Consider the following 71183-nt stretch of genomic DNA (forward strand, 5'->3'; position numbering starts at 1 on the left):
CTTCATTCAACTCTGTCCAAGTTTCAGATATTGCAGGTGCTGGATCTTGAAAGTTGCAAGGATTTATCCTCGACGAATCAGCTTGAGAAAATATGTGATATGCATCAGCTGAAGTACCTAAGCCTGCGAAGGACAGACATCAACAAGATCCCAAAGGAGATAGGTAGTCTGGAATATCTTCAGGTACTTGACATAAGGGATACAAATATCTTGCAGTTGCCTCCATCAGTTGGGAAGCTACAAAATATGACACATCTACTTGCTGGCAGCAAGAGCAAGCGGGTTGGGTTAACCTTAACTGAAGAGATCACTAAGATGATGGCTCTACAGACACTATCTGGGGTTGAAATCTGTGGAAGCTCTCCTAATGCTGCCAGGAGAGGATCTACTAATGGGGAAGAAGAAAAACTGGACGCACCGACTATGAGTGTCAGCACCAAGCATGCAGATGGTTATTGTGGCCACTGGCAAGGCAAGAAAAGTTTCAGATGCAAGGTTGCTAGTACAGGCTTGGCCAAGGGATTGCGTGCCTTGGAGAACCTCACGAACCTGAAGAAGCTCACTGTTTACAAACTTCGTGCCTTCACTGACGAGGATAACATTCTACTTTTGTCAGCCATTGAGCACCTTAGCAGCTGCTCCCTCAAGTTTCTGGCTATTGACGATGATTTCGCCGGCTTCCTCGACAGCTCGCTCAATGCTTCACATGCCCCTCCGGAGCACCTGCACAGCCTTGGGCTCTCTGGCAAGTTGTCCCAACTGCCTGGCTGGATCGGCCGTCTGCACAACCTTGAGAAGCTAACGCTGTCCATAACTTCACTCACGGCAAGTGCCTTGCTGGTTCTCAGTGAGCTGCCTGAGCTGTTCTCTCTCATTTTTACGCTGAACTCTACAAAGAAGAAAACAAGTGCTCTCCAGATTATGCGTCAGAATGCAGTGGAGTCTGGAGGAGAAATCTTTGTGCTAGCAGGAGGATTTGAAAAGCTTAAGCTGCTGCGCTTAGTGATAGTGACACCAGTGCTGCCGCCTCTGAACTTTCTGGAAGGAGCAATGCCAAAGCTAGAGAGTCTTGAGCTGAAATTTATAATGGCGGAAGCCATGTACGGCATGGAAAACCTTGTGAGTCTCCGACAGGTGCTCCTGACAGTCAGCAGTCAGGCGCCAGAAGTTGCCAAGGTGAAGGTTTCTCAAATCAAGACATTGGCAAGCAAGCATCCAAAGCATCCCAGCGTGGTCGTTGACGAGTACAAGGAGTTATAAGAGAAAGAGACACATTTCGGAGTCAAGTTAGCACGTCACGATTTTGCTTAGATATATACAGTCTACTTTGGTGCATATCCACAAGTTATTCGTCCTCCTATGTCCGTGTTGTTATTTCGTTAAATATGCAATATGATGTTTTCATTGTAACTTGTTCATTCTTTATCATTCCCTGGCATGCATGTGTGGTCGTGTAAGTGCTCTACTTAGTTTATTCCCTTGTTTCAATACAAGAAATGTGCACTTCATGTTCATAAAAGGAGTAATGTTGTAAAGTTAGTAAGTTACTCAACTATTGGTGATTTTTACTTGTTTTATAAGCATGACTACACTTACAGGCCGACTTCTGATACTTAGAGTACAGTGCTGGCAAGTGTCGATTGACTTCCTGTATGCCCTTTGATTTTCTAATCCTGTCTCCACTACTAAAAAGTAATTTTAGGAGACAACCCTTTTGATTTATAAAGGTGGACACAAAATGTCCATATCTCCAGAAATGCACAACGATTTTCAGAGTCAGACGTCCTATTTAAGGGGGCACACATAAAAATATCGTCTCTTCAAATATATTAACAGAGGCGGGCCACTAAACACGTCTTTCTCTAAAAATATGAGCCATTTTCAGAGCAGGCATGTTAGCCCATTCCTATTAATTGAGGCCAACCCGACACCATACATCCTGCCCAGCTCGTCCTGCTACAGGCTGACTCGTCTCCTTGCCTCACCCTCTGTCTCCCACTTCCCATGTTGTGAGCCAGCCGATGCCTCCCACACCGTGAACCCCATCCCTCAGTCTCCTCCCCTTTGTCGCCTCCTTGACACACTTGGGCACTTTAGCCCTTGCTGGATCTTGAGCTCATGTCGGGGATGGCCAACTCCATCAAGGAAGGTGGATGATGCATGCTCCCAATGCCTTCTAACGGCGGCAAGGCGGGGGACAAGGAGGCGGGGATGACAGTGTAGCACCTAGACATTGCTGGCTTAGTAGATCTCAAGCTAACGACAAGGAGGGAGGGCAGCACATGCTCCCACTAGCCACTGCTATCAAGCAACGACTTGGTAGGGGAGACGACAAGGTGGATGGTGGAAGAACTATCCTTGCACCGCAAGTTTGATGAGGTATAACATCATCTCCCCCTCCCTCTCTTCCTCTCATCTCCATCTTCCTCACTCTCTCCTCATTCTTGTCATGGTGAAGTGGATTTATTGGTGTAAGCAGATCTAGCGGTGCCAACGGGAGCACACTTAGCGGCAATCCGATCTGGTGGTAGAGGAAGGAGTGGGCTCAGTGGCATATAAATCAGTGGCAGAGGTAGGAGCGAGCTCAGTGGCTATGGTGCGGTGTGGTAGAGTCCAATGGCAATCTCTGCAGTGACCTCCACGCACAGGCTAGGAGGGCATCCGCGACAAGCTCAGTGGACCTCTGCGGCTCTGCGGAAGGCTCGTTGTGCTAGGAGGTGAGCATTCAACCCCCCTGTGGAAATCCTGATTTACAATGCCGTTTTGGTAGAGGCGGTTTCCCCACCCACCTGTATAAAATGTTTTGCCAGTGCCTCTTTATTGTTGTAGTGCTCTTTTTATGTTTCGTAAACCCTACTTTTGTGCTATGCTACTTTCTTTTTAAGTTTCTTAAACCCTGCTTTCCCCTGCACCTTGATGCATTAGGAGGGCATCCACATATTGCAACCCCACATATTGTTTGTAGAGCCGTCAACTTTGTGATACCTTCAATTAATGTCAACCCAACCCGCTTGCTCTTGCGGCCAACAAGTAGATGAGCCAAGCTTCTCAATAATGGAGGCAACGTCAAGATGTTTGTATCCCTCATGTCAAGCACCTGAAGGTATTCCAGCCTACCTATCTCCTTTGGGACCTTCTCGATGTCTGCCCTTCATAGGCTTAGGTACTTCAGCTGATGCATGTCACATATTTTCTCGACACGTTGATTCTTGAAGGATAAATCCTCGCAACTTTCAAGATCTAGCACCTGCAATATCTGAAACTTAGAAAGAGTAGAATGAAGAGTTTGAAAACTCCACAGTGCCATCAGAGGATGGATATGTGACAGCTTCATCCTCTCTACTGTTTCTTTCTATTGAGGGTCACTCTTTACGACACAGAGTCGATGCACCTTATAGGATGAAATTCTCATCATTTGATTTTATTGTATGCCAGTGGCAACCAACCATAGTGATGAAATTCTCAGCGGCGATGTAGTGGCATGCATAGAGCATGGAGAGAATGTACCATGCTCTCATAGTATGTGTGAACCAAAAATGACAATATATATCCTTTGTCTACTTAATCAAAGCATGTCTTTCGGCTTCAATAATTAAAACCATTCACATGTTTTATGTAAGAGGCTTCATGTCTTCATTTCATGTACATCCATGACCTATCCATATGTGGTGAAGAGAAAAGATATATTTGCATCAAGATATTATTCGCGTATAACTAGTGAAGGAATTGACAAATTTTTTGGTATAAATATTATTCTAGACCAAAGGCCTAGACCTAGAGCTTAAAAAATGGTCTTAAAAAAGTTGTGAACCAAAAATGACAAAGTAAATATACAAATTAACTAGAGTTGACGTGAGCCAAGTAAGTTGGACAAAAAAAAACAATCTAAATTGCTAGCAAAAATAAAAAGATAGCAAACATCATGTCTCTCTAGATCTAGATCTACATGACAAAAATTAGTGAAAGAAATGTACACTACTACAGAAATGAGATCTAGTCCCGGTTGGGAACTAGCTCTACTCCCGGTTTCCCAACCGGGACTAGCAATCCGGGGCTAAAGGTGTTGTTCTTCAGTCCCGGTTTGCCACAACCAGGACTAAAGATCCTCCCAGCTTTAAAAATAATAATGTCTCGCACCGCTGCGCCCTGTGAGATTCGAACCCAAGACCTCATGCACTGCCTCGCGCGTAGCTTACCACCCCACCTACACAACACGTCTAACAATGGATGGGATGCTTTCCTTTTGAACTAACCCATCCGAAGACCTTTAGTCCCGGTTGGTGTTACCAACCGGGACTAAAGGGTCTACCTTTAGTCTGGGTTGGTATTACCAACCGGGACTAAAGGTTGGAGGACTTTTAGTCCTGGTTTAGCCGTTGGGCAGGGACCTTTAGTCTCAGTTGAAGACACCAACCGGGACTAAAGGCCTTCTAGTCCCGGGGGCAAAAAATGCCGAGGCTAATGCCAAATTGGGACATCGTTCTAAAGTCTGTTCTCTAGTAGTGGTATAGGTAAAATTTGAAAAGATTTTAGGGATGGCACAAATTCACCTCTCAAACCCAACTTCTTTAAAGGTTCAAAGGGCAAAATCTCCCCTCTATTTTTTTTTTTTTTTTGCAATTTTTCGCTTCCAAGTGAGCTCAACAATGGCATGAACAGCTACAGTCGCACATGACCAACTACAGGCGCAAGGAGGAAGAAGGGTACTTGGAGGGGGTTATTCTTAGGACCGGTCTAGGAGGATCGTCCTGTAAATATATTTCAGACGCGGTTCTCTTAACACAACCGTTCTTGATAATCTGGTTCTTCTATAGAGACGTTCGATAAATACCTCCATCCCTAGAAATTCTATTTCTAGAGGCCATTCATTTATGGAAACCTCCCCTAGCAATGGTACATGTTGTGATTTGTAGGAGAATTTTTATAGGCTATTTAACCCCCTGCCCCACCCCTTCTCTAGCCATCTAGATCCTTTCAAGTGATATATGCTACGGTTAGGTGCGGAGGGGGAGAGGAAGGGGACTGAGTGAGGGAGCCGGGTGGGTTAGGGGGCGTATATATGGCCGATGGGAGCAAGGGCTCAAGCCAAGTCATGCCTACCATTTGAGACCTAAATTTATACTGGTTCAGATACGTGTTTTCCAACGTCTAGTTTGGATTAGATCTCTTATTCTTTTATGCTCAAGTTATAAAGGGTTGCTGAGAATTGTAGAGAGTACCAATCGGGAGCTCCCTACCCACCTTATATACACCGGGGGATAGGTTTACATAAATGGCGATCGGTTTACAAATATGTTTCCTAGTTGTTACAAGAAAAATATAACAGAATGGCTATCATATCCCATAGAAGCCAGCGCCCAGGCTCTCCGCGTTAGGTTGCTTGATCACAATGCTGATGACGCATCTCAATTCGAACGGGACTCATCCTCGTGGGGTCCCATTCTGATAGTGTTATAATAATCCCAGTTCACAGGGTCTAAGTCCAACCATCAATCAATGCAAAGTGTAAGACATAATATAATACATAAACTAATATAAGTTTAAGGCCAATAGCTTTGGCTCGTTAGGCTCGCGAGCCAGCTCCAGCAGGCTCACAAGCTAGCTCATTAACTACACGATCTAAAATATTGGCTCAGCTCGTTAAAAAATATAAATGGGCCAAGCCAAGCCACCAATGAGCCGAGTTGAGCGAGCTACCGAACTGCGAGCTTTTTGCCCAACCCTAGGCTTGACGGGCACCAGACCGAGCCGTGCCTGGCCACGCTAAAACTCCATGCTGACTGGTCGTGGGCCTTTGTGGCCAACTATAGCTAGGTATGACCTGACCTCCTCGACTAACGGTCAATAATTTGCTGAAGGTTGGATCGCATCACATGCGGATACAGATTATTAATATTATATTATAAGAATAGACAGAGATTGAATGGCGTGGCTTGTTGGCAAAGATAAAGTTCCATATAAGCGCCTGTTTAGTTGCCTAAATTTTGGATTTTGGGCTACTGTAGCACTTTCGTTTTTATTTGGCAAATAGTGTTCAATCGTGGACTAATTAGGCTCAAAACATTCGTCTCGCAATTTTCAACCAAACTGTGCAATTAGTTTTTTTTCGTCTACATTTAATGCTCCATGCACGTATCGCAAGATTCAATGTGATGGATATTGTAGCACTTTTTGGGAATTTGGTGTGGGAACTAAACAAGCGCTAAGAGAGAATGCATTGCAAGCAGATGTGGGAATGGAATAAATAGTCCGTTGCTTGGGGATGTTTCTTTAATTTCCTCGCAACTGTTTGATGAAGTATGTACTTTCACATACATGATTCATGGCAGTTGAATAAAGTCGCTTGTTGTGGATGTACTTAATTTCCTCGCAACACGTACTTTGGTATGGCTGTGGAATAAAGCCCCTCGTGGATGAATGGGGAGGCGAGAAAGGAGCTGCATCGCCAGACTGTGGCATGCATTTTCTTTGCTTGCTTTTGACGCAGTTTTGACCAGATTGCTTACTCGCCGTTTGCACTTTAGCATGTGACTCTGGGAAAAATTAAAGGGTATCCGCCGGTAAGGGCATGCAAGTTTTGGAGCCAAATCAAACGGAGCACGTACTCTTGAAGCAAAGCAACAATGCTTGTAGCTAGGAGGTAGTAGCATATGGTTCTGCTGCATGTCATCGCGTTGTGTTCGTGAACACACACCAAAAGCAATTACAGTATTGCTGAACGCAAGGCGGAATAGCACTAGCAGGCCGGGCCAGGCACAGGAGTCGTCAGTCGATCGGCCATCACGGATCAAGTAAGTGGGAAATTAATTATATTAAACCCCTTTGACGACATTCTGCCGCCTGAAATAGTGATATTGGATCCTTAATTAATACGTAATTCATTTAATTGCTATTGCACAGCTCGCAGGGTGCATGCATGGCGTCTGAAACCTCCAAGGGGAGCAGGGCAAGGAGGTAGACATAGTGCCTGCCACTCACGATCTGAAGCAGCAGCAGGAGAGAGATGGCACGGCGCATCAAGGTACCGTGGAGGAGGAGGCTGCGGCGGCCAAGATCGAGGAGGTATTAAGAAAGCTGCAGCCGCTATGTGCGAGGAGCCCTCAACTGCTGGGGCCTGCTGGCCCTCATGGCGTCGTCACTGGTGACACTGGACAGCGCTGCTTGGCCTTCATGGATATGGAGCTGAGCATCGTTGTGGCGTTCTTGGCGACATTGAGCCCGCAGCACTTGGATGGTGAGACAAAGAAATGGCTGGTTGGATGTTTACCGTTTGGTCGACCGCGTGAGTGATGAAGTTGGTCCCTCACGCCACACACTGCTGCGAAGAGCTTCACAGTGCTTCCACCGTAGGAAGTCATACTCATATCTGCTTCCTTCTTATACGGCATGGCTTTACTATATGGGGGCTTCCAGGTATAGGCATCTTCTTCTCACTAGCTCTGACCTTGGGCTTACACCCCAACTGGCCAAGGCCGAGGCCAAAGCAGGTGCCACACCCCACCCCCCCCCCCCCCCCCACACCCCCCCCCCCCCCCCCCCCCCCCCCCCCCCTCTTGTCGGCATCGATCGCCAGGCAAAGAAGATCCTCAGGTGGCTCGCACAGCAGTCACATCAGGGGACGATGGACAGGAGCCTGAGAGTCATGTCTATCGTTGGATCAGTGGGTATAGGCAAGACAGCTCTTGCCATGGAGCTCCGCAACCGACTCATGCATGAAACCAGTGGAGGATGCTACGACTATTTCCAGTGCAACGTTATGGCTCAAGTGCCACGGGAGACTGATAGAAACATTCTTCTTCTTCTTCAAGATATCCTCTCGCAAGTTTCAGAACCAGCAGCAGCAACAGCATTGTCATCTGACCCGTCGTCACAGGCCAAGACAATGGAGGTCCTAGTCCGCCTCGTTTCAGAATGCTTGAGAGATAAGCGGTACCAATAACAATCAAGTTGATTAGCTATGGCATGATGATTATATCTTTAATCCAAAATTATACTCCCTCCATCCCAAATTATAAGACGTTTGACTTTTTTTGCTTCAAGTTTGATCACTCGTCTTATTCAAAAAAATTGTGCAAATATAGTCAAATTTAAGTTATCCTTGAAGAACTTTTATTAATAAACCAAGCCACGACAAAAGAAGTGATATTTTGCACAAATTTTTGAATAAGACGAGTGGTCAAACTTGATGTCAAAAAAGTCAAACGTCTTATAATTTGGGATGGATTGAGTATTTGCTAATCTCTTTCTCAAAACGCTGTCGGCCAGGTACTTCATCATTATCGATGGTATACGCGAAGCATCAGACTGGGAAAAAATCAAGGGCGCATTTCCTAATAATAATATTGATAGTCGAATATTGATTACAACACGCAGTACAAGTATAGCATGGGTATGTTGCTCCGATTCTTATGATGGCCTTGCACAAGACGAAGCCTCTGAATGAGATCGACTCAGAAAGGCTGCTTCTAGCAAAAGTTGTTGGTTCTGTAGATGGTTGCCTTCCAGACAATATGAGGCTATTTTGTGATGAAATCTTGAGCAGATGTGATGGTATACCGTTGTTCATAACTGCTATAGCAGACTGGCTGATCAAGGAACAATTGCAGCAGCAGCAGCAGCAAGGAGCCATCGATGAGGACGAGGACCATGAAAGTTTTGCAACTTATTGCGAGGGACAAGTGCCCAAGCTACCTGAACAGTTGGAACAGTCACTATCATCCGCTTTTAATAATGACTTTGCTAACAATGAGTTGAGGTTACTATTACTGTACATGAGCAAGTTTCCTTATGGGTACAAGTTTTAAAAGGATCGTCTCTTCCGGAAATGGATAAGTGAAGGCCTTGCCTCATCATCTGAAGCAGAGACGTCCTTCTCGCAGCTAGTGGATATGAATGTCATGACCTGTGTAGCAGCAAATTGCAAACACAGTAATGTGGATGAAGCCGAAACGAGCCAGTGGCAAGTCATCAATCATTTTATGCACCAATTCCTTGCCTCCAAATCTGCAGAGATGGGTTTCGTGTTCACCACCACCACGCTCAACTTGGTGGCAGCAGCATCAACAGCAACAGGCCGTGGCGACGAAACCAGATGTAGGGTGCCACGGAGCTTAGTCCTCCACCATCCAGATCCCCAGCTCTCGTTGCTGCTTGAAACAATTGATTTGTCCCAGACTCGTTCACTATCTGTGTCTGGTACAGTCAGCAGCTGCCAAAGCTCCCAAACGATGTGCGGCATCTCTACAAGCTACAAACACTAGCCACTACTGTTGATTTTACCGAGAACAACCTCCAAGCTTCATCAGGGCTCTGCGTGATCTACAAAGGTTGAAGGTGCTTGCATTTACATGGTCCTTTCAACAGTCCACTGACAGAGACTACTGTAATGCATTACTGTCATCCATCAAAAATTGGAAAAACCTCAAGTCGCTAACCATTCACTGTGGACTAGGCTGCTCCATGGAGTTCCTGGGCTCCCTTGAAGAGTCTGGTGCGCCTAGGAGGCTTGAGAAGTTCAAGGTGACAGCGGGAAGATTTGCAAGTGTTCCACCATGGCTCAAAAGGCTCCGGCGTCTAGCTTTCCTGCAAATCACCATCTGTAACAAGCAAACAGCGATGGATGATCTGAAAATACTCGGAGACTTGCCCTTCTTGCAGTGCCTAATACTAGGCTTCGACTTCATCCCTGAACAACCCATAGTGATTGGAAATGAAGGATTCTGTGAGCTTCAGAGATTTTCCATCTACTGCCCAATGCCATGGCTCACTTTCAGCACAGGAGCTATGTGGAAGCTGACATACCTCCAATTGAAGTTCTGTTCGACTCCAGCGAGCCAGATCTGTGTTCCTTCAGGTATCAGCAACCTCGGTAGGCTTACGGAGGTTTCCCTGTGCTACAACGCACAGTACATCAACAGCCCCAGCATCAAGATGACAGTGGACGCAGTGACCAAACAAGTTGCCAGACATCGCAACCCGATCGACCTTTTCATCAATGGCATTGAACAAGATGATGTCCAAGAAGCTGATGATGAAGTGAAAGAAATTAAAATTGGGACTTCAAGCAGAACCAACGCTGGAGCTGAAAATGATGCTCAAGCAGTTGGTGAGGAGGCTACAACAGCAATTGAATGTGAGATTACTGAAGCTGAAAGTTGATCCAATTAGGCGACGCTTAGCTCTAAAAGACAGGGTAATCACTACTACTATGTTGCTTGAAATTCTGCTTGCTGTCAACACCATTTTCTTGACAGTTTCCATATACACTCTGAGGGTTTCCATATACACTCGTTGCACCAGGAATGATCAGTCGTCTCATCTCTGGAGGTAACTCAATTGCCCAAGGGAGATGAGAGAACAAGAGTTACAGCGGTGAAGGCGGTGAGAGACCCCTACGTCGATCAAGGAGATCGTGAAGGCGGTGAGAGAAGCAGTTGCAGAGCACCTCAGTCAGATCGACCTCTTTATCAACGGCATACAAGAAGACTATGATGTTCAAGCAGTCCATGAAGTGACAGAAAATGCTGCAACTGTTACTCTGAGCAGCACCGATGCTGGAGCCAGAGATGATGCTCAAGCGCAACCAGTTGACGAGGAGACTACATCGGCAGCGGTTCAAAGTGAGATCACTACTGAAGCTGAAAGTTGATCCAAACACAAGGTAATCGCTACTCTGTCGCTTCAAATTGCACCAGCAGTCACCACCATGTACTTGACAGTATTCATATACTTTTGCCACACCAGGAATGAATGTCCGTCTCATCTATGGGAGGCTCCTCGATTGCCAAAGGGAAAGGATGACAACAAGTGATGCAGCCTGGCATTCCATACCACAACGGGATCAAGATGGTACATCGCTCTTCGCGTCCTGTGTAATGCTGTTAACCACAGTATGTGTATGTGTATCTCAGGTCATAATGTCAGATCATGCTGTTGCCGCGTACTTCTAAGACTGTCATGTACTGTGTTGGTTCATCCGTGTACTCTGGCATTTGCACTGTTGTTTCCATGTTGAGTAACTTACATGGATGAGGCCTGTGTGGAAACTGGAAATCAGGAGCTCTTTCCAATTCCTGCGGAAGTTGACAATTCCACATGAGACTGGCCATCTGGAGTGTTGTTTATGTGTGTTCTTGATTCAGTCTCAAATGGATTTGCATGTAAGACTCTGACATTGTGTAATAATGCAAAACTTGGTGTTATTTTGTCAGTTTCTTGAACTACCACAGTATGCAGTTTCTGTTTGGGCGAGACTTACCGAAGGATGTGTTAACCTCTGCTGCTCTGCAGTACTATTACCGTACCATACTAGATTACTAGTTGATGTTCGTCTTGCTGCATTAGAGCCCGTGATCACCAGCGCCGACTCCTCCGTCTCTACACTCACCAACGAAGTCTCCAGTGAAAACCCTCCCAAACATCCAAGCGAAATCAAGGGGAATCGTGAGGGGAACAGGCAGCTCACGGTCATCGGGCCCGTGGGCGATTCGCCCTGACCTAGACGGCGACGGGCTCGTGATCCATGGAGTTGTCCGACCGAGGACCTTGGCGACCACGGCGAGGTCATCTCCGACGGCGAATTCGACAGGCCTCATGGCGGCGGAGGGCGTGGGCCGTGGGCGGTGGAACGGTAGTGGTGATGGTCGGCGGCGCCGCAGATGGAGGAGAAGGAACTGGAAGCGTGGGCCTGCCTGGGCCTGGTGGTGTTGTTGGGCTTTGAGTTGAGAACTTTCTAGAGGCGGCCCAAGGCTTATTTTATGTTGTCCAAATCTAGCTCTAACACGCGTTGTAGCGCCTAATAATCTGCATAAGATTCAAGCTGAAGTGGTGAACAATATCTAGTCTTCTGTAAAACATATTTTTATTGTCTCTAGTATTTGTTTTAGCGCACTTTATGACCATAAAGGGGCAGACAATAGAGACGTGACAACTGCTAGAGTCGAGGACTACGTGGTTTTTACGTCAAATCGAGATAGCGTTTCATTTCCCGTATTCGTCGATAATCCAAAATCTATATAAGTTTAACCATTTTTTATTAGTGTCGGACCTAGGATTTTACCGAAGGATATGCCACACCAAAACTTTTACATGCAATTCGGTAAACTCCATTTAATAATTCGATAAATAATTATAAAATTTGATCTGCAATTAGGCATACAGGTACTAAATACCATATAAAGTCAGAAATTCAATAATTCAATTCAAAATTTGCACAAATTGCAATATAAATAGTACAAACACTATTTTAATGAATAGTTTAAAAGATACATAAAAGACTCTTACAAAACTACTTTGTCCAGCGTACGCTTACAACATTATTCAGCAAGCACGTCCTGCTCCACTGGACTAGAACCATCCAAAGTTGTTAATATCCTGATCTATATCCTAAATTCTTATGATACCATAACACTACTGGTCGAATATCAATCCTACGATTTATCCCGAATTGGACATACTATCATACTTCCTCAGTTTCAAATTATAAATCGCTTTGACTTTTTTGGTATATCAATTTTGCTATGTATGTAGACATATATTATATCTAGATTTTTTTAAGCACAACCTTGGCACGGCCTTCCTAGTGTATAGCAAAATGAATATACCAAAAAAAGTCAAAGCGACTAAAATGGAGAGAGTACGTAAAATTCCATGGTATCTGAAAGGATCAAGATGTCCAAGAGGGAGGTAAATTGGGCTAATTTTAAATTTCTTTACAATAATTAAACCCTACGGTTAGCCCACTTGACCCCTTTTGCCAAGAAAGTGTTTCTAATATTCTACCGCACAAAAAGTCTTACAACTTAAGTTTCAATTCTACTCTAGCATGGCAATTCTATAAATGTAAAGACAAGAATTGAATTGCTCAAAGTAAATGCTCAAAATAAATAAAGAAGGAGGAACGCAGCGATGTTTTGCCGAGGTATCGGAGAGTCGCCACTCCCCACTAGTCCTCGTTGGAGCACCCGCGCAAGGGTGTAGCTCCCCCTTGATCCGCGCAAGGATTAAGTGCTCTCTACGGGTTGATTCTTTGACACTCTGTCGTGGTGAATCACCCACAACCGCTCACAACTTGAGTTGGGTCATCCACAAGCTCCGCTAGATGATCACCAAACTCCCAATCACCACCAAGCCGTCTAGGTGATGGCAATCATCAAGAATAACAAGCACGAACTCTCACTTGATCACGACAAACCTAATGAGAAGGGTGGATGCACACTTTGCTACTCTTGCTTTCACTAATGAGGAATCTCTCTTGGATTCTCAAATTTCAATCACCTCACTAGGACCTTGCTCTTCTTGACACTCTCAAGGGTGTTTCTCAGCTGTTGGAATGAGCAAAAGTAATTCCTTGAGTGAATAGAGGAAGTATTTATAAGCCTAATGAGAAGTGAATAGGGGAACAGGCAGCTCATGGTCATCGGGCCCGTGGGCGATGCGCCCTGACCTAGACGGCGGCGGGCGCGTGATCCATGGAGTTGTCCGACCGAGGACCTTGGCGACCACGGCGAGGTCATCTCCGACGGCGAATTCGACAGGCCTCATGGCGGCGGAGGGCGTGGGCCGTGGCGGTGGAACAGGTGGTAGTGATGGTCGGCGGCGCCGCAGATGGAGGAGAAGGAACTGGAAGCGTGGGCCTGCCTGGCCTGGTGGTGTTGTTGGGCTTTGAGTTGAGAACTTTCTAGAGGCGGCCCAAGGCTAATTTTATGTTGTCCAAATCTAGCTCTCACACGTGTTGTAGTGCCTAATAATCTGCATACTCCATCCTCCCTTCTCTACAACAATAGATCCATAGAGACGAGTGATAACAAAAGTTCCCCAACACATGAACCCACAAATTATACTCTTCGCTGCAGGATAAACACCATCAACCGATGAAGTGATGAAGAAATTACTTGGCGGATGCTGACAATATGGGGAGCCATTCGAAGCAGCATCGATTCCGAAATCCAGGTGCGGCACCACGACAAGAATTCGTTTCCCTTGAGGAGCTCCAACTGGAAGCGCGGGTGCGGCGCCAGGCAGCAGGGTGAGCACGATTGGTGCGCGGGCGGCGGCCGGCGAGGCTGACGAAAGCGTATTAGACTGTCTCCAACGGCGTGACCCAAACGCAAAATGCGTCCTACACAGTGTTTTGAGTAGCCAAAACCATCCTCCAACGGAAGACCGAAACCACAGTACGCATTCTGGGTGCTCGGCGTCTTCGAAGAGAGACGACGCAAACATGTAGTGGTGGGCCCGTCGGAGCCGCAGTGGCGCAACACCCTACCCCGCGCTGTGGCCCACCTCGGCCACGCCATCCTCCTCACCTCCGCCATCTCCCTCTTCTGCACGGGATCGAGCGCGGGCGCGTTGACCTGCTCTGGGCGACAGCCCTGCCCCGGCGCAGCGGCCAGCCTCCACCTCGGCGCGGCGGCCCACCACCACCTCCGCGCGTTGCCCTGCTCTGGTGCGGTCAGGAGGAGGCGGGGGTGCGCGGATCTGGGCCCCGCCACCGCTCACCCTGGCCGGCGAGGCGAGCTGGCCCCAGAGCGGCTGCCCAGCCCTGGCGCGTCGAAGCCCGCCCCGGTGTGGCGTCCTGCCTCCCCGCCACCCGCCACCGCGAGCCTCCTCGGCGCGATCAGGGAGGCGCGGGATCTGCGGCCGGCGACGAGCGAGGAAGAGAGAGAGAGGGCAAGGGGAGATCGGGAGGAAGAGGGAGGGAAGGGAAGAGAAGTGACGAGGGGCAGAGAGAGGAGAGGAGATATTTTTACCGGTGTACAGTGATTTGGGTCGTCCGTTGGAGAAGATAAATTTTAGGTGCGGTTCTTTTACTGTGCAACACCTAAATCAGATAAATGGGTGTTGTGTTTATGTTGTATTGTTGGAAACAGTCTCAGTACAGCAGAACTGCAACGGTCCAAATCGTGAACAAAATCCTCAGCCGAAATCCGTATTCGGGATCAGGAGACGTATCGGGCTCCATATGTTTCCACGTTCTCCACGGGAAGGCGGTTTCTCAACGTCTCCGCTAGAGGGGCGCCATTTCCATTCAGAGTCACATTCAGACTGACAGAGATGCTCCCCCGCCATCGCCATGTCCGCCGCCTCCTCCTCCATCCCAAACCCCTACCTCTCTCCACCAGCGCAGCCACCACGGCCTCCTCACCTCCCGACCCCGCTCCCTCCTCCTCCGACACCACCATCCCCACCGCTCCCGTCCCCGGCCTGGACCCGGCCTTGCTCGCCCCGGACGACGCCATCGCGTTGCTTCCGTCCGTCGCGGACACCGAGGGCTCCGCGGCGGCGCTGGCGCTCTTCCGCCGCCTGTCCGCCCGCCCGGACCTCTGCCACCTGATGCGGCTCTACGCGACGGCCGCCACCTTATTCGTCGCGCGAGGGGAACCTGCCGATGGCGCACGAGGCGGCGCGCGCGATGGTGGCCGCGTTCGCGGAGCGCGGGCGCCTGCGGGAGGCCGCGGACATGCTGCTCGAGCTGCGGAGCCACGGGCTCCCGCTCGCCGTCGAGACGGCCAACTGGGTGCTCCGCGTCGGGCTGCGGCGCCACCACCCGGGCGGCTGCTTCGCGCACGCGCGCCAGGCGTTCGACGGAATGGGCGTGCGCCCCGACGCACGCAGCTTCCGGGCGCTCGTCCTCGGGTGCTGCCGGGAGGGTCGGTTCGAGGAGGCCGACGCCCTGCTGGCGGCGATGTGGCGGGAGGGGTTCTCCCTGGACAGCGCCACGTGCACGGTCGTCATGCGCGCGTTCTGCCGGCAGGGACGGTTCAGGGACGTGCCTGGGCTGTTCGGGAGGATGGCGGAGATGGGCACGCTGCCGAACGTGGTGAACTACACCGCGTGGATCGATGGTCTGTGCAAAAGAAGCTATGTCAAGCAGGCGTTCCATGTGCTGGAGGAGATGGTGGGGAAGGGGTTGAAGCCGAACGTGTACACACATACGTCGCTCATCGATGGGTTGTGTAAGATTGGGTGGACGGAGCGGGCGTTCCGGCTGTTCTTGAAGCTTGTTAAGAGTAGCTCGTACAAGCCGAACGTGCACACGTACACTGTGATGATTGGAGGGTACTGCAAAGAGGGGAAGATTGCTCGAGCTGAGATGCTGTTGGGGAGGATGGTTGAGCAGGGACTGGCCCCAAACACAAACACATACACTACGCTGATCGATGGGCACTGCAGAGGAGGCAGCTTCGACCGTGCCTTTGAGCTGATGAATAAGATGAAACTGGAAGGCTTCCTGCCCAATATTTACACATATAATGCCATTATTGGGGAATTTTGCAAGAAGGGAAGGATTCAAGAGGCTTACAAGGTGCTCCGGATGGCCACTAGTCAGGGGCTGCATCCTGATAAGGTGACATACACTATGCTGATAACTGAACATTGCAAACAGGGCCACATAACTTATGCTCTTGATTTGTTCAACCAGATGGCAGGAAACAGTTGCCATCCTGATATAGACACATATACCACCATCATTGCTATGTATTGTCAGCAGAGGCAAATGGAACAAAGTCAGCAGCTCTTTGACAAATGTCTTTCGGTAGGGTTAGTGCCAACCAAGCAAACTTATACCTCGATGATTGCAGGATACTGTAGAGTTGGCAAATCGACCTCGGCTCTCAAGGTCTTTGAGAGGATGGTTCAACATGGATGCCTTCCTGACTCTATAACTTATGGGGCACTAATAAGTGGGTTATGCAAGGAATCAAGACTAGAGGAAGCAAGGGCGTTATTTGAGACCATGCTTGATAAACATTTATTGCCATGCGATGTGACTTGTGTCACTTTAGCTTATGAATATTGCAGGAGGGATAAGACAACCATTGTTGTATCATTCTTGGATAGACTGGACAAACGGCAACAGGCTCATACAGCAGATGCACTAGTGAGAAAGCTCAGTACTGTTGGCAATTTGGATGCTGCTAGTCTTTTCCTTAAAAATGTTCTCGACAAGCATTATGCTGTTGACCATGCAACTTATACAAGCATCATCAATTCATGCTATGAAAGCAATAGATATGCTCTAGCTTCTGAAATATCTGAAAGGGGCTATTGTGTTCTTGCCCCTATTTTGAACCTCAATTGTGATTTTACTCTCATTTTCTTTCACTTTGTGTTTTTACCCCTGCTTTTCTAAAACGAATGCTCCGTTTACCCCTACTCCGTGAACAGCAGGTAACGGTGTTAAAAAAGTTAACAGATGACAATTTTGCCCTTCCGAATATTGCGTTTTTGCCCCTATTTCAAATCACAATTGTGATTTTACCCCCGCTTTCTTTCACTTTGTGTTTTTACCCCTACTTTTCCAAAACGAAGGCTCCGTTTACCCTAATTCTTAACTCAGTTATCTACATCCGGATCAAAACAACTAAAAATTAACAAAAGACCTGTAAAAAGACAAACTTACCCCTTATCTCTCGGTCGTCTCTCTCAGGGTCGTCCCTCTCAACGCTAGCAGGTAGCGGCCGGTTGGTCGCGTGCGGCGAGCGGGCGCGTGCGGCCAGGCGGAGGAAGCGGCGCGGGCGCGCGCGGCTTAGCTTACGTGGGCGCGCAGCCAGGCACGCGGCTCTGCTTGGCGCGGGCACGCGTAGCTAGGCACGCGGCTCTGCTTGGCGCGGACGCGCGTCTCGTGGAAGCAGCCGACCATGCTGCTTGGTCGCACCCATGGTCGGCTCCATGGTCGGCTGCTTTCACGAGATGTGCGCCCGTGACGTCGGCCAAGCCGCGCGCGCCCGCGCCAAGCAGAGCCACGTGCCTGGCTGCGCGCGCCCGCGCCAAGTAGAACCGCGTGCCTGGTTGCGCGCCCATGTCAGGCTAAGCCACGCGTGCCCACGCCGCTTCCTCCGCCTGGCCCCACGCGCCCGCTCGCAGCGCCCGCCCGACGGCCCGACGCTGCCCTTCCGCCGCCGCACCCAGCCGCCCGCTGCCTGCTAGCGTTGAGAGGGACGACCCTGAGAGAGACGACCGAGAGATAAGGGGTAAGTTTGTTTTTTCACAGGCCTTTTGTTAATTTTTAGTTGCTTTGATCCGGATGTAGATAACTGAGTTAAGAATTAGGGTAAACGGAGCCTTCGTTTTGGAAAAGTAGGGTTAAAACACAAAGTGGAAGAAAGTGGGTGTAAAATCACAATTGTGGTTTGAAATAGGGGCAAAAACGCAATATTCGGAAGGGCAAACTTGTCATCTGTTAACTTTTTTAACACCGTTACCTGCTGTTCACGGAGTAGGGGTAAACGGAGCCTTCGTTTTGGAAAAGCAGGGGTAAAAACACAAAGTGGCTAAAAATGGGGGTAAAATCACAATTGGGGTTCAAACTAGGGGCAAGAACGCAATAGCCCCTTTCTTATTTGGTGCCATGAACTATAATATAAAGTTTTTTCAGTATTACTTTGTCTATTTTTTTTTTTTTTTTGCTCTTGCATTCTCGATGATCTTATAAAATACCCATGTCAAGGTTAAGATGACCAGATATTGATTAATGGATTGGATAAGAGCTGCTTGAGGATTTGTATGGGGTCTGCTTTTGCATAAACCATGTGAATAGAAAGAAAGTAAGTTGTTCATATGGGCACATAAATTGTGATATCCGCAGGATCATAGTAGTATTTCAGTTGAGCCTTATTTTAATTTGTTTGATGCAACTCTTGTGAATCTTTATGTTTCTACAGGGTAACAGGTCTTTCTTAAATACTCTGAAGATATCAATGTTATATGACCTGCATCCTGTATGATGGAGTTAAGGTTAGTTTACCCACGGTACCTTGTTCTGAAATATGTATTTGATATTACAATAATTGAAACTTTGTACATGCAGATGCTTCTTATCTATGTTCTACTCCCTTGATCCTATAAAAGATGCAATTCTAGGTGTGGTTAAGTCGACCTGTCTTAACTTTGACAAGTTTATAGAAAATAATATCGACATTGATGACTTCAAATAGGTATACTATGAAAATATATTCATTGATGAATTGAATGATACATATTTAATATGTTAAATATTAGTATCTTTGTATATAAATGTGGTCAAACTTAAGAAGGTTTGACTGGGCACTATTCTAGAATTGCATCCTTTCTGGGATGGCGGTAGTACTTTCTAACTTAACTGTTGTTATTTGAACCTCGTTGATGGTGTCTGTCTTTAATAGTTCTAACTCCTAACTTCTAAGTTGATTCTTCATCCCTAGTTAGATAAATCTCTGTGATTGCTGGTATTTCAGTGAACCGTTGCTGTCTACACAAATACAGTCATTTTTTATTGTGGGATTTCTCCACATTTGTTAATTCTTAATTGAAGTTGTCTTAGGTTTTAGCTCTTTTTATGGGTCCTTACTGAATATGTTTGATTCTAAGCTCCACATGATTATTTTCTGAAACCTCCATATGATCATCATTTGTTTCTTGAATTTTATACTTACATACTTAGTCCAAAGGAAAGTTACTGTATGGTGTCAATCTGGATAAGGTTCCATTCCATTGGTCCTTCCATACTTACCAGTGATGGGTCTATTCCATTGTTATAAGATAACTGCTATACAGCACACTGTGAGTAAAAGTTCTTTATATTATTGCTGAAGTTTTTGGCTTTTTAAGCTAAATTTTGTTTTTTTTCAAGGCTTTTAAGTTTTACACACACACAACAGAGAATTTCAGAGTTATGCACTAATACAGAATGCAATTCAAATGTAGAACAGTCTATAGTCTTAATATATACATGGTCTGAGCTAGGTGTGGTCCTATCGTTGTATTCACAGCATACAGATGGAGTTACTTGTGCAAAGCTATTACATCAGGACCTTATAGACTGTTCCTAATAGTCAACATTTGTAGTGCGTACTCCTGAAGTTTCCTTGTGGGCTTTCTACTTAAGGAACAAGTGAAAATCATGTCACTTTCTTATGACAGCTCATCTGCCAGTTGAGAGCTCAATGGCTTCCTGGATGTTTGGAGACTCAGACTCTTCACTGTATTTGAATAGTTTGCCCTGTTGCCTTATCTCATACTGTTGTCATCGTTTGAGCTCAGCCAGCTGCCATTCCTCCCACAGCTCTGCTGGGACAATCTCTCCTTCTGGCATCTGCACGACCTCTGACATTGTAGGGCGTTGATTAGGTTCCATGTGGGTGCAGAGAAGTGCTATCTGGGTAACCTTCTCCAGCTCTTCAAGGTTGTAGACGCCACCTAGATTGCGATCTACTAGGTCGAGTAGTCGCCCTTCTTCCATCCATAGCTTGACCTTCACATTCGCAGTCATTTGAATCAACTCGTGAATTTAAATATTGTTTCCTTAAGAGGGGACAACTATGTGAACATGTGAACCAATGTTTGACCAGAAAATGTAAGATGATTGCATGGTTATACCTAGTTGCTACTGATACTAGATTTCAGATTACTACGGTTTGCAATATTTTGCTTAGACCTCAGCATGCGTCTCAGTTTTTCTTAACCTCTCAGTAACACTATGCACCTGATATGTACTGATTTACTCGTACCAATAGGATCATGTAATTATCTTACCTGATCAATGAGCACGATCTGGAGTAAAATGGGGGCAGTAATAAATTCTGGAGTAAATGGCCATTAATTCATCATCCACTACAGTGCCAACCACTAGGTATTTATAGGACATACCCGGGGGCTTGGTGAAATTACACCTTGCCTTTGCCGGTACGTCCAGGCACCTCCCTATGAGGACACGAGGGCACAACGGACATTCCCCGTGCTCCCCCCAACTACTCTCTTGACGCCATCGGGGATTCCGTTCCCGGGGACCACTGCTTTTCATCATCTGTCTCATGGCGACGAAGCTGGCTCTGCAGCGGCCGCCCTTCCCCCGAATGGCCTCCCGGGCGATGTTCAACCTGCAAAGACATAGGTTTACCTTTGCTCAGGGAGTTAGCGAGGCGTCCTCGCCCATGGCATCCATGGTCGAGCAAGTTAGCAAGGGTTCCGCCGGGGGCAGCGTCCAGGCCACGACGGGTGGCGCCACAAGGGCCACCTCCTAGGCTGGGGGGGGGGGGGGGAACAGGTTGAGGGCTCGGTTCTCGGATGAGGGTAAGGACAGGGCAGTGTTCCAAGGGCGTCCCCCAACATCTAGTCATCACCAAGAACATCCAGCCACCAATTGGCTCGAGGGCACCACTTGTGTGAGATTTGGTGTTTTGGAGGGTTGTTTGGGACAACAGTCATTTTACATGAATTTTGTTTGCCTCCCATTCACTCCCCCTTTGGATCGACTTGCTCGGTCCTTCAATAAGTTCATAGCAACAAAAAACAAGATATCAGTGATGGTAGAAAGCAGAATTTTTTTTCCTTGAAGCAAAATTGATTTTTGAGCCCAATGGAGTTATATGCCCTAGAAGCAAAGGCATAGCTAATACACTTGAGATGTGTCGGTATATTGGGCCCTAGGTACCCTCGCCACCAGGAGATAAAGCCCTACAGGGTGGTCTGAGCCTACTAAGGAAGAGGCCAAGCCGAATAGGGTGCATCAACTAGTTGGAGAGGAAGATATCGACTAGATAGCCATGGAAGCCAAGTAATTTACGTTGATCTGATAGAATCTCCTTGTAACAAACTAGGAAATTATAGATTGATAGCTTCAGCATTCATTGCTAGGAACCCTAGACTAACACATCAACATTCTTGTAAACCCCGAGCATATGATATACAAGGAGCATTCCGCATTGAACGTTGGGTACCTCATACCGAAGTCAGTATACATTTGTGTCTCGTGTGTTATATCCTTCTGATTCATGTGCACAGATTGCTAATCTACTAGTCGGATGACAAACTCTACGACAAGATAATCACCATGATGAGTCAATTTTGGTTCATAACGTGTTTATTTAGTACACAAGCTTTAGTAAAAACAGGGGGTATATGTTGACAACCAAAATTGTCAGAAGAGGCTAATCCCAAGATGTATAGCCGAAACTGACTTAGCTAATTTCCTCAACCGGCTAAGCTTCTTTTGGTAACTTATAAGAATGCATAAGTTTAGCCTGTTTCCCAAACCGGCAAAGTCGGTTCTGTAAACATCTCTAATTTGTGAAAATGAACTGCACCCTTGTGTTCCTCTCATCAAGATGATCAAAAAACATATATAGAACATCCAATTTGGTGCTCGGATGAAGAAATTATGCGCTCAGGAAGATTTCACCCTCACAAACCAGTTAAGCCGGTTTTGCCGGCCAGTATGAGATTGCGTTGTATTTTGATGCTTTTTGGAAGGGATCTCGACTCCTCGTGGGATAAGACCACCCCTCCTTATAAATATAAGGGGATCATGGCCAATTGAGGAGGCCAACACATAATCGAAAAAAACAATCTAATTTCTCCAGCAAACATTGAATCAGTTGGCATCTTTCTGGTGAAGATTTCCAGTAACATGATACCGAAGCTGAATACATCACTCTTCCTTGAGGCTTTACCCATGGAGCCATATTCTGGTGACCAGCAATAGTATCACCGTAGGTTAGCCACAACAGCATCATTACACATTATCAATAATAAATAACAGTGTAACTGTGCAAGTGAAATTAGTGGGATACCTGGTGCCATGTATCCTATTGTTCCAGGCATGCTTGCTGAAATCATGGAGCTCTCCTCACCTAGGAGCAGTTTTGCAATGTCATTTCTTCGTCAAATAGCACATTGCTAGGCTAAGTCACAGTGTAGGACTACCTCATAGTGCTCATGGTGCAGATACTCCATTGCCATCGACACATCTAGCATGATGTCTAATCTCTTAAGGAACCCAAGGTGTGGCGTGCCTTCACTGTGCAGGTGTGCCTGCAAGCTACCATTAGGCAGGGACGAAGCTAGGAAAAAATTTAGGAGAGGCTAAACAACGGCAATTAGTAAGAAAAGAGGTTCAGCAAATCTCAGCCCCTCCTACCTGTACATCTACAGCTGAAATTTCAGACGGCAACTCTACGGGGCTTCGCTTGCTCGCGAGCGGTAGGGGGGCTGGAGCCCCCCTAGCCCCACCGCTGGCTCCGTGCATGTACTCAAGTACCAGTGCTCTAAAGTCTAGGTTGGAACAGTGTCGATGCGGGACCCATAGGATACCCTGCAAGGGAGAGAGAAGATCTAGTCCAACTATGATTCTTCCCATGTAATCTTAGTAGTAGTACTATTCAGTAATCCTACTAGGAAATCTCATTGTAAACCGATTAGGACTCTGGCCTCCTAACTATATAAAGGAGGGCAGGGCTCCTAAGAGAGGACAATTCTTTTTGTACACAATACTTCATAATCAATCCAACGCAGAGGCTAACGCCGGCTGGACGTAGGGTCGTTACTCGACTATAGTCGAGGGCCTGAACCAGGATAAATCGACTGTCTCTCGCGTTCACCGTCGAGTTCCGCATACGCTGAAGCCCAAACATACTGCCTCGGGTATCCCCGTGGCAGGCTATCGGTGGTGAAACATCGACAAACAGGTGTTAATAATTCTTATCAAGTTGCGGTGCCGAGCCATGCGCAATACTTGGCATTCAGCATCGAAACTCCTCACAGCCTGCTGAAGCTGCATATTCAGAACTTTTATTGCAACACCCAAATTGTCACCCAGTTGGGCCATGTAAACTTTACCAAAGCTTCCAGATCCCACCAAATTTTCCTCACTGAAATTACCAGTAGCACGCACAATATCATGGTAGGAGATTATATCATGGCCAATAGCATCAACCATCCTGGCAGAACCCATTACCTCCCTCTGCTTTGATTTTTTCTTTGTGATCATCAGGTATAAGCAAATAGCTATAAGACATAGTGCCACAGTTGCAGTTGCAGGGAGTATGAACTTTAGGATGTGTGAAAGAGCTGAGTAAGAATTTCCTGGACAAGGTGAAAATCCTAAACGAGAATCACCACACAGCCCAGAGTTGCCCATCAAAGACTGCAGAGTAATGTTTGTGAAAACACCACCCTCTGGTATCTGACCTTGCAGATTATTGTATGAGAGGTTAAGGTTTTTGAGGTAGGTAAGATTTGCTAAGTACCTTGGAATGTCACCAGACAAATGGTTCCAGGACAGGTCAAGTGTGTCTATACTTGATAGCATCTTAAAAGAGTCAGGAATTGAGCCATTGAACATGTTATATGACAGATTCAAGTAGGTCATTTGAAGAGGTCCCGATGAATTGGGAAGGCTAGCAAACAAGTGATTAGAAGAGATATCCATTAAGTCAATGTCTACCAGATTGCTAATATCAGATGGCAACACACCAGTTAAGTAGTTGTGGGATAGGTTAAGTTCGATAAGTTGGTTGAATTGGAATATGATTGGTGGTATAGTTGAAGATAATTGGTTACTAGACACATAAAAGTACTCTAACCCGCTAAGGTTGCCAATGCCGTCTGGAATAGAACCAGAAAGCTTATTTTGGTCAAGAAAAAATCGTTCTAGGTTCCCTAGCATTGCAATTTGTGTTGGGATTGGTCCAGTGATCTTGTTAATGCCAAGGTCAAGGAACTGGAGATTCCCCAGTGTTGTAATTGATTCTGGGATTATCCCACTAAGCTGGTTATGTGAAAGATATATGGAGTTGAGAGCACTAAGATTGGATATAGTAGCAGGAAGGCTTCCTGTTAACTTGTTTTCATATGCTATGAGAATCGTTAGTTGTATAGAGAGGTTACCGATGTAGTATGGAAGATTGCTAGTGAAATAACAATTAGATATGTCAATGAACTGGAGTTGTTTACAGTTAGAAAGAGTGGTGAAAAAGTCAAGCTCACCTTCAAGGAGGTTCCATCCAAGACTGAGAATGTTAAGAGATCTGATGTTGCCAATTGTTAACGGTACTGTTCCGCTTAATAGATTATCATGGAATACTAAAAAAGATAATTTTGATAAGTTGCCAACTGAAGCAGGGATAAAACCAGTCAATTGATTTCTTGATAGATGTATCCTTGAGAGCTCTTTCATTTCCCCCAACTCTGATGGAATCTCTCCAGTTAGATTACAATATGCCAATTCCATTTCGATCAGTGTGGTAAGGTTGCAGAGCACAGGTGGAATCGTCCCAATAAGAGGATTAGAAGCCAATGAAAGAATGGCAAGGTTTGGCAACTTGGCCAACCATGGTGGCACAACATCTACAAAGGAATTATAAGAGAGATAAAGTTGTTGGAGGTAGGGGGATGTTATGAGTCCATATGGGATTGGACCAGTGAAATTATTGTCATAGAGGGACAGGAATCGCAACAGGGGGAGACTAAAGCTTTTATTGCTAGGAATTGATCCAGTAAGATTGTTGCCACCAAGATCTAAATCTTGTATTCTGGACATGTTGAAGATGGATGGTGCTACTGGTCCTGATAACTGGTTTCGGCTCAATACAAGGTATTCAAGCATGCGCAATGAGCCAATAACACTGGGTATCGGTCCTGATAGACTGTTGTTCCCAAAGTTTATGTAAATTAAGCGGGTAGTGTTGTTAAACATGTTCTTTGGCACTGGACCAGTTAACAGATTGTGCAGCAAATCTATCAGCCTAAGATTAGCCAAATTTCCCAGCTCTGGTGGGATATGCCCAGAAAGGTGGTTGTACCTTAAACTAAGAACTTCGAGTCCAGTGAGATTTCCTATAGTAGACGGCACAGTGCTTGAAAGGCTATTATGGCCAAGAGAAAGAACTTTTAGACGTTTCAATCTACCGAGATCACCTGGGATGGAACCGGTGAGGCTTGTGTTTGTAAGGTTAAGGACAGAAACAAAAGAGAGATTACCAAGATGAGGAGAAATCTCTCCTTTAAGGGGAAGGTTGGGCAGTGCCAAGGCAGCGACACGCTGCCGACGCCGACTGCATGAGACACCAATCCAGTGGCAGAACGAGGAGTCTGAAGTCCAATTGCTGCCAAGGATACCGCGAGGATCTGCTACCTGCGCTTTGAAAGCAAGCAGAGCAGCAGAGTCACTGGCATAGCTATGGCCCGACGAGGAACCTGCTGCAGGTTCCGCTGGTAATAAGGCAGCCAGTAGAAGGATAGGAATGCAAGGAAACGCCATCTTTTAGTTCTGTATATTAAGAGCAGAGGATGTGATACATATATATATAGAACACAGATAATAAAGTAAAAGAAAAGTTCTAAAATGTCCAAAAGATGTTGACGTATCTTAGCTAATGGTCTAACTGTCAAATCAATTGTGCTTCAAAGTCAAGGAACTTCTGGCCATGTTTGAAGTTAGGTTACTTCAACGATTGCAACGTAACGGATGAATGAGGTTGAAGATCTTGACCTGGTGTCTTGGACAATTTTCTGTAGCTTAGTGTGGAAATAGAATAGAACGGTTTCTGTTTCTGAATAGCTTGTGGAATTTTGAGGCACAGGAGATGTGTCAGGCTTAAGCACGCCAAAATTTACAGCTGTGCAAATGCGACTCGAATTGAAGGTTACCGAGCAAGTGGATTGCAGAGAGCTCCGTTAGGACAATATCTGCCAACCTATTGTAATAAGTCAGCTGTCATCAATGCAGCAATATAGAAGACTAGAATTTTAATTTTAGTATTACTAATTCTCCACGATAAATGCGCTAGAAAAAAATAAATCCTATAAATTCTTAAAACATCAGGCAATTTCATTTAGGGGCCATTTGGATCCTTTCATTTTAGAGGAATTGGAATCTATTTAATGGATTAGGCTATTTGACTTGGAATTTTGATATTCCACGACTTTCTAAAGTTCACATATAAGATGAAAATTGATTCTGTAGATCACCATGCTACATTTTCTATTCTTTAACTTATAGCACGCTCTTTAACTCGTTTTCTTATAGTAGAAATATAACATATAAGTATCTCTCTTGTATGGCTAACAATAATAATATACAAATATATTTTATATAGAACTATATTAGCTTAATTAATTTGTGTTTAAATTATAATTATTAGAATAAATTCAATTCTAAGGATCCAAACGGGCCCTTAGTAGAATCTAATTGTCATTGTCAATAATAGCTATGAATCTATTCTGCTTTAAAAGTATACACCTTTACCATTATAAACAATACATCGTAACCACTGCTTTAAAAAACTAGCTTAACCATCGTCAAAGCGCCGAAGGTGCAGGCACGCGTTCGCCCCTTCCAGAGCCGCATGCAGCCGAGCGGAGCTCACTGCACTAGCCAAGCCAGTGGCTACCTTCTCCCAATCTCCCTTGGGCCCCCAGGGCCAATTTGCTTCGTCATTGCTAGGCCTCTACTTAGAGCATCTCCAACAGATGTGGTAAAATAAATAGCCAAATTGCATAGTTTAGCTCTTTTGTAAAATAAGTCCTAAAAAAAGAAGAGTTTTTCAATAGACTTGCTATTTCTCATCTTGTATATTAAAAAAATTGCCACGTCACCATCTACCATGGACCTATTCCACCTGCCGATTGAATTTTTCTACGATCTATTCCTTTGGAGTCGTCCGCAGCAACGCCCTGGCGGCGGCTGTGCTCCTTCGCGTCAATAGAAGATCGTCGCGTTCTGGGCTCCTGGCGGCGACATTGCGCGTGTGTCACCAGCACAAGACGTTGATCCTGGTGGCGACGGGCTGCTGCTACCCTGTACGTGTTCAGGTAGGTCATCGTGTATCCTTGATATGATTTTTCTTTAGGTCACGTTATCAAATCAGTAGATCGACACACATCTTCTTTCTTTAATCCTGGTTAGGTGTTCAAGCAGATTCCTAGGACCCTCTAATCAAAGGTTCATAATGGAATTTGAAGATGTAGTTAACGAGTTGATGGATTCTTCATCGTCGTCGTTGTCATCGTCGGATGATGACGATGAGGTATATACTGCAGCAGATCATATAGTACTATCAGACATTGTTAAGCCAGCATGCCATCGTGGATCCATAGAGGGACATCGTGTTGTGAATCGTGATAGGTAGTCGGGACACTGCAGATTGTATGAAGATTATTTCTCAGATAATCCTACGTATGGACCGAGTTATTTCAGGCGCAGGTTAATTCTCTCAAATTTTATTGACTTATGTTTAGTGTATGCATTGAGGTCTGAATAATTTTTTTTAATCTGACGTCATAGGTTTCGAATGCGGTGTCACGTGGCGTCACATGTTTGTCCGCATAATGAATGCCGTTGAGAAGTATGATGACTATTTCGTGCAGAAGAGGAATGCAGCCGGAACCCTAGGACTATCTTGTTTGCAGAAGGTGGTGGCGGCATTTCAGATGTTAGCTTATGGAGTAGCAGCTGATGCTATGGATGACTATATCCATATTGGGGAGAGTACTGCTCTAGAAAGTCTTAGAAAGTTTGTCAGAGCTGTTGTTCAGGTATTTTGACATGAATACTTGAGGTTGCCCAATGAGGATGACACTGCCAGATTACTTGCGATTGGTGAGAGTAGAGGTTTTCCTGGCATGCTTGGTTTCATTGATTGTATGCACTGGACCTGGAAGAATTGTCCTTATGCATGGCAAGGTATGTATAGGGGACATAAAAAGGAGCCTACAATTATTCTTGAAGCTGTTGCTTCTAAAGATCTTTGGATTTGGCATGTTTTCTTTGGGATGCTAGGTTCGCACAATGATATAAATGTTCTTCACAGATCTCCTATATTTGCAAGGCTTGCTGAAGGTCAAGGGCTACAGGTAAATTATAGCATCAATGGGAATGATTATACTATGGGTTACTATCTAGCAGATGGTATATATCCATCTTGGGCCACATTCGTGAAGACCATACCCGAGCCATGGGGTAATAAGAACAAATATTTTGCAAAAGCACAAGAAGCTTGTAGGAAGGATGCCGAACGAGCATTTGGGGTTCTACAAGCTCGCTTTGCCATTGTTCGAGCGCCGGCACATGTGTGGGATGAGGATACAATTCAACTTGTCATGACGGCTTGTATCATTATGCATAATATGATTGTTGAAGACGAGGGAGTTGACGAAAAAGATTTCAGATATGATGATGTGGGAGAAAAGGTGACTGTATCACACGATGCTACACCTGAGTTCGATGCATTTATGCAGAATTACAAGAAGATCAAGGACAAGGAGACACACACAACTTCAAGTCGACCTTATCGAGCAATTTTCCAGATTTATATACAAATATTACTGTTGAATAATTTCATTTACTATCACAACATCAAGGCATTATGTATTAGTTTCCAGACCTATGTTCTTTGTTTGATTTACTAGATACTGTAATAGTTCAAGGCATATTTTTTTTGTGACAAGCTTGCCTTTCATTTATATTGAAAGCCTGAATGTTTTGCTTGAAAGCCTGCAACACTAGTTGCAAACATTGCTTTGATGCAAGGAATGATTCTTTTCCCTGTTGCATGTACAATGGCTCTCAGATGCAAGTACTTGTACTGCAGAGCAGAAGGGCAAACTTAGTCCTCCAAAAATAGTTTGCTGTCAGTTTCAGACCAACATGTCTTTTGTTGACAGTTTAGCAGTGGAAGCACTCACCATAGCCTGTCAGGACTCATTTGTTAAAAACATAACAGAAAACCCCATATGCAAAGGTACAAAACACTAGGCAGGTTGCAATACATAATACAGTAGCTGACTAAATTAATCTGCTATAAAGAGGACCTGAGGGCAGTGTCCAACCTGCACTTCTATGTATCAAAGGTACAAAACACTAGGCAGGTTGCAATACATAATACAGTAGCTGACTAAATTAATCTGCTATAAAGAGGACCTGAGGGCAGTGTCCAACCAGAGAGCAACTGCAGTGTCACGAGCCCAAATATATTTGTGATGGTGCAAACGTCAAAAGCAGCTCCTTTATAGAATAATATAGATAACAAGGTTCATGCAAGAACATTAATCAATCTGATATGCTATGAACTAAAATGTTTCAGAAAATTAAACATGTCTCACACTATGCTCAAATCTAAAAAATTCGAAATCATGGTTCTACTAATTTTCAAGCCGTCTTGCAAGTATTTTCTTCTGTTGATCATCGTAGAACTGTTGTTGTCTGGTTGACATGGTGCTCGTATCAATATTTATAATTCTTTTTTCTTCTCGATCCCGCTCAAAATCAAATTTTTCTTTGTCAAGTTTTATCCTTTCTTCATGCAAGGCAAGGGCTTTTTGGCACATCTCTTGTTTCTTCAACTCCCTCTCCTCTTTCTTCAACTCCCTCTCTTTTTTCTTTAACTCCTTCTCAGCATCCACCTCTTTCTTCTTTGCCAATAAATAATTCAAAGCTTCAATGCTTGAACGCTGCTTTAATTTCAGCTTTTCCTTCTTAGTCCCTGTAGGCCTCGGCACTGTGGTTATTGTGGTTTCAGTCTCAGCTACAGTACTAGTGACAGGGTCTGGTGCATCAATAGCAGGAGTTGAATCAGCAGTGGTCTTTTGCTTTTTGCTTAATGGTTTCTGAGGTCCAGTTGGCTGGCGCCTATTCGTCCACTTCAAATGGTCTTTCAGTATTTTCCAGCAATGTATGTACTGGAAAGTCCTGTGTAATGGGTCGTCATTCTTATACATAGTTAATGCATTTGCTTGCTACAATGGGAAACAAAGATGACACATGAGATTCAGCTAAAACATATAGGAAATTAGCATGTGAAGGTAGGTCATCTAACCTTGTCATCAACAGATGCACCACTCTAATTTCGGGCCTCTACCTTCAAAACACAACCAGCAAATGTGTTGTAGTCATGTAGTATACTAGACCACCGACTCATTAGAGAACTTTGTGTGCGATCAGATTCAAAATCCTTTTTGAATGAAAGTAATCATGTATTCTTTTCCAATAGGTATCTTTTGATTGATTGGCTCCTCTCACATTCCGCACTCTGAATTTGGTAATGTAATAATGAATTTCTAAGAACTCTGGATGTATGAAATGTATTAAGTATTGTAACTCGTTCTCATTATTTGATTCTTTGGGGAAAAATGTGGACTATTCGGGCTCTCCCTTGGGGTGTGCCCAACGGAACCTGCCCCCAATAACTCGCTTTCGGGGTGCTTAGTGTCTGATGGAAGACAAGCGCCTCCGTAAGTGTGTTATTTTTGGCGGTTCTGCCACACGGCTCTAGCTCCTCATGTGGAGTTGAATTTGTTTTGGAAAATATTTAGCAAAAACAGCTCTAGTGACAGTTTTGTAATAATTTATATTATGTTTGCGAGGAGAAGCTGAAAGAAGCCATATTTCTTTGACTCGAACTCCTCCGTGTAGAAACGGCTACAACTCCTCTAGCTCTTTGCTAGAAGCCGTTTTTTAATTGTCGTGTGCCCGGGCTCCTTGCAAGAAGCCGCAAGAACCCAGAGCCCTACCAAACACGGTCCAGTGTCTCACGGATAGGTTATGTTCATCCGTGAGAAAGCGATTCCCACGGCGTGCTGTGAGACCAGGCTACAGGTTGGTCTTGCTTGGAGATAGACGGAGCGGCCAGCCGGCCATTGCTGCAGATATATCAGTGATGCAGACTCGCGGAGTAAACAAAATTCTTATATTTATCTTTTTTTTGGACCAGTACGAAAAACATTTGACCCATGATATTCTTTCGTGAAGCTGTTGATATGTTCACTAGTGGCCGGTGAGACTAGCTACAGTGTGATGAAAAATCGATGCTGAAACGAGTGAACTTTTTTCAAGCCTCGGTACATTGTGACATGACATTGCAGAGAATGATGCTCTACTCGAAGAAAGCTAGGCACCTAGTCAAGTGCATGCATCGATGATGACTTGAAGTAGGGAGTAGCAGGTACAGGTAGGAGAAAAACGGATGGAACGGGAGGAAATTAAAGGGGGTCCCATGCGCACTAGTCGTGTCGATTTGAACGCTGTGCCCGTTCATAGTTCCACGCATCTTGTCATGTGGCTAGTCTTCCAGATGAAAGAAAATATCCGTGGAAAATAGTACTTGTATAGGACTGGACCAGTACAACCAGCAGTGCAGCTGCTTTCAGTCCTTCACGGCTTGTCCAAATGTCTTCCTGTTTTCTTTGACCAAAAACTCGTGTTGACAAGACACTACTGCATTATTAATTACTACTACTCTGATTAATTAGGTACGCATATATATACTCCGTTCCGATCATCTGGATCAGCACCACAGAGACAGAGCTCATCACGAACCCTCGCTCGTTGAGCAGGCGAGCGACATACATGGCCATGGGCCATGGCGGCCTTCCAGCTTCATAATAGGCCTCCTCCATCTGCTATGCCATGTCGTCAATCCACCGTCCTGCTCCTCTTCTGCTTTCTGCTGTCTTGTTCCCACCCCATATCCTGCACCTGCTTCGGCTCCCAACAGGATCCCCACAGCAATCTTACCGTGAGCGGCGCCTTCGACCAACTGCCGGGCTACCTGTTCCTCACCAACATGAGTACCTGCAGAACAAACTGGGAGAGGGTGGATTGCCGTGGCCTAGGCACCTACATGACGAACAACTATCCGGCTTTCGACCTGTTCCAGAAAGGTTGGTTCTTCGTCCGGCAACATATTGTTCTTGTCCAACACAAGTACGATGATAGACCTGATGAAGCGTCCTTCAGCGTCGTCTTCACCATGAGCATCTACCAGCCAAACAACGAGATGAAGGCAGCAAATGGCACCAGTCTGGTGTTCGCCGTTGAGCCTTTGTTCGTCCCATTCGACTCGTGGGGCATTTTCACCCCACCCAATTGGCAGGTACTTGGCCCCTCCAGCTCCTCCAACCCCTCGTCATCCACCGATAGTGCTGGCGGCGTCCTCACCGCTGAGATCGGTACAGCCCGAGATAACGGGACGTTGCTGTATCTTGGCGACATAATCTGGGTACAAATTGGCATAGATCAGCCACCGCCAGTCAACTCTTCTGTGGCAGCGGCAAGCAAGTACAGCGTGTGGATCGACTATGATCATGTCAGCCACCGCATGTCAGTCTATGTCGACGCCGGTGAAGACACGCCAAAGCCTGCAAACGCGATAGCCAGCAAGAACCTCACCATCAGAGCGCAATACGCATTGCTAGGCCTTTTCTCCTCCATGGGGCAGCTCCTACAGGTTCACTCATGGAACTCCACGGTCGACGGGCTCCCCGATTTCCAGGACCCAACTGGCGTACAAGACAAGACCATCATACTGTCCTCCTTCCTTGGATCGGTGGCTGCGACGACCATCACGACTGCCCTTGTGTTCTTGTACCTCAACTCCAAGTACAGGAGGTGGAAGAAAGAACAGGACGAGCTGACCAAGATCATGCAGGGTATCCCCGGGGTGCCAGCCCACGTTGACTTCACTGAGATAAGGAAGGCCACGAGGAACTTCCATGAGACGACCAAGCTTGGCAAGGGAGGGTTCGGAGCTGTGTACCGATGCAAGCTTCCTCCTGCTGTGGCTTCTTCTAGGAGTAGTAGGCCGGGGCGGCGAGGAGCCATGGACGCGGCAGTCAAGAAGTTCACGCGTGAAGTTGAGGACCACCGCTGTAGTGACTTCATCGCTGAGGTCAGCATCATCAACCGTCTGCGACACAAGAACATTGTCCCACTTATTGGTGAGTACAATAATTGCCCATGTTCTGTTTCTTTTGAACACCTTAGAGCCCGTTTAGTTGCACTTCATTTTGCAAAATTTTTCAAGATTTCCCGTCACATCGAATCTTTGGACGCATGCATGAAGTACTAAATATAAATAAAAAATAAAACTAATTACACAGTTTAGATGAAATTCACGAGACGAATCTTTTAAGCCTAATTAGACTATGATTGGACACTAATTGCCAAATAACAACGAAAGTGCTACCGTACCATTTCGTCAAAAATTTCGCGAACTAAACACTACCTTAGTACAATATAAAAAGAGCATAGTACTTAGTAGTAGTATTATGTACTGTATTCTTGAATGGGAGTAGTAGTACTTAGATAGTGCACAAAATTTTCAGGCTGGTCCTACAACAAAGGTGAGGCACTCCTCATCTACGAGTACATGACCAACGGCAGCCTGGACCAGCATCTCTTCCAGGACGGCAGCGTGCAGCAGCAGCAGCAGCAGCAAGAAGACGGAGACACGTCTCTCCGGCAATGGCACACCCGCTACGGCATCGCCAGAGACATCGCCACAGGCCTGCACTACGTCCACCACGAGCATGAGCCCATGGTGCTGCACCGCGACATCAAGGCCAGCAACATCATGCTCGACTCCGACTTCCGTGCCCGGCTCGGCGACTTCGGCATCGCCTGCACGGTCGCTGTCAACAGGAGCTCCGTCACGGGCATCGCCGGCACGTGGGGCTACATAGCGCCGGACTACGCGATGAGCTACAAGGCCACGCGCCAGACTGACATCTATGCGTTCGGGGTGCTGATCCTCGAGATTGTTACAGGAAAGAAGAACGGGGACATGGTGGACATCCCACCTGAGGACGACGAACACATCACGGACTGGATCTGGCGTCTCCACGGGGAGGGGAGGCTGCTCGATGCCGTCGATGGCAGTGTACTTGTTGCCGCCGGTGGTGGTGGTGATCAGCAGGACGACAGGGTCGCTGACGAGGCCAGACGTCTGCTGCTTCTTGGACTGGCGTGCACCGACCCTAACCCGTTGGATCGTCCCAGCATGGCTGAAGTGCTGCAGGTCATCACCAAGGTTATGCCGCCACCGGACGTGCCACCTAAGAAGCCAGCCTTCGTGTGGCCGCCGCGAGACTGGCGTTCACGCAACTCTGTCTACAGCACGGCCTTGAGTGACTGGGACCGGGACCTGGACGGGAGCTTGGCAAGCACGGCGGAGCTGGCGCAGGTCAGCATGGAGCAGCCGTCGACAACCGTCGCTGGAGGACACGCCTCCGTTCGTAGCAGATCGACGCAGACTTGCTTGGGAGAGGGCCGGGGGAGACTACACGGAGGCACAGAGCAGACGCAGCCCATGAAGGATGAGCCGAATCTTCCTCTCTGCTCTTGGCCTCGCTCATAACCGGGACGGAGTGCAGCATGTGTATGCACTATGCACCATGCATAGTCTGATCCTAATCCTACCGTATACATATTTCATATTTGTAGGTACAGTAATAAATATATTTGTATCCTTAGCTATCTTTGGGAAGAACTAGCTCGAACTCTCGTGCAATTGCGTGGACTAGGAACTCTGATAATCGTCTAGGCTGGTATATAAACCCTGCTCTGCTCTGTTAAACAGAGCTACATACAGCTCACCTCTGTGCTGTGCTTTTGTCTCTAATGGTTTGAAAATATAAATGGCCACATACAGTGTCGTTTTGTTTTTATTGGTTAATAATTGTCCAATTGTTGACTAATTAGGCTCAAAACGTTTGTCTCGCAAAGTGCAACCAAACTGTGCAATTAGTTTTTGATTTCGTCAATATTTAGTACTCCATGCATGTACCGCAAATTTGATGTGACGAGTAATCTTCTTTTTGCATAGTGTCGAATTCTGGAATTTGGGGCAAACTAAACGCGGCCTAGAACTTGTGCCATATTGCATGATTCTGCACCCCCTTGCTACTAGTAAGAGAAGATTCCAAGGATAGGCGGAATTGGCTTTTGACCAGCTTCTTTGCAATAAGACCGGGTCTAGTTTCCAAAAATTTTCACCCCAAACTATCACATCGAATTTTGCGGCACATGGAGTATTAAATATAGATGAAAAAAAATAATTGCACAGTTTAGTTGGAAATCGCGAGACGAATGTTTTAAGACTAATTAGTCCATGATTAGCCATAAGTGCTACAGTAACTAACCTACGCTAGTAATGAATTAATTAGGCTTAATAAATTTGTATCGTAGTTTTCAGACGAGGTATATAATTAATTTTTTATTAATATCCGACATCCCCAAAACATCCGACGCGACATCCAAAATTTTTCATTTGGGACTAAACAGATTGGACGTGCTCAATCATAACAAACAGGATCTGATCAAAAGATGTGCACAATCACAGCCTATACCAGAGCAGACCAAAGCTGTTTGGGTCCAGTTTAGTTTGCAAAAAAATTTGCAAAATTTTTCACATTCCCCGTCACATCGAATCTTTGACGCATACATGAAGCATTAAATATAAATAAAAAATAAAACTAATTACACAGTTTAGACGAAATCCACGAGATGAATCTTTTAAGCCTAATTAGACTATAATTAAACACTATTTATCAAATAACAACGAAAACACTACCGTACTTATTTTACAAAAATTTTTGCATCTAAACAAGCCTGGGCCTTTTGGCAGGCTAGCCATTGATGACTCTAGGGGCGTGCGCGTGCCTCAGCACGGCGGCGGCAGCAGCAGCAGCCGCCATGGAGCCGTGCGCCGTGCGTGGCAGACGGCAGCAGGCCGCATTACAGGGTTACTAATCCCCTGTGAGGTACTGCTGGATCTACCAAAGAATAGAAATCTCTCTTAGGAGTTAAATGCTGTAAAAATGTACTAATATTTATGATGCACAGTAAATATCACTAGATTAATCAAGTAACATGTTTCTACAATAAACCTGATTGAAAATATAAGTGGATACTTTTTGTAAATCTAGTCATACTTTGAATTGTTTGACTCTTTAGAAAATGTGATTTTCATTCTTTTTAGGACGGAGGTACTAACATACGTAGCAACATGAGGATGCACATATATAATTAGCCCATAAAAGTTTTGTTTTGTTTTTCAGAGGAGAGCTCATCCACCAAGTTAAGTTACGAAGGCAAAGGGCACGGGGAGCGATATGCTGCTCATATCTTGATGGTGAGCTTGGCCCTCCCTTTTTACTTTCACTAGAGAATTCCCGCCGAGGCAACCTCACTGTCGAAGCTGAGTTCAGCATTTTGGCAACATACTCATTTCCCCTCCACCTTCTGTGGGCATTGACCACCCTGAGCTTACCTGAACTCAGTGCATCATGAACTAGGGAGGGGTTCAACATGCGCCGAGGCCTTGTCCACCATGCACCCGTGCGGTAGACTATTGACTCGGCAGAGAACAATCGCCACCCATGTTGCCACATGGCATGGCGCCCTGCCCGACATGTGTTCAGACTAGGACAGCCCAAGAACTGACCCTGTGGCCAATATCCGGCTTAGTTTCGGCCCAGTCAATTTGACTATTGAGTGTTGACCAATCAGCATCAATTTTCCTCAAAAAAAAAAAAAAAACAATCGTTGATCATGCCCCACCTGTCAGTGCATGTGTGACCGAGAGCACATGGCGCTCCTTGGCTCCACCACATGTAGCTCTCTAAAAATCAGCCCCTTACTAACATTCTGAGAATAGGAAAATGGCTTTTACTCTCTGAAAATTTAATTCAAATAAAATCCAAAAAAAATATTCTTCTTGTACGAATTTTTTTCCCTAAAATGAGCTCTACTTGTTGGAGATGTGTATGAATGCATTTGGGTCTTTCAATGTTAAGCCATTCATTTTATGTGTTTTATAGTGGTTCGTTTAGTCCGATTATGGCCTCCTTTGGCTGGGCTTTCCAACTTGCTTTTGTTTTTGCAAAAGCCAAAAGCCAGCTAAAGGGGTGAAAAGCAACCGTTGCTTTAGACCAAAAGCTGTTTTTGCTCTAGTACAAAATTCAAAGCAGCTTCCCCTACTTTCAGCTGTTTTTTGGAAGAAAAAAAAAAAACTCACCTGCCACTGTTAACGAGATACCGGTTCGTTTTTTTTTTGTTCTATTCCCGTCCGCATCACGATGAAATGAGGGCCGCAGCGGCGTATCTCCAAGCAGCCGCTCCACTCTGGGCGTCGCGCCCCCTGGCCGGTATACTCTACGATGCGAATCTCCATGGCCGGCCGCCACGGAGCTCCATCGTCGGCTCAGTGCTCCTCTGTTGGGCACCACACGAATCTCCATCGCCGGACAACGTGAATCTCCATCGCTAGCGCGGAGCTTCCTTGTGGATCTGGGTGAGCGAACGCGGCCTCCTTGCCGAAGTGCCGCCGTGGGTGAGCTCGGACTCTCCTTGCCGGAGCTGGGGAAGATGAGGTGGAGCAGGCGGCCTCTCCACTCCTCCATGGCCGGCAGAACCTTCCCTCCTCCATGGCCGGCTGCAAGAGGAGGTTCTATTGCAACTGGTATCACAATTGGTAGTGATACGTGGACGTTGTTGCCATGAAACTGTTGTGTTGTGTTAGTACACTCTGTTGTAACAGGAAGGTATTATGGCCACGGTTGAAAAGGTGGTTGCAAGTACATGTAAATACTGCAGCAAATTGTGCTGCCTTGTGTTAATAGTGAGTTTGCATTGCGCTAGCAGGTTTTGTTGCCACCATTCTGAAGGTGGTTGCAAGGAGTTGTGAATATTATGGCTACAATGTCACTGCGTTGCCTTAATCTTGGCCCGCATTGCGAAAGAGTTTCCTGTATTGCATCTATCAGAAATGTGATTCGTTGCATCCATGTAAGGTTCTATTGCCACCAATTTCATATGTGAAAGTATATCTCGTTGCAAGTATTAGTTGTATTGCCACATAAATTTATTCGTGGGCCTTGCATAGTCCTACACAGGCCAAAGGCAAAGGGGTTAGGCTAAACAGCCGATCACCGGGTAGGCCCATCGTGTCATGTAGGGTTTTACTATGGTACCCAAATAACTGTGGACCGTACATATTTTGTATACATTTGTTTATTTTGTTGCCTTTTCTTTTTTCTAAACATTTTAATTAATTAATAATTACTTAGTTATTGCAAGCATTTCAAAATGAAGGGCTAAGATTTTTTTGAGATCTTACCTCCCATGAGGTAAAGGGGTACCTTAGCAAGGCCCTGTCATGTAAGAGCAACTCCAAGAGACTCTCTATATCCTTCCTAAATGCTAGGAATAGAGATTTTGGTTAAAAACTATACTCCAACATCTTCTCTAAATGGTTATCCAAATATAGCCATCTTTTATTTCGAATTTTTCGCTAGTAAAAAATAGAAGACGAGAATGACTCTCTAGAGTACGAAGGAGATATAGAAGAACTGTTGGAGAGTGGAATGATATATAAAACGATTTTTATGCAAATGACTCTCCAAGTGATGATTTAGAAAGTGGGATTTAGAAAGGGGAAATGGCTTTCCTCAGCTGCTGTTAGGCATGCAGTTCTCTGTCTCAGGGATCTCAAGCAATCAGGTGATAATTGCTTCAGTTTGCCTCTCTCTAATACAAAAGCTCCAATCAGATGCCATGGACGGCTCTGAAACTGTTGTTCTCGTCCAAGATATCAAACGGATGGTTCGAGGCTCTTCTATTACTTTTTCTCCCATCCATGTCAGTAGATGTTGTAATATGGTAGCACATGTACTTGCTAGGTCGGCCGATCAGCTCTCGACTCGGTTTGGTTTCACGAAGCAACAGATCTTATCTGGACTCCTCTATGTAACGATCGGTTCAATTAATTAAATGCTACCTTTTACTCTAAAAAAAAGTGAGATCCCATACATGGCCTCAAGCCCTAAACTTGAGACGACGTTATGTTACTGTTAATAAGCACGCTAGCAGGGTGAAGATTTTTTTAAATAAAGGTTTACACTGCTGTTGTCGTACAAAGAGTTTGGCTAAAAGACTGTCTCGAATTGATTGCAATGATTACTCTGAAATAGGTGTTACCTCTATTGAACCATTCAAGATAATTGTTCAGGAGTCTGAAAAGAAGAAATCAGTTTCAGTAAGCAAAGCATGTTCTAAGAGAGCTGTTTCAAGCCATAAACCAATGAGCTATGTCAAGCCTAACGAATAGATTATGTTTTCAAGCCATAAATGTATGTTTCAGTTAGCATGATTCTGAAAACAGCGTATTAGAATGGTTCATTAATCTGAAAAATAACTTCATTGCAGAGGAGCATCTAGCTGATGGTATTTCACAACATGGTTCAGTTATCTTGGAAAAAATACACGAAAGACCAGCTGCTAGTTGATGGTTTACCAGCATATTAGCATGGTTCAGACACATGAATGGAAGTTAGCCAGCAGGCTTCTGAAGCTACTAAGGAAAAAAGTGACTAACATCAGAAGTTCAGTAAGCATGCATGGGAAGAAAACCACAATAGTAGTTGATGAGTACTATGCGTCATGAACGTTGAAACAGCTCTTGTTACTGTAATCCTTGCAATTGACTGAGTATTGCATCACTGTGTTTGAATAACAGCCCATCCATGCATGTGCCCTCTGTGTGAAGTGTAAATAGTACTGTTGATTTGCATTTGCGTTGGCAAACCTATGTCATATGGTGTATGAATGAGTGAGACTCAGCAAAAGTTTTCTCCTACAAATACTTGTGTAAAACAAATGGTGCTAATGCTTTTGTTTTCAGTTTTAGATTTGACTTGTTGGAGCATTTTTTGTAATGTTATTACGTTTCTGTGAGCTTTATTTATGTGCTTGTGATTATAAATTGTGCAATCCTACTGGTGCAAGCTCTCACTGAAGGAAAACATAAATCACAAGTGGGAAACAAATTGGGAGCTGGTGCAAGGCTGCTAAATTTTTAAGAGTTTTCCCAGGCCCCCATATGAAATCCGTTGCAGTGCAGCAGAAGACAGGAACAGCAGGAGCTGACCTGGAGCCCCCTCTCGCGGCGGAGCTGGAGCGGGAGACCGGACAGGGAAACAGGCGGAGATAGGAGGTCCGGGCGGGCCGGCGGCTACGGACGAGAGCATCAGCAGCAGGCTCTATCCTCCCTTCTCTACAACGACAATAGATCCATAGAGACTGAGAGGTGAACTGATGATGACAAAAGTTCCCCAACACAGGAACCCACGAATTATACTCTTCGCTGCAGGATCAACACCATTAACCGATGAATTAGTGAAGAAATTACTTGGCGGATGCTGACGATACGGGGAGCTATTTGAAGCAGCATCGATTCCGAAATCGGGGTGCGGCACACGACAAGAAGTCGTTGCCCTTGAGGAGCTAGAACTGGAAGCGCGGGTGCGGCGCCAGGCAGCAGGGTGAGCACGATTGGTGCGCGGCGGCCGGCGAGGCTGACGAAAGCGTTCAGTACGGGCGTGTTTTGGTTCCCTGATCTAGGCCTCCATGATTTAATTTGGGCTTGTTTGGTCCTATTTGGCCGGGTAGCCAGGCTTCCACAAAGCTATTTCGGACGAATTTAGTGGCTCGCTGGAAACGCCCGAATCTCGCGGAGCCAGGGCGTCGCGGAGCCAGGCTTGGCCAGCCCCGCTGCCGCGTCCGCTCACCTCCTCTTCCGTCGCCCTCTACGCCACGGACGGAGGTATGTGGGGGCAAACTGCGTCCTGGCCCCTTGCTCCAGCTGTATCAATTTAGACGTTTGCACATCGCTGCATGCATACAATTAATTCATGCCTCTCTCATATCATGTTTGCTGTTGCTAATCAGTGAATTACAGCTTACAGGTATATAAATCCGTATATTCTTCATTCTTCTTAGATAGAATTCTAATCGTTCATTACAGTCTATATAGATAGAACTTGAAAAAAAAAGATTTTTTATAGAATTCTAATTGTCTGTTATACTATTGGTAATACTGTAGCAGTGTTTAGCTTTGAATCGGCCCCCTACCCTTCATGCAAGCTCCGCCACTGCTCTGCGCCACCCACGCCGGCCGTCCCGAGAGCGCCACAGCCGCCGCACCAACCACCGCGTGAGACTGCCGGCCACATCTCCTCCCACAGCCGCCGCGTGCTCCCTCTCTCTCCCAGATCCACCTGTTCCTTCTCTCTCCCAGATCCGTCTGCTCCTTCTCTCTCCCTGAGATCTGGTGGCCATGGCCGGATTCGCGCCACCATGGGAGCTCCGCCGCCATGGATGCAACCTGGGAGCTCCACTGCGCCACTCCTCCACACAGGCTCCACCTTCACGCGACACGCACGAGCACGCCGGCCTTCACGAGCAGGGTGGCCTTCATGCGACCATGGATGAGAAGCACGAGCACGCCGGCAAGCACGTGCAGCAGACGAGCAACTCGCCGCGACAAGCTCCAGCGCCAGCAGACGAGCAGCACGAGGAACGTGAGCGCGCCAGCGCGAGCTCCACCTTCTTCTCCAGCTCGCTGCCTCCAAATCGAGCTGTGCGGCAGTGGTGTCCGTCGGCGAGGGGACAGAGGAGTGTCGAGCCGGTGGAGGACGACGAGCTGCAGCCATGGGGATGGCGAGGCTCCACTCTGCTCACAACCACGCGCGCCGCTAGCTGCCGGATACCACGCGAGCGCCGCCGCCCCCTGCGCGAGCTCCCCCAGGTCCCTGCGTGCGCGCTGCCGAGGACGCCGACGAGCGACGACGGCCCAGCGCGAGCTCCACCTTCTGCCATGGCGGATTCGCATGGCGGACTCGAGCTCTTCCCTGTGCCTGCTGCCATGGTCGGGGTAAACTAACACATCGATTCTTAGCTAGGCTTATCCGTTACAAGGAATCAAACATGTGCTACTTGTATTGGCTAAAGCTGCCTGTCTTCGTTTTGCTAGCCAGGCTGGCGCTCTTCCACCGGCTGGCCGCCCGCCCGGACCTCGGCCACCTCATGCGGCTCTACGCCACGGCCGCCACCTTATTCGTCGCGCGGGGGAACCTGCCGATGGCGCACGAGGCGGCGCGCGCGATGGTGGCCGCATTCGCTGAGCGCGGGCGCCTGCGGGAGGCCGCGGACATGCTGCTCGAGCTGCGGAGCCACGGGCTCCCGCTCGCCGTCGAGACGACCAACTGGGTGCTCCGCGTCGGGCTGCGGCGCCACCACCCGGGCTGCTGCTTCGCGCACGCGCGCCAGGCGTTCGACGGAATGGGCGTGCGCCCCGACGCACGCAGCTTCCGGGCGCTCGTCCTCGGGTGCTGCCGGGAAGGGCGGTTCGAGGAGGCCGACGCCCTGCTGGCGGCGATGTGGCGGGAGGGGTTCTCCCTGGACAGCGCCACGTGCACGGTTGTCGTGCACGCGTTCTGTCTGCAGGGACGGTTCAGGGACGTGCCTGGGCTGTTTGGGAGGATGGCGGAGATGGGCACGCCGCCGAACGTGGTGAATTACACTATGTCAAGCAGGCGTTCCATGTGCTGGAGGAGATGGTTGTGAAAGGGTTGAAGCCGAATGTGTACACGCATACGTCGCTCATCGATGGGCTGTGTAAGATTGGGTGGATGGAGCGGGCGTTCCGGCTGTTCTTGAAGCTTGTTAAGAGTAGCTCGTACAAGCCGAACATGCACATGTACACTGTGATGATTGGTGGGTACTGCAAAGAGGGGAAGATTGCTCGAGCTGAGATGCTGTTGGGTAGGATGGTTGAGCAGGGACTCGCCCCGAACACAAACACATACACTACACTGATCGATGGGCACTGCAGAGGGGGCAGCTTCGATCGTGCCTTTGAGCTGATGAACAAGATGAAGCTGGAAGGTTTCCTGCCCAACATTTACACATATAATGCCATTATTGGGGGATTTTGCAAGAAGGGAAAGATTCAAGAGGCTTACAAGGTGCTGCGAATGGCCACTAGTCAGGGGCTGCATCCTGATAAGGTGACATACACTATGCTGATAACTGAACATTGCAAACAGGGCCACATAGCTTATGCTCTGGATTTGTTCAACCAGATGGCAGAGAACAGTTGCCATCCTGATATAGACACATATACCACCATCATTGCTATGTATTGTGAGCAGAGGCAAATGGAACAAAGTCAGCAGCTCTTTGACAAATGTCTTTCCGTAGGATTAGTGCCAACTAAGCAAACTTATACCTCGATGATTGCAGGATACTGTAGAGTTGGCAAATCGACCTCAGCTCTCAAGGTCTTTGATAGGATGGTTCAACATGGATGCCTTCCTGACTCTATAACTTATGGGGCACTAATAAGTGGGTTATGCAAGGAATCAAGACTAGAGGAAGCAAGGGCATTATTTGAGACCGTGCTTGATAAGCATTTGGTGCCATGCGATGTAACTTGTGTCACTTTAGCTTATGAATACTGCAGGAGGGATAAGACAACCATTGCTGTATCATTGTTGGATAGACTGGACAAACGGCAACAGGCTCATACAGCAGATGCACTAATTAGAAAGCTCAGGGGTAATTTGGATGCTGCTAGTCTTTTCCTTAAAAATGTTCTGGACAAGCATTATGCTGTTGACCAGAAGGGCGGGCCTGGTGCAAGCGGTAGAGTCTTACCGCCTGTGACCGGAAGGTCCCGGGTTCGAGTCGCGGTCTCCTCACACTGCACAGGCGAGGGTAAGGCTTGCCACTGACACCCTTCCCCAGACCCCGCACAGAGCGGGAGCTCTCTGCACTGGGTACGCCCTCATGCAACTTATACAAGCATCATCAATTCATGCTATGAAAGCAATAGATATGCTCTAGCTTCTGAAATATCTGAAAAGATCTCAAAGCGGATTTCTGGCTTTAAGAAAAAGGATGTTGCAGTTATTGCTTGATTTGCAAGAGCAATCCGAATTTCTCCCACTCATGCAGCATAGAAATTTGGCAGGAGCGCTCGATATTCCTTTTGAGCACAGCTTCTATGCCTATCGACGGCTGTAAATGGTATGCCTTTCTTATTTGGTGCCATGAACTATAATATAAAGTTTTTTCAGTATTACTTTGTCAATGTTTTGCTCTTGCATACTCGATGATCTTATAAAATATCCATGTCAAGGTTAAGATGACCAGATATTGATTAATGGATTGGATAAGAGCTGCTTTAGGATTTGTATGGGGTCTGCTTTTGCATAAACCATGTGAATAGAAAGAAAGTAAGTTGCTCATATGGGCACACAAATTGTTATTTCGTCAGGACCATAGTAGTATTTCATTTGAGCCTTATTTTAATTTGTTTGATGCAACTCTTGTGAATCCTTATATTTCTACAGGGTAACGAGTCTTTCTTAAATACTCTGAAGATATCAATGTTATATGATCTGCATCATGTATGATGGAGTTAAGGTTAGTTTACCCATGGTACCTTGTTCTGAAAAATATATTTGATATTACACTAATTGAAACTTTGCACACACAGATGCTTCTTATCTGTGTTCTACTCCCTCAGTCCCAGAAAAGATGCAATTCTAGGTCTGGTTAAGTCGAGGGCCTATCTTAACTTTGACAAGTTCATAGAAAATAGTATCAACATTGGTGATTTCAAAAAGGTATATACTATGAAAATATATTCAATGATGAATTTAATGATACTATCTTTGTATTTAAATTTAGTCAAACTTAAGAAGGTTTGACTGGACACTATTCTAGAATTGCATCCTTTCTGGGATGGAGGTAGTACTTTCTGACTTAACTGTTGTTATTTGAACCTCGTTGATGGTGTCAGTCTTTAGTAGTCCTAACTCCTAAGTCGATTCTTCATCCCCAGTTAGACAAATCTCTGTGATTGCTGGTATTTCAGCGAACCGTTGCTGTCTACACAAATACAGTGATTATTGATTGTGGGATTTCTCCATTTGCTAATTCTTAATTGAAGATGTCTTATGTTTTAGCTCTTTTTATGGGTCCTTATTGAATATGTTTGATTCTAAGCTGCACATGTTTATTTTCTGAAACCTCCATATGATCATCATTTGTTTCTTGTATTTTATACTTACATACTAACTTAGTCGAAAGGAAAGTTACTGTATGATGTCAATCTGGACAAGGTTCCATTCCACTGGTCCTGCCAAACTTACTACTGATGGCTCTATTCCATTGTCATAAGATAACTGCAATACAGCACGCTGTGAGTAAAGTTCTCGTTATATGATTGCTGAAGTTGTTGGCTTTTTAAGCTAAATTTTGAATTCAAGGCTTTAAGTTTTACACACACACAACAGAGAATTTGAGAGTTATCGACTAATACAGAATGCAATTAAAATATAGAACAGTCTATAGTCTTAATATACACATGTTCTGAGCTAGGTGTGGTCCTATCGTTGTATTAACGGCATATGGATGGAGTTACTTGTGCAAGCTATTACATAAGGACCTTACAGACTATTCCTAATCGTCAATATTTGTATTGCGTAATCCTGAAATTTCCTTATAGCCTTTCTACTTAAGGAACAAGTGAAAATCATGTCACTTTCTTATGACAGCTCATCTGCCAGTTGACAACTCAAAGGCTTCCTGGATGTTTAGAGACTCTTCACTGAAGTTGAATAGTTTGCCCTGTTGCCTCATCTCATGCTGTTGTCGTCGTTGGAGCTCAGCCAGCTGCCATTCCTCCCACCGCTCTGCTGGGACAATCTCTCCTTCCAGCATCTGCACCACCTCAGACATTGTAGGCCGTTGATCAGGGTCCATGTGAGTGCAGAGGAGTGCTATCTGGGTAACCTTCTCCAGCTCTTCAAGGTTGTAGAAGCCACCTAGATTGCGATCCACTAGGTCAAGTAGTCGCCCTTCTTCCATCCATAGCTTGACCTTCACATTCGTAGTCATTTGAATCAACTCGTGATTTTAAGTATTGTTTCCTTAGAGGGGACAACTATGTGAACCAATGTTTGACCAGAAACTGTAAGATAATTGCATGGTTATACCTAGTTGCTACTGATAGTAGATTTCAGATTACTACGGTTTGCAAAATTTCTGTTTAGGCCTCAACATTCTTCTCAGTTTTTCTTGACCTCTCAGTAACACTATGCAGCTGATATGTACCGATTTACTCGTACCAATAGGATCATGTAGTTATCTTACCTGATCAATGAGCATGATCTCGCCTGCTTCTTCTATGCGGTCAGGATGGAATGCAATTGCACGATCTCCTGTCACAATCTCTAACAGCATGACACCATATCCAAAGATATCTGTCTTCACTGATGGCCTTCCCGTCTTTATGTACTCAGGAGCTATGTGGCCCATAGTCCCACAAAGCGCTGTTGTTACTGTATTCCTCCCTATGTCCATCATCTTCGCCAACCCAAAATCTCCTACCACTGCTTCAAAGTTCCCATCAAGCAGGACATTTGCAGCCTTGACGTCACGGTGGATGATCTTGGGATTGCAGTGCTCATGAAGGTATTCCAAACCACGGGCAGCACCAAGAGCAATTCGCATTCTTGTAGACCAATCTAATGCTGGTTCGTTTAGTTTTATATCTGCAATGCAATCATTATTAAAATATTTGAGAAGACGAAGGATATAGGGAAAATTACTATGTTACCTAAGTTGTTTGAAACTTTTATATAATGCTGGATAAAAGTTAGAGAAAATTCAACTATGTATCCTTTTTTAATGTTGCATAGTTTCAGCATCAAGCATTTACAACGTTCACTCGTAGTCTTTGGCAATATGTTACCTCATTGACACAACTATATGCTTCAATGGATGATTCTGAGCGAAGGACAACTATATAATGAGGAAGTGATGATCATAGCTTAGTTGTACCTCTTAAACGGGAAGCAACACTAAGATTCTCCATGAAAGGGTAGACCAAGAGCCTCTCTGTTGTTGTTGTACAAAATCCTATCAACCTTAATATGTTCTTGTGCACAGCAATGCTTATCAATTCAACTTCTCTGAGGAAAGCCATTTCCCCTTCACGACTGTCCACATTCAGTAGCCGTTTCACTGCAATCTTTATACTGTTTGGACCTGGAAGTACTCCTTTATACACCTTACCAAAACCACCCCTGCCAAGAACATTCTGTTCACTGAAATTGTTGGTTGCAATCTGAAGCTCCCGCCATGAGAACCTCTTTATTTGCCCAAACTCAAGCATATGATCATTCTGACCTGGAATTGTTGAACATGTTTGTCTTTTATCAGATAAAAGAAGTTAGATATTTTCTTTCAGAATGTTTAATTTATTGAGCCATTTCAATCTGTGGAAATATGTTTTCCTCATTGAAAGTTACTACTATGGTAATTATTTAACAAACATAGTGACAGACCTGACACGTCAATGAAGATTTCAGGCTGGTAACGCATTCTTTGCCACCATAGCAAAACTAGAACTACTGTTACAAAAAGAGTGACTGCTCCAGCAATGCTTCCAATAACCACCTTTAGCTTGGAATTTTTTGACCCACCTGAATGTATTAGCAAGCATTCATTCTGAGAAAAAATGCCCTCAGTTTCCCTCCAAATTTAGTCTCAATTTGTCACTATGGTTTACCAGTTTTTCTAGTAATTACCTGTCCTTGTGCTGCCTCCTTCACATGGAAATAAATTTTGGCCACAATTCAAGTGGTTGCCTGTAAAGCTGGGAAGCAAAAATCATCTACTAAGGATACTATAAAGTAGCACACATGAAATGATTAATTTTGTTTCTGTAATCTGCTTTCCTACAGTTATATGACATACTTGTAATGAGCCGCCTGAAGTAGATGTTGTGGGATTTCGCCGCTAATATTATTATGTGCTAGATTACTGCAAAATAAATTGAGTTATTTTACATGATAATTGAACAACTATTCACTTTCTTGAATGAACTAATATAATGGCTGTTATGACCGGCGTCACATATACCAGGCGGAGGCCCATTAGTGGCTGAGCTTGTGCGCCGGCATTAGGGGGCTAACGGCCCATATTATCTATTATTTAGCCTATTTATTAGATATATCCCTTATTTGTGAGAGCTATATATATGGCTTGTAAGACATTTGGATAATTAAGCAGAAACAATCTATTGTTTCCGGCTTCCCCTGGGAGCCGGGAGTTCCTAACCCTAGCCGCCTCTACTGTTCACGCATACTGTAGCCGCCGTTACTGTAGCTACGCGAGGGTTAGGGCTACAGCCGCAGCCGCCCATCCTCCACCACGGCGTCCAGCCGCCGGCAGCGAGGTTCCCAGCCTGCTCCACCTCCCTCTCACCCCTACAGACTCCGTGATCTACGCGGTAGGATCCGTAATCCTATCAATGGCACTAGCAAGTATGACAGCGGTTAAATTTGACAGGTTTTACTTGTACATCTTGTTGCCATGAAGAAAAAAAAAACTTACATGTTATTCAATGATGGAAGATTTGAGAAAGAGCTTGGGATATTCCCGCTTAAATAATTGTGGCTTAGATCCCTGTACAAGTTATCAGTTATCACTCAGGGTTTCTTTATCAGTCATGATAATATGGGGTCATGGCTGACTTACAGATTTTGGAGTTTAGAAAGTTGTCCAAGGGAGTCTGGTATCGATCCATTTAAATTATTTCTTCCAAGTTTTAGAATTGTCAAACTTGATAGGTTTCCAAACTCCAGAGGAATCCCTCCAGTTATCTTGTTGTTATCCAGTATCCTGAAACCATAGTATGTAGCAAGCAGCAAGTTTATCCATCTTGTATGGGGACCTAATTTTATGTATGATTGGACCTATTTTCATGGGCACCAATTGTTGGACACTCAAAAGAATACATGGGCAACTTACAGCTGCTGTAAAGTTGTTAGCTTTGCAATGCTGGGTGATAAGGTTCCTGTGAACCCAGACGAGCTCAAAGTTCTGCAAACTCATAATGAGAAACTAAGCAATTAGTTATATGAACACAAGTAACACTACAAGCTTATAATAGTAAAATTAGGAAAGAATAGAGCATGAAACAATTCCATTCAAATGAAAACTCTTCTCCTTTACAAATGGTTGGGATTAATCACTTTAGACATAGTCAACTGTTAGAATTGGATATTTCCTTATGTTCGATGACCATAATGTGAATTTTCTACCTCTGGCAGTAATAGAGTTCAAAGTCTAGAAAGCTGAGATGAATAGGCTGAACTTACATTGTTGTAACTTTGTTGTTATCTTGACAATTAACATATTCCCAGTAGCAGGGGCTCATTTGATTATCCTTCCAATCACTAAGGACACCACGGTTATCGCCAAGTTGCATCTTCATTTCAACCAGTGCTTCGACTGCAGACAAAAACAGTCTTATTTCTGGGGTCCCAAGGTAGACTCAAGTTCTCAAAAAGTGAAATACTTCTTATTGAATCTATTCAGTGCCTCACATGCAATCTGGAATCTGTAGCACTTAAATACACAGGGCATGGCAGACAATATTTCGCCAATTGGAGATATATATATTTCAACCAAAGAAAATGAGCAGTGCTCAATAGAAGTGCTTTTATGCCCCTCTTTGTGAGAATATTACAAGGGCACTAATTAGTGGGGTCAAGCAGGTGGTCTGACCATTCCATTGGTATGCATTATTATCTATTGCGCAGATTTTTTCTAGAGTTTCTAATTCAAACATTTGACTGGTGACAGACAGGGAGCCAAATGTCTAAGATCCACTTATGTGGTCAGTAGAGATAACCTAGTCCATAGCAAATAATTTGTATGCCTCTGATGAAAGCTTGTCACTCAGAATCAAACAACAACAACAACAACAACAACAACAACAACAACAAAGCCTTTAAGCCCCAAACAAATTGGGGTAGGCTAGAGTTGAAACCCAGCAGAAGCAATCAAGGTTCAGGCACGTGAATAGCTTGTCACTCAGAATCAAAGTTTCAGTTTAAATATATAAATTGCTTATCTAATGCCAGCTAATCAAGAACATCTTATTTGGCGAAAATGTTAAATGCCATAGCCATACCTTGGGAGTCGACAGCGAGAGAACATCTTATTTGGCATCCCAACAGAAGTAACATAAAAGCTAATAGCTTCATGGCTTCTGAATTGATCATCATGTTTTTGTTTCAGGAACAGATGCACTGCTGAATGTACTCTGATTCGGTTTACTTTAGTAAAAAAAGAAGCCCTTGTGAAGTGAAATCATTGCTGGACTGCTGCATCAATGAAACAAAGCGCGTAAGTGGAGGGCAAACAGAGAAGAATGGAAGACAGGAATACTCAGAAGAAATCTGGCATGGTTCACAACTGGATTTTTGGAAGCAAGATGGAATGGTATAACATGCCATGAATCTACATCAGCACAAAGTTTAGTTTGTTAAGGATTATATCTACAGTGGTTAAAGTTTAGTTCTGACTTCTTGTATGGAAAACAAAGTGTATCGTATTTGAGGGTGGAAAAAGATTTGTATGTGTGAAATGAGTCTGTGTGTGGTAACTGAACTTCAGTAGCTCAATAGTATTCTTTAAAAAAAAAAAGAAAAACAATTAGCTCAATAGTATTCACCAGTTCCCAGAGTTACCTCTGATGCATTTCTCAGAAAGAAAAGTTCATCTGGCATAGACATTTACATGTAAGTCCAGAATACGGAGCCAGTGAGATTATCTGTATCTAATGAGGCCTAATGACCCTACATGCCTTGTCAGTTACTACAGCCAGCCCCTATATTCTCATACATGAAAGCCCCCCTTTTTTATTTTGTAATGACTTAGTGGGATGTACAGCAAAGCAGAATCGCTTCCGGTTGTGCCAGCATCAAGATTCGTTGAGCAGTAAGCATGTTTTTGTCTCTCCTTTTTTGGGGCTTACATAGCAACTTCTCAAAAGTCACTTCCTTGCCCCTACTCTGTTTTAAGAACTTGGGATCATGACATGCAGGTGAACTTTCTCACTCATTTCCTGTCCATTTTGCTATGCAGGTGGAAACTTCCAGTGGCCAGAGGTAGTGTTTTCATGTTGGGTTGTGTTTGGGCGGAAACAAAGCTTTACTATCCTTCCATTGGTTTCGCCACAAAAGGCAAGCAAGAAGCAGAGGCGGCTATAAGCCCTGAAGCAGGGGAAACCGCTCTAATGGAGAGGAAGCAATCCAGTCAAGCAAACAGATACTCGAAGAAGAAGACGACGACGACGATCAAGAAGTCAAACAGGCAATACTTGTATGTGAGCATCTCAGCATGCAGCAAGGAAGACCGGCAAGAACTAGCAATCCAGTCAAGCAAAGAGATACTCAAAGAAGAAGACGACGAGCATGCAGGAAGGAAGGAAGACCGGCAAGAACTTACAAGAGAAGGGGGGAGAAGCATCAGGCCTGTGGTGCACCCAGCTTCTTAGAACTTTCTCTGAGCGACTGAACCTCAGGAGTTATAACGAACACTCGGTTGTTCGGAGGCTTGGAAAGAGGATAGTGGAGAGAAGCTTCAGCTCTGGGCTGAGACTGAGAGACACTGAGTGAGGAGACAATTGGATGCGCCCTGTTCGTTTGGTTTAAAAGCCGTACTTTTTTAGTCAATGAACAGTATTTTTCTCTCACAACAAATCAGCCAATAGTACTTTCAGCCATGGCTTATCAGCCAAGCAAACATGGGAATATCGCACGCGAACGGCTCGGATTGGCTACCGTACAGATTCTCCACTCGTAAGCCTAGGGCTGTCAATACCGGCTCATGTACCCGTATCAGCACGGAGATCTTTATCCTACTAAATTATCCCACTAGTAGATCTTCTAATCTCATAATAACATGGTCCTACAGTCATTTGGGCATAAGATTTTTGTTAGGAGTAGTAGAGCAAGTTGAATAGGAGTAGAAAAGAAGAGGGAAGCTGAGCATAGGGAGCTGAATAAACAGGATTGGGGTCTGAGCCTAAAAATTGTTTAAGACGACTCTGCTTGCCCTCCCCATTGACTAACTAATGGACAGGGAAATTCACCCAAACCACCCTGACTTTTCCATATATTTTTCTGCAGCATCCAGGTCCCACGCAATTATTATGAGACTGTACTCTGAAGAATATCGACGTGGATTCGACCATGGCAGAAGTTTTTATTTAACACAAATCAGAATAAGTGGAGCAAGTGAACTGAGCTGCGTAGTAGGTAGTCCGTATGTTTCTTGAACAAAACTAAGGAGACTGTCAGTCTAACTGTGACACTGTACCTACTGATGTTGCCCCTGCTGAGCCATTTATTATTCCCTGGTACTGAAACGACGATACGTGGATGACAAATTACAGGTCGTCAGTCTTCTGCTCTCTGTGTGTTTGTGTTTTACTCAGCCAAAATGTACCTTTCATGATGACATGGGCCCATGACACTAAAGAGTGGATATGGATATGTCTGTTAGTTCCACTCGATTAGTGTGAGTAATGCGTGTTATCGTCCCTTTTTAGATTAATTGCGCCATGTTGTTATCAGTACAGTTATTAGTAAATTAAAGTTTAACTAATTCTAGAGTAAATTTATCCGGCACTAACTGCTGTCTGTATTATTCTACTGCAAATTGGCAAATACCCTATGGTTGCAACGTTCCATGCTGTAAATACAATATGTATGTATAAAAATAGCGCTTTTGACCGTTGACTCAACTACAGAATCCTGTCCAGATCAGCTTTCACTGAAACTTCAACATGTCAAGCATACTGCTGTTTTTCTCAGTTTTCTTTCTGGATGATTGTGACTCTGAGTTATCCAACTGAGTATCAAAGGTGCTCCTTTTAGCACTGCAATATTAATGATGTTGGAAATGTTCAATCGATGATTATCGGCAAGTTACTCCATTCCTGGGCACTTTTGTTCTTAACATTTTTTCCTCAGCATAACCCAGAAAAGTTTGTTCTTCCACTCCAGGGAAAAAGAAATAAAAAAGGAAAAGAATCTGCTTTAATTTGCCATCTCATTTTGTTCCTTTTCACAGCTGGTGGTAAACTTTTGTTTGTCTATTACTAACTTTTCACACAAGTGGAATAGGGATAAAATGTTCCCACCCGTCCATACGTCTGAAGGCTTTGGATGCCTTGTTCTAAAACATCCGATAAAATTTGGTAGACTCTAATCATCACCAATAATAATAGCGATATAATGAATTACAATGTAAGCACTAAATGTATGTGTGGGAGGGGGGGGGGGGGGGGGGGTTAAGTTTTCTTAAAAAATATTAATGAGGAATGGAAAATGTATTGACCAGTTGTAACCAAAAGTCTATTACACCTAGATAAAGATTACACAAGCGTTACAAAATAAACAAATGAGAGAGTGAATGCACAAAGATCGTAACTTTGATTAGTTGTAAGCCTCAAATTTATCCACAAACTTGTAACGTTCATGTGCCTTTTAAAATACATGTAACTGCTAGTTTGTGTAGGAGCACATGTTGATGTACTAGTGCTTCATAATTCATCTACATGATTATTGTTTTTATCAAATGAAAAAGAAGAAACACATGCCTATAATTTAATTTATTTGGTATATAGAAAAAGGCTACCTGCAAGCAAGTGTGGAATAAGAATGCTTTACAATGAAGAAACGTTTGGACATTAAACAAGAAAGATAGAACTATTCGCGAAAAAGGTCAAACAGGTGTCCTGCACCTCAAAGATTCAATCTTAGCCTCTAACTTGAGATTATTGTACAAAAAAGTTGAAACCACCAACAAGTATGTAAACATATTGTTTACACTACAGAAACAGATAGGTAACACAACACTAAAGCATAGAGTTATGTTCTTTGCGTCGATGCCCAAATTGGTGCCTACACCACATAGCGCATGCGTTACTGTAGCACAATATTGTCAAATCATGGACTAATTAGGCTTAAAAGATTCGTCTCGCAAATTAGACGCAATCTGTGCAATTAGTTATTTTTAGTCTATATTTAATACTCTATGTATGTGTCCAAACATCCGATGTGATAGGGCGTAAAGTTTTAAGGAATGAACTAAACAAGGCCGTTCTAAAGCACTTGGATACGCCTAGTTAGGTTGCAGTTTTTCCAAGAACGGCAACCTAATTACAACGTTTTTCCATGCATTCACTTATTTGAAGGGTTCAATAAACAAAATACGGTAGTGGGGCCTGCATAAAGAGTGTCCCCTTTTGAAGTTCTGTTTTTGCCCGTGCATTGGAATGGTATTGAGGTCCTAAGACAGAGAACCTTCTTGCATGTATAAGGAGCATGATTTAGGAAGTATAATTCCACTCCATTCGTTCCAAGATATTTTATATATTGCGATTAAACAAATGTTCCAAAAACTTGGGCCGTTTGAGCATCCACATCTAATCCCGTCGCATCCACACCTAATTTTTCCATGCCACGCGTGGCCAGTTTTCTATTCGCAGCAACAATCTGCTCGTGGCTGCTAACCAATGAGGCAGCCACTTGTATTCATTCCGTCCAAAAATAACGACAATAATATCTCGTTTTTTTTAAAAGTCATTTATTAAAAACGATAATGATATAAGCCACTGTCGTCCATCTGTGACTTCCGTCTGGATGCGGTTCCGCAGGAGCGGGCGTCATCGCTTATCCTTATTCGCCTGGCGCAGCAGCGTGGCCGCTCATTTGTCTGAGCCCCTTCCCCACCATGCGCTCGTCGGCTGCTGCGTCGTGCCCCATCGCCGACCGTGCCGCGGGCCCGTCCCAGAAACCTGTGCCGCTTGCTCCCATTGCCGTCGTGCACGCCACAGACCCCGCCATGGCCGTTGGGCGCATGTGGCGTGGTGCCATAGGTCTTCCCCGGCCGAGCCAAGGGCACCCACTAGCGCGAGCAGTGCTGGCGGTGCTCGTGCGCCGCGGCTTGCCGCCGGCTCCGACCCCGATGGCGTGAATCGACCGGCCCGGCCTTCCCCTCCCCTATGTTGCATATGTATGTTTTCAAATGTTTCAAGCATTTCAGATATATGTTGCAATTGTTCCGTCTTGATGTTGCAAAAGTAGATCGAGGGATGTTGCATATGTTTCAAGGGTTTCAGAGGCATGTTGCAAGCATTTGTTCAAAATGTTTCATCTGTTTCAAGACGTATGTTGCAAGCGTTTTGATCTAGATGTTATATATGTTGCAATAGTATGTTCCAAATATTTCAGTTGTTTCATTCTTATATTGCAGCATCAGTCCATCACAGCATAAACAATGACCAACAAAATCTTTTGCGAAACCGAAAGGTCTACAAAATCTAACGAACAGTGTTTGGGGACGCATATATTCTGTTCCCACTTCAGGCCAGGCCGTGCCTCACATTGGTCCGATCCAAAGCCGTCCTCATCCAGCTCCCCTCTCCTGGATGCAATCATCCATGGCCTATTCGTCACTTCAGAGTTGCACTGTCGTCCTGAGAATGAATACGCTGGATTCCATGTCCTTTGGTTGGTTTCTTCTTCCAAAGCTTTCATGGCACACACGCACAGAAAGCGAGTCCTGATGCTCTTTGGCAGAGAGACAAGATTGAAGGAGCAAGGGAACAGAAGGACGGTATATCAGGGCATGCAAGTATGCATCGAGCAGACAGACAGGCCCATGGCACACGTTCAGCGTGTCAAACCAGTCACCCAGCTAGTCTTGCATCTGTGTGTGTGGGGGGTTGGTGTAAAGGCTGTTGCCTTTTGTGCTTCTTTGAGACGACTGTGAGGGTCGATTGAATACGAATCACTGGTATGTATGTAGTACAGATTGGGCACATAACCATATGATTTATTCAAATTTAATTTGAACTAAATCATAGTTAACGGCAAATCCTCTTTTAAACACTTGAAATGAATTTAGAGGTTCGTGAGGCAACTGTTAGAATCATTGAGTACCTCTGTAAACCATAGTTATATCTGTTGGATCAAATGGATCATAGATTTAGCCATAGATTGACTCTATTCGGGATAAAAGACAGTACTTCCTAATGCATGTAGAACTAGAGACACAGAGATGAAAGGGAGAGGGTGTTGAACCTGACACCGCAGAGGGGGAGGGTTCAGCCGACGCCATCAGGTTCGTTGGTGATGTCTGCGCACGGGCAGCGACGGTCGGTGAAGAGGGCGATGAAGACGTCGTCGTCGATGGAGCAGGCGGCGCGGCTGGTGGCTTCCCGTCACTGGCTGCGCCCCTCTCTGATCGGATTAGGGTTTATATGTCGGTGGGGAGCTCGGCTCAGGTCAACCTCGTGACTTGAGCCGCCGGCCCCCACCTCTATTTATTGCGCAGTGTGACAGGCGCCCTCCAGCTATAGTGGGCTGGGCGCCCCCGATCAGGGCGCTGATCAAAGGTCCAACTGGGCCGTTGGGCCCAGTTTGGGATTGAGATCAATCTAACAATCTCCCCATTGATCTCTTTCCATCTTTTACTTTCATATCATTTACTTTTGTTCATTCCATTACAGATTAGCGCATAGAGCATGTCTCATCATCACGGTCCATTCCCGATAGATTTAACAGCTACAACACATCACTCTGTTCTGAAATAGATACTTATCTTTGGGCCTTCTTTTATCCAGGAATTATAGGCTTTTTCTTAAACCCATGCCGGCTACATGTTCTCTGAACACGTTGGGTGGTAAGCCTTTTGTAAGCGGACCCGCGAGTATATTTTCTGTACTTATATGCTCAAGGCTTATAACATGATCCCAGACTTTATCTTTCAGAACAAAATACTTTATGTCAATGTGTTTGGCAGCACCACTTGACTTATTATTGTGAGCATACTGTACTACCGGATTATTATCGCAGTATAACTTTAGTGGTCTATAGATGTCGTCAACCACCTTCAAACCAAGTATGAACTTCTTTAGCCAGTTCACCTGCCCCGTTGCCTCATAACACGCTACAAACTCGGCATACATTGTGGACGATGTAGTGACGGTTTGTTTTGAGCTTTTTTATGAAATAGCTCCCCTTGCGAGTGTGAATACATATCCAAACGTGGATTTTCTATCATCCCCCGCATAATCAGAATCTGAATACCCCACTATATGGAGTGAATCAGATCTTCTATACGACATCATGAGGCCTTTCGTTCCTTGCAAATAACGCAAGACTTTCTTTACTAATTTTCAGTGTTCTGTTCCAGGATTGCTCTGGAATCTGCCAAGTAACCCGGTAACAAATGCCAAGTTAGGGCGCGTGCATACGTGAGCATATTGCAAGCTTCCGACAGCTGAAGCATATGGAACCGCTTTCATTTGATCGATCTCATATTGGTTCCTGGGGCATTGAAAATCCCCATATCTGTCGCCCTTGACTATAGGAGCAGGTGAGTGTCGATGCGGGACCCACAGGATACCCCGCAAGGGAGAGAGAAGATCTAGTTCAACTAGGATTCTTCTCATGTAATCTTAGTAGAAGAACTATTAAGTAATCCTACTAGGATCTCTACTTTGTAACCGACTAGGACTCCCGCCTCTCCTGGACTATATAAAGGAGGGCAGGGGTCCCTAGATCGGCACCTACAGAGGACGACAATTGTACGACATAACACTTCATAATCAATCCAACGCAAAGGCTAACGCCGACTGGACGTAGGGTCGTTACTCGATCTACGATCGAGGGCCTGAACCAGGATAAATCGACTGTCTCTTGCGTTTACCATCGAGTTCGGCATACGCCGAAGCCCGAACATACTGTAAATGGGCTTGAGCCATGACCCGGCCTTCCCCATGGAGCCCGGCGATGGGAGCGGGATAGCCGACAACAGAGCCGCGGAAGGAGCCGGGGCTGGAGCCGTGGAAGAACTCCGTACTGGAGGAGCGGTAGAGCTCGGTACCAAGGCTACCAAAGAACTCGACACTGGAGCCTCAGAAGAAGTCGGCACGGGAGCCTCAGAAGAACTCACACCCGACCTCCGATTACTTCAAAAAGTTCAAGACTAAAAGTCAAAGACAAAGAAGAGAAATTCAATGCAACAGGAATATGAAAAACAACTCACTGCCGCATGATGAGGGGTACTTCATCATCCTCTTCTTCCTCAGCCAAGGAAACCAGAGCACCTGCTGAAAAGAGGATAAAAAGTACTCGGTTCAAGAGAGAAACAGGAAAATAGAGGAACAAAGAGTATTAAATGTGCTCACCTAGGAGCATGCTAGCAACAACTGGAGTACCTGAGGGAGTACTTGGTTTGCGAGGCTTCTTGGAGACAGGCAGGCCAGATGAAGACCCATCCGTTCGCCCCCTCTTCGGGACACTGCGAGGACCGCGAGGAACTAGACGAGGAATATATTCTTCATATACATCAACAAATCCGGAAGAAACCCCAGGAAGGGCGGTAGAGGTTTGGGACTTACTAATTGCAGAAGTTCCAGCAAGTCTATCCCCAGTCTCCGCCACGGCAGGGAGAACGTCAAGAGGGACTAGGTCGACAAAGTTCCGCCCAAGCTCCTGCGAAAAAGGATAAAACACCGAGACAAAGAAAAGCTAAGCAAGAACGGATGCGGCAAGAGTGCATAAAGTACTCAAACAAAAAGATAGACAACTCACAGCTAGGGGCGGGTTGTTGGCTGAGAACTCGGAGACAGCAGGAGGAATGACGCTCACTCCTTTCAGCATCTTCTGGAGACGCTCGAGTACCTCCTCACCGGTCAGCTCAAGAGCTGGGACCATGCGTGAAGGATCCTCAGCCCCAGAATACTCAAAGCCAAGATGCTCCCGCTCTTTCAAAGGCTGAACCCGGCGACGAAGAAAGCTCGAAACAATACCAAAGCCGGTCAAACCCTGCTATTTCAGCATGCTAATCCTATCAAGGAGTGGCTGGATCACTTGAATCTCAGCAGGCGACTCAAGCTTCTTGTCCCACCGGTCATTCACCACAGGACCAGATCCGGAGTGGACGGTAAGGGAAGGGATCAAATTGGCAGTGTAAAACCACTCGGCACGCCAATCTTTTACAGAATCGACCAGGTCATAGTCAAAAAACTTAATTTTGAGACCCTGGCGAAACTTAATCCCGCAACCGCCAAGAAAGCTTGTTTCTTCACGGCGGGGTTGAGGTTTCAGACGAAAGAAAAAGCGAAAAAGAGACAGAGAAGGAGGGATTCCAAGGAAAGCTTCGCAAAGACGAACGAAAACAGAAAGATGGAGAACGGCATTGGGGGTTAGGTGGTTCAGACTAACCCCGTAATAACCAAGAAATTGATGAAGGAAAGCGGAAGCAGGAAGGCAAAGTCCGGCACGGACAAAGGAAACGAAGAGGACAATCTCACCAGGACCCGGAGCTGGAACCCGATGCTCGCCCAGAACTCTCCATTCAGCGATGACTTTGCTTTGGATCAAGCCATCGCTAACGAGCTCGCGCAGCTGGTCTTCGCTTGTTGTTGGAGCCGGCCAAACCTTCTGAGCAGCCCTCATAGCCACGAACTCCTGGTTTTCGATCAAAGAAAGGGATGACACCTCATCTACGAAGGTCGCCTGAGACTTGCTTGCGGTTTTCTTCTTTCCCATGAACTGGCGGAAGCAAAAAAGACACTAAGGAAGATGAAGCTAGGTTGATGGTGCTCGGGTGACGACGACGATGACGGCGGCGGATTTCTGAAAGCTAGGGTTTAAAGGCAAGAGCTGGGCAGCAAGGGAAAGGAAGATAAAGGGTCTTTAAATAGATTTTTCAGTGATACAAACGGCCCACAAGGCCCGATAAAACACAGTGTGGGAACGCAACGGTCCATTTACCGACGCAGCTAAAACGACGGAGGGCACAAATCCACACAACGGTACAAACCAACGGGCAGATTTCAGACTTATCCGTCCAGCACCACGGCAGGGTTATCAGATCGCTACAAGAACAACTCGTCAAACCAAGAAGAAAGAAAGAAGAAAGAAAGGGCTACCTCACAAGGAACAAAAGAACCCGGTTATTTAAGAAAGAACTCGGTAACCTCATGAACGACAGGGATCACAACAGAAAAGTAAAAGACAACTCAGAAGACAAGATTCGTTACATTACAAGCGACTTCTAAAATAGAAGATTACAAATCTTACAAGACCCAACGAACTCGGCACCACGAAAAGCAAAGTAGCAAAGAGGAACACGGACACGGCTAGGCTCTGGAACGACTACGTGTCCCAAATTGCTACTCGGAAGGACAAACCGCCATCAGCTACACAGTTTTCTTCAAAGGACGGACGCGGTGCACCCAAGGCGGAAATCGGCAGCACGGCAAGACAACATGGAGCAGAGAAGGCCGGCGGGCATCTGTCTACCCAAGACCGATGTAATGCTGGATATGGTGTTGATCTGCACCGGACAGTCTCAAGACAGGCGACGAGGATCAACCCAGAACTGCTAGATGAAGAAACGAAGCCCACATCACAAGACTTCCTCCAACTACCACCACGTACATCCTGGCACAATGCTGTCGCGGGATTAGCCTACCTCTAATCCCTATCACAAGACTTCCTCCAGCTACCACAAGACACACAGGAACTACAAAATATGCCCGGGGGCTGCTCTACTTCACAAACTACAATGTTCATGACCACGAAGGTTTCAACAGAATGTCCAATGGATGAAAACAAGCACTCCGGGACAGTATTTATAAACCAAAGGAGCGGCGCACATGGACTAGGAGTACCAACGAAATAAGCCTAACAAAGGACACAGTAAGGAGACAGGACTCAATAATGGATGACTCAGACGAGAGGAAACAGTACTCGAAGACAGGCATATTCAGAAGAATATACCAGCACAGTACAACCCGTGAACAAAAGGCATTTACACTCAACCACCACCATACAACTACATCTGACAACAGCAGACTATCAAAGAATACACCAAGACCTCGCATCCGAGTTCTTCCTAAACAAAATAACACGGATATACGCTCGGGGGCTCGGCCAGCATCATAGCTTAATCAACACTAAGCTAGGGAGCTCGGCCTTCATTTCAACTACTCCCGGGGGCTCGGAACCAAAGACAAAGGACCAAGAGTACAAGAAACTCAAGACTACAACGACGACGACACATCAAGACTCTTCATCCGACTTCTTTTCTAAAGAGAAGAACTCGGAGAAAGCACGGGGCTACGGGATACATAGCCCCAGAATTTTTTGAAGACAAGAATCTAGACCCTCCAACTTTTGCAAGCAAAAGCAAGAGGCTCGGGGGCTACACTCAGTGAGTGCAATTTTTTATGAAAAATTGCACCCACCCAAAAAGAACCCGAACATAAGCTCGGAGGCTGCATGCTGCGAAACTACTCGGATGATGGTTTAATCCAAGACTAAAGGGCCGCTTCGGAAAGATGCCACAAAAACTACTCGGATGATGACATAATCCAAGTCTCGGGGACTACTTCAGAACACAAAATTTTCAAACAACATAAAGGATCAAGACCCTCCAACTTTTTGTTCCAAATAGCAAGAGGCTCGGGGGCTACACTCAGTGAGTGCACTTTTTCTTCGAAAAAGCGCACGTCACCAAAAGACTTCCTCAACGCAGACCACTTCAAGACATTACGACAAAAAGAACCCGGAACGAGCCATATTCGAGTTCTTTTTGATAAAACTTCAACGAACAATTCAAGACAAGATCCTCCAGCTCCTTGTTCCAAATAGCAAGAGGCTCGGGGGCTACAACCAGATGGATGTACTTTTTCTTCACAAAGCACTCACCACTCGAAGATCCCAAGAAGCGCTACAAGGTTTCACTCCAGAAAGCACTCGGATAACATTTTGTTCCTACCCAACAAGACTTGAAGGAGCAAAGCGAGACTTTCAGAGCTCAACCATGAAGTGCTTGGGGGCTTGTCGATGCGGGACCCACAGGATACCCCGCAAGGGAGAGAGAAGATCTAGTTCAACTAGGATTCTTCCCATGTAATCTTAGTAGAAGAACTATTAAGTAATCCTACTAGGATCTCTACTTTGTAACTGACTAGGACTCTCGCCTCTCCTGGACTATATAAAGGAGGGCAGGGGTCCCTAGATCGGCACCTACAGAGGACGACAATTGTATGACATAACACTTCATAATCAATCCAACGCAAAGGCTAACGCCGACTGGACGTAGGGTCGTTACTCGATCTACGATCGAGGGCCTGAACCAGGATAAATCGACTGTCTCTTGCGTTTACCATCGAGTTCAGCATACGCCGAAGCCCGAACATACTGCCCCGGGTACCTCCGTGGCAGGCTATCGGTGGTGAAACATCGACAGTGAGTGACTACATTTGTGCATACTGAATTTCTTTAAGATTTTCTCTATGTATGCCTTTTGTGACAGTCCTAATACCCCTTTACTTCTATCTCGGTGAATCTCGATCCCTAGAACGAACGAAGCTTCACCAAGATCTTTCATATCAAATTTTGAGGACAAAAACTTCTTTGTCTCCAGTAGCAGACCGACATCACTACTAGCAAGTAAGATATCATCCACATATAGGACAAGAAAGATGAACTTCCCATTCTTAAACTTTGTATAGACACAATTGTCCTCTACATTCTCTTTAAACCCAAAATTCTTTATTGTCTGATCAAACTTCAAGTACCACTGTCTTGAAGCTTGTTTTAATCCATAAATGGATTTCTTTAGGCGGCATCCCATTCATTCTTTTTCTTCCATGACAAAACCTTTCGGTTGTGCCATGTAAACATTTTCCTCCAAGTCTCCGTTGAGAAATGCTGTCTTTACATCCATCTGATGTAATTCTAGATCATAATGTGCCACTAATGCCATTATGATTCTGAAGGAATCCTTACATGAGACTGGAGAAAAGGTCTCATTGTAATCAATCCCTTCTCTTTGCGTAAAGCCTTTTGCCACAAGTCGGGCTTTATATCTCTCTATATTCCCTCGAGAGTCAAGCTTTGTTTTGTAGACCCATTTACAGCCTACTATTTTGGCTCATTTAGGAATTATCTCTAAATCTCAAATTTTATTGGTATTCATTGATTTCATTTCATCTTCCATGGCCTCAAGCCACTTTGATGAATGATCACTTCTCATGGCTTCTTCAAATGAGGTGGGATCATCCTCCATTTGAAATTCCTCAGTATTGTACACTTCATATTCAGTAGGAATAGCTGATTTTCTAACTCTTTGAGACCTTCTAGGGCCCTCCACATTTGGCACATCTTCTGTTTGAGGCTGTTGTTGCTCCCCCCTCATTTGTGCAATAGGTTCTACAGGATCCTGAAGAATAGGTTCCTCATCATCATTCATTGTTGCCATAGGCGGAATAACAACAGGTGCTGGCACCATAGTATCCTGCACTGTCGGTGCAGCGACAGCAGGTAGTGAGAAAAATGGCTCATGAATCATCGGAGTGGACGCATACACCCGCTTCTCTTTAAGGTCAATTTCTCGAGCTACCATGCTCCCCTCATCATTTCATCCTCTAGGAAGACAACGTGTCTTGTTTCCACAAACTTTGTATGTCTGTCTGGATAGTAGAAACAAAAACCTTTTGACTTTTCTGGGTAGCCAATGAAATGGCAACTCACTATTTTGGGATCTAGCTTTCTAATGTTTGAGTTAAATACTTTAGCCTCAGCAGGGCTCCCTCACACACGCAAGTGGTTTAGTGAGGGTACTCTTCGTGTCTACAACTCATACGGTGTTTTGGGCACCGACTTACTTGGTACTCTATTGAGAATATGAATGGCGGTTTTTAACGCCTCCATCCACAGACTCAAAGCTAAGGTGGAGTAACTTATCATACTGCGCACCATATCCATCAGGGTACGATTGCGTCTTTCAGCTACTCCATTCTGCTGAGGTTCACCCAGTGTTGAATACTGGGCAACTATGCCATTCTCCTGTAAGAACCTTGCAAAAGGTCTAGAAACTTGGCCATATGGGGTATGTCGACCGTAGTACTTCCCTCCACGGTCGGACCTGACTATCTTAATCTTTAAGTTGTGTTGGTTTTCAACTTCTACCTTAAATATCTTAAATTTATCCAATGCTTCTGTTCTTTCTTTGATTGGATAAATATAGCCATAACAGGAGTAATCATCTGTGAATGTTATGAACGAATTATAACCATCCACACTCTTTACAGGAAACGGACCACAGATGTCTGTGTGAATAATCTATAAAATTCCTGCGCTTCGTTTGACATCTTTCTTAATTTTCTTTACATACTTTCCTTTTATGCATTCTCTGCATTGTTCTAAATCTGAGAGTTCTAATGGAGGAAGAATATTATTCTTAACTAGTCTTTCTATTCCCCCCCTCGAAATATAGCCAAAACGACAGTGCCATAATTTCGACAATGCATCGTGAGCTCTCTTTTGTTTTCTGTTTATATCCGCAGACGAGGATACATTCATATTATCGCACGCAACGTTCCCATTATCGCATACAACATTCACATCATCATGTAGTGATAACAAATAAAGCTCATTTTGTAAGATAGCAAGACCAACACATGCATTATTAAATGTTATCTTACATTTGCCATTTCCAAAATGGCAATCATATCCATCATTGTCCAAGCATGAAACACTAATTAAGTTTCTCTGTAACGAGGGAACATAAAGAACATCTCTAAGTATAAGTTTGAAACCATCAGCAAGCTCTAGAGAAAGATCGCCAATGGCTTCAACTTATGCTTGGACTTCATTTGCTACTTTAACGTGTCTTTCGCTTCTTTCCGTAGTCCTCATCGAACGGAATCCCTGTAAAGAATTAGCAACATGAACAGTTGCTCCTGAGTTAATCCACCAAGTAGATTTCGAATACTGTACATATATGGATTCATTTATGAACGTAATAATGTTCTCACCTTTCTTTGCCATGATCATCTTTAAGTAATCGGGATAATTTTTCTTATAATGTCCCGTCTTCTTGCAATATAGACATTGGTCTTTCTCTACTGTGAACTGGTTCTGCTGAGGCTTATGCAGCATGGGACCCTTTCCCTTTGACTTTGAGGAGAAGTTGGCATTATTATTCTGTTTCTTGTTATCTTTCAGATAATTGATAGTGCCACCATTGGCAGCTTTCATTCTCTTCTCTTCTTGCACACACAGAGCCATGAGCCTCTCCATGTCCTATTTCTCGGGCTGTATGTTGTAGTTGACAACAAAGGTGTTAAACTCTTTTGGCAAGGAAGCAAAAATCAAATGGATAAGGAACTCATCCTTGAGAGCCAGATCCATTGGTTTTAGCTTGGATGCCAGATTGCTCATCCTTAGTATGTGCTCTCTTATGCCACCATTACCTGAGTACCTCTCTATCACCAGCTACTTTATCAGTTGGGTAGCATATGTCTTTGAAGAGCCAGCGAACTAACTCTTTATTCTTTCGAGATACTCGATGACGATGTCACACTCTGGGATTGAGCCCACAATTGCAGACTCAATCGTGTTCTTTATCATAGCCAAACACTTCTTGTTGGCAGTGACCCATTTCCTATGCTCAAGGTCATAGGACATCTTTAGGGATACAAAATCCCTCTCTCTGGTTGCCCAAGCGGCATCAGCCTTGTTTGTCTCCCTCACCGGTGCCACAGGCTCTGTGGGACACGGTGTGGTGACTACCCAGTCCACCTCAGCCAAGATGAAGGCCAGGTCGATCTTTTTCTTCCACTCAAGGTAGTTATCACCTTTGAGAGTGGGGATTTCTTTGATACAACTCATCAAGTTGTATCCGTCTGAAAACACAATTCAAATAGTGTGAGAACATAAATAATAACAATAACAATTGCATGCCTTAGTTTCAACGTTGGTCAAAATTAAAACATATAATTGTTCTCTACACTAATTCTACATTATCGTTGGGCAGAAATATAATTAATGCATGACAAAGCATCATAATATTGCCATTAATCAACGTTGGTCAGAATAATAACAATATTATGATCAATTAAAACATACCATTTTCAAAATTAAATTCTCCCGTTGGTTCGAATTTAATAATGAAAATAACATCTTTAAATACGCAACGGAATAAATGAACTCATTTTCTTGAATTTTACCCACAGGGAAAAATACTTTTTCTATTTTCTTTTGAGCCAATTTCCATTTTTCAATTTTCTGGAAAAATAAAAATGCGAAATCGAGCTCATTCTTTACTGTTTCGGCCCAAAACCGGCAAAAAGCCGGCTCGGCCCACACCTCTGCGCGGCGCCCGGCTGCACCCAGGCCGCAACCTGGGCCTGGGCTGGCAAAGTCACTCGGCCGTGCGCACCCGCCTGGGCCGCGAGTTGCCCCGCTCTATCTCAGCCGTCTGCGCCGATCCGCCGGCCGTCCGCGCCCATCGCATGATCAAAACCGGCGACTGCAGCGGCGCCCTTGAACCCTAACGCCATTCTGCTCGATCCTTCCTCTCTCTTCGCCTCTCTCTTCTTTCTTTCCTCAGCGCAGCAGCAACCAGCAAGCAGCGACGGCGACCGAGAGCAAGCAGCCTCGGCGACCGAGAGCAAGCAGCCGTGGCTACCAAGCGACTGGTGTCGTTGCCGGCCCCTTCGCCAGCGCGCGCGCTCCCCACGCGGGTGAGCGCGCCGCCGTCGAGAGGACTAGCGGCGACACCCTTTTCCCCTCGGTGAGGAGCTCTCGAAACCCTAGATCTCTCGTCCTCTTCTCCACCTTCTTTCTCTCAGCCTCGCGAGCACACGCCCGGCGGCGGTATAGTGGTGAAGTTTGCCATTTCCCCTTCCCCTTTTCTCTTTGATTGGATTTTTTCGTCTTTTCTTCTCGGATCTATCCGATTTCTACCTTTTCTTTTCGGATCTATCTGATTTCAGGGTTGGGGATGGGGATGGAAGTTAGGGTTAGGGTTAGGGTTTTGGGTTCATTGTTAGGGTATCACTATTGTTCTTTTCCTGAATTGATTGCGGGTTTTAGAGTTCGGTTTAAACGTGAAACCGAGCCCTCCTTCTTTCTTTAACCCAGTTAGGGTTAGGGTTCGGCTCTTTTCCGAGACCCCTTCTTTTCTCAGATCCGAAAGGATCTAAACTGATAAGCTAGATCTATACCTAAAACCTAGCTTTGATACCATTGTTAGAATCATTGAGTACCTCTGTAAACCATAGTTATAACTGTAGGATCAAAGGGATCATAGATCTAACCATAGATTGACTCTATTCGGGATAAAAGACGTAGTACTTCCTAATGCATGTAGAACTAGAGACACAGAGATGAAAGGGAGAGGGTGTTGAACCTGACACCGCAGAGGGGGAGGGTTCAGCGGATGCCATCAGGTTCGTTGGTGATGTCTGCGCACGGGTAGCGATGGTCGGTGAAGAGGGCGATGAAGACGTCATCGTCGATGGAGCAGGCGGCGCGGCTGGTGGCTTCCCGTCACTGACTGCGCCCCTCTCTGGTCGGATTAGGGTTTAAATGTCGGTGGGGAGCTCGGCTCAGGTCAACCTCATGACTTGAGCCACCGGCCCCCACATCTATTTATTACGCAGTGTGACAGATGCCCTCCAGCCATAGTGGGCTGGACGCCCCCGATCAGGGCGCTGATCAAAGGCCCAACTGGGCTGTTGGGCCCAGTTTGAGATTGAGATCAATCTAACAGCGACCTCTCCCCCGTACACTCCAGGGGTGTAAGTAAGGGTGTGTTTGTTTTTATGGATACTTATGGATGTGACATGGATATTCTGAATATTGGGTGTTTGGTTGGATGGATAAGCTGAGTCTGGATATCCATAATAGGGAATATTCTGAGTAGATGCTGGAGATCGTGGCCCTCACAAATCTGGCATGCTTTCTAACCTTTGTTATTAGCAAATAAATTAAGGATTATTAGTATGTTATATTATTAATTAGTAATTATGATGACAAGATAAGTTTTGATAAGTGTTAATATGTTGATTAGCGCATGTTTTGTGTGACAATTAGAGTAGTATAGTGCTAATTAACATATTTTATTTTTAATTAGTGATTATAATGACAAGATTAGCGTCACTGCATATTTATTAGTGTATAATTAGCTGTTATTATTTTTAAATAATAGATATAATTAGTCAAGTATCCTCATCCCATCCGATCTCATTCGTCCATCCAATCTCATTCGTCCAACCAAACAGAAAAATGGCACGCCCCATCCATCCGACCAAGACAACATGGATATCGTCATATCCCGAAATCCATGGATGGTCATATCCCATTCACCATTGTCCTCAATCCAAACGCTCCCTAAACAGATCTATTTGTCCGCACAATTTCCTTCACTAGAGCAAAATGGACTGGTTGGTGCAAGGAACACGGGGAAGTGGCCCAATTTTTTATAATTTGGTCATTTTTTTAAAGAAAATTTACATTTGACCCTCTAGGAAACGTAAACTCATCTTTGAACCCAGGGGGTCGGCGTCATGACTTATGACTTCGAGTTAACACGTCTCGGTGCCACATATTTTGGTTTTGAGGTGCCTGGCCGTGCACAGCAGGACATCCTAGGTGACATTGACGTGGCCGGTACCTCGGAGCCACAGATCTTGGCTTCGAGCTCGACATCAAGATCTGTGGCTCCGAGCTCGGAGCCATGGATCCTGACGCCGAGCATTAGTAAAAACAATTTGAGTACTACAGTGAAGTCTGGAGTCCTGGGGCCGGGGCATCTGTGACGCTGGAAGCCTCCCTCCCCTCCTAATAAGAAGTCCTTCAGCCTCCGTAGGAAGGAAATCCAAGCATCAAACTTGGCATTCTCGCCTGTTCTTGCCAGGAGAAACAAAGATGAGGAGGCCTCAGGTGATACTCGTCGTCACTCTGGCTGTTCTCGGCGTCCTCGCAGCTCTGCTGCCCGGCGAAGGTGACGACGAATCCTTTTGCCGTTTAGTTTAATTTTCATCAGGAAATACACACATCACTTGTTATAGGATGCATTCATGCACACTACTACTAGACATTTTGACTAAACATGCGTGGGCACACCGCACACCAGGCTCGTGGCCGTGCTGCGACAACTGCGGTGTTTGCAACAAGAAGCTCCCGCCGGAGTGCCAGTGCAATGACATCTCGGTGCGCGGGTGCCACCCGGAGTGCAAGAAGTGCGTCAAGCTCGGTGCAGGGGTTCCTCCCGGCGGCGGCCCCGGCCCCGTCGTCACCTACCGCTGCGCGGACATTCTCACAAACTTCTGCAAAGGGCCGCGCCGCCGCCGGAGGCGGCGTTCCTGGGTGGTGTCTTCTGATGGCATGGGATCGACGCCGTCGATCTGCGCTGCAAGCATGCATGCCAGGTCGAGTTTGCTTCTCTCGAGCTTCGTCAGAGAAGAAATAAAATAAATGTCGCCGCTCTCTGGATGCTTGCTCTTGCACGTCGTCAGTGTATTAGTACTGTTTCTGGAATAAAGAGAGCCATGCATGATGCATGCCATGCTCAAAGCACTGTTGGTTACCTTGTATTGCCCACAACTTCCTGCAATGTCTTGTCAGGCAGGCTCGCTACGTCATTCATCTGCCAAATGCCAAAACGTTTCTGTGATGTCCAGACGCACCAGATGCGACGCCGGTACTTGTACCGACGTCCCACCGAGACTGCTTCGACGATGCCGATATTCCGAGACTGCTTCGACGATGCCGATATTCCCAACTCTGCCTGAAACTAATCTGTACGTATTTTTAGGGGCGGTTTTTTTTAACAGAGCCACCCCTTAAAATAGATATTCAGAGGCCGTTTATGAGCTAGTGCTCTTAACTATAGTTAAAAGCGGTTTTAGATCCACGGCTCTGAGCTCGGAGCCACAGATCTTGGCACCGAGCTCGGAGCCAAGCTCTATGGCTCCAAAGTACCGGCCACGTCAACGTCACCTAGGATGTCCTGCTGTGCACGGCCAGGTACTTCGGAGCCAAGATCTGTGACGCCGAGATATGTTAACTTGGAGCCATAAGTCTTGACACCGACTCTAGAGTCTAAAGATAAGTTTACGTCTCTCAAAAGACTAAATATAAATTTTCTTTAAAAAAAAGACCAAATTATAAAAAATTGGAGGAAGTGGCATGTGTGAAAGGCACCTCCAAAGTCTCCGTCTAGTTGCCCTCCTTCATACGGTGAAGTGCCTAGGACGATGTCCTTTTCTGATGGAGCAATGATTAACCCTCTGCTTTTCAAGCTAATAGTGCTCAATTAAGATTCTGCTTTTTTTTCTCAGCAAAACAATATTTCTTTTTTGAGTGTGTTCTAAAGCACTTGGATACGCCTAATTATAGTTTCCAGCTTTTCCAAGAACGCCTAGACTCAAATCCCATACCATGTTTTTCCATATTCGCTTATTTGAAGGGTTGAATAAACAAAAGACGGTAGTGAACATGTTTTTGTCTCCCTTCAATCCACAATTGCTCATGCTCAATGTGTGAAACTAGTCACTGAGCCATGTCTGTTAATCGGCCTGTTCGCTTGTTGGTTTCAGCCAGCCCAAACCAACCAGCCAACAGTGTTTTTCTCTCACAATAAACCAGCACCAGCCATCCCAAACCAGCCCAGAAACCAACCAGCGAACAGGCCGATTGGCACCTAATTTTTCCTTGCCATGGGTCGCCAGTTTTCTATTCGCAACGACAAATCTGCTCGTGGCTGTTAACCCATGAGGCAGCCCAAGTATTCATTTTCGAAAAGTTATTTTAAAAAAAATGATTAGGTTTATTAAAAATATTATCAGCATTTATATCTCCTAAGTCCTGATATTATATTTATTATAAAAATATATTTCACTATTAACCTAATGATACCTGTTAGGCATCATAAATACTGTATATATTTGGTCAAATATAATAAGGTTTGGCTTCTCAAAAAATGAAATGTGCAATTATTTTGGATCGAAAGGAGTACGGGGAACCCATCTAATAAATAGGGATCCTAGTGTTATTTCTCCTTTATAATTAATTTATCCAAAATCTTAGAACATCAAATATTTTGGAATAGAGGGAGTGTA

The 71183-nt window shown here is 45.3% G+C and overlaps 3 protein-coding genes, 1 long non-coding RNA gene and 7 pseudogenes across 8 annotated transcripts in view; 7 read left to right on the forward strand and 4 right to left on the reverse strand.

Moving 5' to 3' along the window:
- LOC136486991 (disease resistance protein Pik-2-like) overlaps positions 1–1260 on the forward strand; it is an 8074-nt gene extending 6814 nt beyond the window's left edge. Inside the window, exon 2 of the mRNA XM_066484094.1 lies at positions 1–1260. This exon is cut by the window's left edge and continues 976 nt beyond it. Coding sequence (XP_066340191.1) covers positions 1–1260 — 1260 coding nt within the window.
- Positions 1261–7621: 6361 nt separating this feature from the next.
- On the forward strand, positions 7622–10810 carry LOC136489336 (disease resistance protein RGA5-like; annotated as a pseudogene).
- A 4235-nt stretch (positions 10811–15045) lies between these two features.
- On the forward strand, positions 15046–17226 carry LOC136486996 (pentatricopeptide repeat-containing protein At4g19890-like; annotated as a pseudogene).
- A 2611-nt stretch (positions 17227–19837) lies between these two features.
- Positions 19838–25884, reverse strand: LOC136489337 (probable LRR receptor-like serine/threonine-protein kinase At3g47570; annotated as a pseudogene).
- Positions 25885–27707: 1823 nt separating this feature from the next.
- Positions 27708–29093, forward strand: LOC136489338 (uncharacterized; annotated as a pseudogene).
- Positions 29094–29898: 805 nt separating this feature from the next.
- LOC136489339 (uncharacterized) lies at positions 29899–31393 on the reverse strand (annotated as a pseudogene).
- A 588-nt stretch (positions 31394–31981) lies between these two features.
- Positions 31982–35122, forward strand: LOC136486994 (probable L-type lectin-domain containing receptor kinase S.5). The gene is made up of 2 exons (XM_066484097.1): positions 31982–33471; positions 33859–35122. Exons 1-2 carry the CDS (start codon positions 32115–32117, stop codon positions 34887–34889), a joined length of 2388 nt encoding a protein of 795 aa, XP_066340194.1. The 5' UTR covers positions 31982–32114; the 3' UTR covers positions 34890–35122.
- Positions 35123–39444: 4322 nt separating this feature from the next.
- On the reverse strand, positions 39445–40859 carry LOC136487001 (uncharacterized). Of its 2 annotated transcripts, none has more exons than XR_010767105.1 (3): positions 40722–40859; positions 40461–40586; positions 39445–39546 (listed from the first exon to the last, which is right to left on the reverse strand). It is a non-coding gene; the product is annotated as an uncharacterized lncRNA (long non-coding RNA). The 2 variants fall into 2 exon arrangements; XR_010767106.1 differs by lacking the exon at positions 39445–39546 and adding an exon at positions 39840–40118.
- A 167-nt stretch (positions 40860–41026) lies between these two features.
- LOC136486995 (pentatricopeptide repeat-containing protein At4g19890-like) lies at positions 41027–51679 on the forward strand (annotated as a pseudogene).
- LOC136486997 (LRR receptor kinase SERK2-like) lies at positions 45680–51892 on the reverse strand. Of its 4 annotated transcripts, none has more exons than XM_066484099.1 (12): positions 51686–51892; positions 50367–50556; positions 49549–49681; positions 49199–49270; positions 48926–49069; positions 48782–48853; positions 48143–48208; positions 47974–48041; positions 47731–47868; positions 47225–47572; positions 46535–46935; positions 45680–46261 (listed from the first exon to the last, which is right to left on the reverse strand). In XM_066484099.1, the coding sequence occupies exons 2-12, from the start codon at positions 50458–50460 to the stop codon at positions 45938–45940; spliced, it is 1860 nt and encodes a 619-aa protein (XP_066340196.1). In that variant the 5' UTR covers positions 50461–50556; positions 51686–51892; the 3' UTR covers positions 45680–45937. The 4 variants fall into 4 exon arrangements, with proteins under 4 accessions (XP_066340196.1, XP_066340195.1, XP_066340197.1 ...); XM_066484098.1 differs by having other exon boundaries at positions 50367–50559; XM_066484100.1 differs by lacking the exon at positions 48782–48853 and having other exon boundaries at positions 50367–50559.
- A 17020-nt stretch (positions 51893–68912) lies between these two features.
- On the forward strand, positions 68913–69649 carry LOC136486999 (Bowman-Birk type trypsin inhibitor-like; annotated as a pseudogene).
- The last annotated feature ends 1534 nt before the right edge of the window (positions 69650–71183 follow it).

This window comes from Miscanthus floridulus, chromosome 10, assembly GCF_019320115.1.
Source record: "Miscanthus floridulus cultivar M001 chromosome 10, ASM1932011v1, whole genome shotgun sequence".
NCBI classification, from domain to species: domain Eukaryota; kingdom Viridiplantae; phylum Streptophyta; class Magnoliopsida; order Poales; family Poaceae; genus Miscanthus; species Miscanthus floridulus.

Bases quoted from the DNA above. Each gene is read 5' to 3' on its own strand.
- LOC136486994 (XM_066484097.1), top strand. From the start codon at position 32,115: ATGGCGGCCTTCCAGCTTCATAATAGGCCTCCTCCATCTGCTATGCCA. The intron at 33,472-33,858 runs GTGAGTACAATA...CAAAATTTTCAG, and splicing joins GAACATTGTCCCACTTATTG to GCTGGTCCTACAACAAAGGT.
- LOC136486997 (XM_066484099.1), bottom strand. From the start codon at position 50,460: ATGATGATCAATTCAGAAGCCATGAAGCTATTAGCTTTTATGTTACTT. The intron at 49,682-50,366 runs GTATGGCTATGG...TTTTGTCTGCAG, and splicing joins TCTCGCTGTCGACTCCCAAG to TCGAAGCACTGGTTGAAATG. The intron at 46,936-47,224 runs GTACAACTAAGC...ATTGCATTGCAG, and splicing joins TGTTGCTTCCCGTTTAAGAG to ATATAAAACTAAACGAACCA.